General features: G+C 46.8%; 1 pseudogene; it reads right to left on the reverse strand.

Annotated features, from left to right (window-relative positions):
• Positions 1-1,229: 1,229 nt before the first annotated feature.
• LOC123441646 lies at positions 1,230-38,175 on the reverse strand (annotated as a pseudogene).
• Between the last annotated feature and the right edge of the window lie 33,914 nt (positions 38,176-72,089).

The raw sequence follows: 72,089 nt of genomic DNA on the forward strand, positions 1-72,089 counted from the left end.
TAAAAAAGCAAAGGCAAAGCATAGCACAAGGAAATTCGGCCCGGCCAACGCTTGGCCGGCCCGATTCTCGGGGGCTACACCCAGTGGATGTGCTGGCGCGCCCTCACTAATTCAAGAGCAGAAAAAACCAAAACCAAGGCAATTAAGACGCAAAGGATGAAGTTGTGGGCCACCCGGGCCACTTGCTTCAGGCGCTCCGGATCGCTGTGGGCCACCCGGGCCACTTGCTTTACCTTGTCCCGGCTATTGGTAAACATCACCACCAGTTTCAGGGCACCGCTGAGCTCGGCACCTGGGGTCAGTATTAGGTGCTTAGCGTTGACCATGCACCACGTCTTCATGAGTCGGCTCCCCACATTGGAGCCGGCTCCTGGAGTAGCTGGGCCGCGGTTGGTCACGACGATGGTGCTGGCACCAGGTGGCTCCGTGGCCGTTCCGACCGGCTCCGCCTCTGCAGCTGGAGGTGGATTGGCCGCCTCCGGCGCATCCATGGTCACCTCTGGCGCCTCCAGGTTCATCTCCGGCGTGTCGCCTACGTCGGCCTCTGGCGTGTCGGGGATCACCTCGAGGTCTGTAGGTGTGGAGACGGCCGGCTCGTGAGGCTTGGCTGCCTCGGTTCCCTGGGGGCTCCTCGGAGCCACCTCGCTAGCTGCCTCCTTCACGCGAGTTCGCTTGGAGGGGTCATGTCTAGCCTTCGAAAGCTTCTCCTTGGGCTTCTCATCCCGACTGGGCTGAGATTGGCCCGCGGCCATCTTCTTCACGGCCACTTCCCAGCGAATGGCAGATACGTCCTCCAGAGCCTTCTGGGCAGCGTCAGCACCTGCCCAGCGGGCTCGCTCGGCGACGAAGGCGGTTTCTTCCTCCACGTCTTCTGCCTCCCTGCCAGGCACTATTTGAGGAACCTATCCTCATACGACAAAACAAAAAGAGACAACAAAGGACTCTTACCCCGCCACGATAGGCACCTGCTTCCTGCTGGCTCCAGCGCGACGCTTCTTGGCGCCACCTGCTCATCCTATGGCTGGAGGTCCTGGCGCGGCGCATTTGGGGGCCGTCTTGGAGGTTGTCGCACCCTTGCCCTTGTTCCTGGCCACCTCGCCAGGCATGGCCATTTCGCCAGCATGGCGGAGGCCTCATGTTAGGGGAGGGCTGGTGACTTCCTCCACCTCCTCGGCATCCTCCCCGAAGGCTGCATCATATGAAGAAGGCAGCGTCTCATCATCGTCCGTCTAGTCAACAAGGGAAGGCCTCAGGTGCTGACCAGACGGCTCAGAGCCCTCCGACTCCAGCGCCTCCTCCGAGACGGCGTCCCGCATCTCAATCATCCCCTCATCCTCAATTTCCGAGGGATCTGACGACTCCACGCCGGGAGCCGGTGTGTTGAGCCCTTGCAGGTTCTCAAACAACTATGACAATAAAGTTTGTAGCCGGCTAAAGAGAGGAAACAACAGTTTCAAAAGACAAAGAAATACAAGATCCATGAAGATACTCACCATTGGGGGAGGATGGGCTCTGTCAGTTCTTCTTCGCCGTTGGAGGCTTGATGGCGAAAGGGAGCGTGTTGATGGCGTCGTGGGAGGGGCTGGCATTCTTCACATAGAAGAAGCCCATCTGCCATTGCTTGATGGAGTCCTGGAGCGGCGTCTTGGGGAAGTCGCACTTCGTCCGATGATGCACCAGTGCCGCGCCCACGGGGTCATCGGGCGAGGGCCATCGAGCTTCTCCACCTCGGCCGTGTCCATGTTGATGGACTATTGCTTGAATAAGAATAGGCTCTGCCAGAGGTCGAGGCGGGGCTCGATCCCGAGAAAGCCCTCGCACAGGACAACGAATGAGGCGAGCTGGAGAATGGCGTTTGGCGCCAGAAGGTACGGCTGCAAGCCGAAGAATGTGAGGAAGTTGGCGAATAAGTTGCTCACCGGGAGCCCAAAGCCTGTGTAGAAGTGTTCGTCGAACACGACTACTTCTCCCTCCTGCGGCGTCGGGGCGGTCTCGGCTCCGGAATTGGCATGGCCACGAGGGAGGCCGGAGGCAGCATGCTGCGATGGCGGAGTGATACATCCATTTTGCATCATGGTTTCATGTTGATATTTATTGCTTTTTGGGCTGTTATTTCACTTCACGGTACAATATTATGCCTTTTCTCTTTTATTGTGCAAGGTTTACATGAAGAGAGAGAATGCCGGCAGCTGGAACTCTGGCTTGAAATTGGAGCAAGTTTGAGATACCTATTCTGCGCAACTCCAAACGCCGTAAAAATCAACGAGGATTTTTTTCGGGAATTATATAAAATACTGGGCCGAAGAAGTGCCAGAGGGGCGCCAGCATGTGGCCACAAGCCTGCTAGGCGCGGGCACCCCCTGGTCGCGCCTAGGGGGCTTGTGGGCACCCAGCTGGCCCTCTGGCCCCCCTCTTCTGATATATGAAGGGTATCGTATGGAAAAAAACCAGGAGAAGGCTTTTTCGAGGATTCGCCGCCGCCACGAGGCGGAACTTGAGCAGAACCAATCTAGAGCTCCGGCACGACGATCCTACCGGGGAAACTTCCCACCCGGAGGGGGAAATCGTCTCCATCGTCATCACCAACACTCCTCTCATCGGAGGGGACTCATCACCATCAACATATTCATCAGCACCATCTCATCTCCAAACCCTAGTTCATCACTTGTAACCAATCTCCGTCTCCATACTCTGATTGGTACTTGTAAGGTTGCTAGTAGTGTTAATTACTCTTTGTAGTTGAAGCTAGTTAGATTATTTGGTGGAAGAGTTTATGTTCAGATCCTTGATGCTACTCATTACCTCTCTGGTCATGAATATGATTATGTTTTGTGAGTAGTTACTTTTGTTCCTCAGGACATGGGATAAGTCATGCTAATAGTAGTCATGTGAATTTGGTATCCGTTCGATATTTTGATGTGTTGTATGTTGTTTTTCCTCTAGTGGTGTTATGTGAACGTCGACTACATAACACTTCACCATTATTTGGGCCTAGAGGAAGGCATTGGGAAGTAGTAAGTAGATGATGGGTTGCTAGAGTGACAGGAGCTTAAACCCTAGTTTATGCGTTGCTTTGTAAGGGGCTCATTTGGATCCACTAGTTTAATGCTATGGTTAGACTTTGTCTTAATTCTTCTTTCGTAGTTGCGGATGCTTGCGAGAGGGGTTAATCATAAGTGGGATGCTTGTCCAAGTAAGGGCAGTACCCAAGCGCTGGTCCACCCACATATCAAACTATCAATGTAACGAACGCGAATCATATGAACATGATGAAAACTAGCATGACAGAAATTCCCGTGTGTCCTCGGGAGCGTTTTTCCTCCTATAAGACTTTGTCCAGGCTTGTGCCTTGCTACATATGGGATTAGGCCACTTTGATGCACCATTGCTACTTTTGTTACTTGTTGCTTGCTACGAATCATCTCACCACACAACCACTTGTTACCGATAATTTCAGTGCTTGCAGATATTTCCTTGCTCAAAACCACTTGTCAGATCCTTCTACTCCTCGTTGGGTTCGACATCTTACTTAACGAAAGGACTACGATAGATCCCCTATAACTGTGGGTCCTCACGGAGCACGTTGATGTGGTCGGCGCAGAAGTCACTGCCGAGCCAGGCACCGTTGTGCTGGCCCTTCTTGGAAGAGCTGCTCGACATAGCGGCGAGCGGCGAGAGCTCGAAGGGTTGGCGGCGACGGTCTGGGTGGCGGCGAAGGCGAAGATGAAGGCGAGTCTCTCTCTTTCTCTGAGCTCAGGGAAGGAGGGAGCGCAAGTGCGGGGCGAGAAGGGGGCGAATGGCCTCCTCGATACCCCCGCACCCCATTTAAACCCCGCGATGGATCGTGGGGAGGGGATCCGGTGCGCACCGGTCCCAACATCTCTGATTATTATGGAGGAATTACGACTCCCGAAACCCAACCATCACGGAGTAAATCCGTAGAGGATCCTCCGCATGGGGGCCGAGGGGGCGTCGTGGCGGGACCCAGGGCTCAGGCCCAGTCCCGCCATCTGAGCAATCCATCATCACGTCAGGCCGGGCATGCCATGTGGCCCAATTTGCGCAACCTACGACGAAGCCGAGGCATCGCTTGGAAGCCAGCCGGCTTCCGAGCCGGTGTCTCGTGTCGTAGCCGGTGGCAGGAATTCAATAGCAAAAAAACACAAGTCGGCGAGGCCACCCGCTCCAAGACGACGGGCCTCCCGAGCTTTGGGGACTACTGTCGGGTGGATAATCTCGGGGTAGGCTCATCGAGCCTACTCCTTTGCCTTGTACCAAGAAGGAACATCATGAACCATTCTAAGAAGCCCAGGTCCCCCTGGCCGGCTAGGAATCACCTACCGGCTGGGAGTCGAGACGGCCAACTCTCTGGCCGGCCAGGAAGCACCTGTTGGCTAGATAGAAGACGGCTACCTCCCTCTTGCCGTCTAGGCCAAACCGGCCGGCTAGAGGCTAGGCGGTTGTGCCCGTGCCGGCTAGTCAAGCGACTAGCCGGCTAGGGAGCTCAAGTCACACGAGACCATAGGTCAGGACGAGACCCTATGGTTATTGGTGGCTATGCGTCAAAAAAGGTACTAGATCAGGGTGCACGGCAGGTACAGCGTCGGCGGCCATGCCGCTGACCTCCTGCGGCTCCGATCCATCACCCTGCACAGTGTCAGCCCATCAAACTCCCACTCCATTACTGTACTCGGCGTGTGAACAGTGGATACGGCCGTACAGTCTGCCCATGACCAATCTCGCTGGACGACGCTGGACGTACCACACGTGTCCTGGGTCAACCTTACGCGAGAGCCTTACTGGCTAGCCAGCGGGTCCCACAGTCAGACGGGACCTCGCAGGTGGCGGGCCCCTCCGGCGACAAGACAAGACCCCTGTGGACCCCCTGGCCAGCCGGCGAGGCTGCCAGCCGGGTCCCATTCTTGTACCTTTATCCTTAATGTAGGTCGGTGGGTTTATCTATAAAACCCCCCGGCCCCCCTCCAAGCAAAGGGTCGGTGAACTCAGCACACACACACACCACATAGGAGAGGTAGACGCGAGCCGGCTGCTCCTTCTTCCTCCTCCACAATACAGCTCCACGAGCACATTATAGCCCCATTCATACATCATACAGTCCGACAGGATTAGGGGTATTATCTCTACGGAGAGCCCTGAACCTGGGTACATCGTGCTTTTCATGCTTGTACCATCCTCGTTCCCAGCGCCCTCCGGTGCCACTTCGGTTCCCACCATCTTTAGCCTACCCATGGCTTATGTTGTGAGTAAACACTGACAGTCATGTTCAAAATATTGGGCAAACCTCTTCAAAACCTTTCCTTCCTATTTCAAGATTTTGGAATATTTCTATCAGAAATATTGTGATGACCTATAAAATTCTATATGTGATGTCACATATGATATATGTGATGACCTTGCCAAGTTTCATCTCAATCCAAGTTGATTTGACTCCCCTAATTATTCTAAAACCCTATCTGTCCAGATCCAAATTTGAGCAACTCTACATTGCGAAGTGTCTCCAACTGTGCTCAAATTTTGTAGGCATGTTATGATACTCCAATAATGCATCCACACAAAGGGGTGCATCAAGGAGAATAGAAGAACTTGTCCCAAGCCCCTAAAAACCCTCTCTGTTGATTTCTGACTTTTGGAGAGTTTACATTATAAAGTTTCTCCAATTGACCCCAAACTTTTTGGGCATGACTTAATGCTCAAATAATGCCCCCACACCAAATATAGAATTTTTGGGAATTCGTTTGAATAGCTTTGTAAGCAGAAGGCTATTTCTGCCCATTTCATGGGTTTTCCAAGTCTACATTGGAAACCCTCTCCACCAAATCCCAAATTTGGTGTGCAAGCTTATTTTCATCTATTATTTGGTCCTGTTAAGTTTCATATCAATTGAATTCCATCTGGTTGCCCCGACACTCATCAAACACCTTGTATGCACTCACCAAATTAGCTACTTTGGCCCGTTCCACATTTACCCTTGAGCTTAAACTTTGACCACAGCTCCATATAGTTACATTTTACCTCCAGTAGCTTTTCCATGGCCTCTGGTCAAGTATTGGAGGGAGACTCCATGTAACTACTTCTCATTTTTACCCTTGGATCACCATTTTTACCCCTCTTAACCCACTTTTTCTTAAGCCAAAGCCCCCCCACCTCTTTCTAGAAGGTCCCTAGAATCCCAAGGCGTCATTTCAAACCAAGAGAGGGAATGCTCGTGTAGGAAAAATGAGTAGCACATCTACAAGTTGATTTCTGGCTGAAATGTAGCTTTGTACGACAAGTACTAGCTACCCTCCTCTTCCTGAGCTCAAACTTGGCAGTGTTGTAGTTCTTGCATCGCTAACACTGCCAGACATTGTTTTTCCCGAGGACTCTCCATTTCAGACCCACTTTTATTAGCTCTAAGTTTGTTGATGCAAACTTAATCTCAGTCAAAGACCATTCAAACAAACTCCACTAGAGACCAAACTCCTCACTGATACGTCTCCATCGTATCTACTTTTCCGAACTTTTTTGCCCTTGTTTTGGACTCTAATTTGCATGATTTGAGTGGAACAAACCTGGACTGACGCTGTTTTCATCAGAATTGCCATGGTGTTGTTTTTGTGCAGAAATAAAAGTTCTCGGAATGTCCTGGAAATTTACGGAGATTTTTTCTGGAATAAAAGAAAAATACCTGCGCAAAGATCCACCGGAGGAGTTGGACCAGTGGGCCACAAGCCCACAGGCCGTGGCCACACCCCTTGGCCGCGTCGTGAGGGCTTGTGGGGCCCACGTGGCTCCACCGCCCCCCAAACTCAGCTGTATATCTTCCGTCTCGCCCGGAAAAAATCGGAGAGAAGGTTTCATCACGTTTTACGATACGGAGGCGCCGCCACATCCTGTTCTTCATCTGGAAGGCAGATCTGGAGTCCGTTTCGGGCTCCGGAGCGGGGAAATCGTCGCCATCGTCATCGTAAACCTTTCTCCATCGAGAATTCCATGGTGCCCTTCATCATTCGTGAGTAATCTCATCGTAGGCTTGCTGGACGATGATGAGTTGGATGAGATCTATCATGTAATCGAGATAGTTTTTGACGGGGATTGATCCCTAGTATCCACTATGTTCTAGATTGATGTTGCTACTACTTGGCTATGCTTAATGGTTGTCACTAGGGCCCGAGTGCCATGATTTCAGATCTGAACCTATTATGTTGTCGCCAATATATGTGTGTTTTAAATCCTATCTTGCAAGTTGTAGTCACCTACTATGTGTTATGACCCGGCAACCCCGAAGTGACAATAGCCGGAACCACTCCCGGAGATGACCATAGTATGAGGAGTTCATGTATTCACCGCGTGTTAGTGCGTTGGTCAAGTTCTTTTCCCTAAGCACGTATGACTACATAAGGAATACATGCCTACATTAGATTGACGAACGGGAGCTAGTCACATATCTCTCCTTGTTATAGCTGTTACATGATGAATCACATCCGTCATACTCATCCATCACCGATCCACTGCCTACGAGTCTTTTACTACTGGTCCTTGTTATGTTACTTTGTCTAGGCTTGTCCCTTGCTACAAACGGGATTGGGCCACTCTGTCGCTTCTGCTGTCACTCTGTTGCTACTGCTGTTACTGTGCTGCTGCTGCTACTGTTGTTCCTTGCTACTTCGCTGTTACTTGTTGCAAGATCCTTTTTCGTCAATGTTTTCGGGGAAGAATAGTTCTCCGTCAACAGGCAACTTACTGGCGCCATTGATACAACAGTTAGGAATAGTCTGCCGTCAACAGATCGTTTCTGGCACCGTTGCTATCATACCACTTTGCTACTGATACTTTGCTTGCAGACACTAATCTTTCAGGTGTGGTTGAATCTGACAAACTCATTTGCTAATACTTGAGAATATTCTTTCGCTTCCCCTTGGAAGAACCAACAAATTTGGGTTGAATACTCTACCCTCTAAAACTGTTGCGATCCCCTACACCTGTGCGTTATCAAGGCTTTTTCTGGCGCTGTCGTGGGTATAAGTCTGACAGTAGATGTGTAGGGTACGAAAGGATGGGCAGAGCCTTAGCTACGGTGAGGTTGTATGAGTTCAGGCCCCTCTACGGTGGAGGTAATAGCCCTACGTCTCAGTGCTCTGGGAGCTTGTTGTCGAGTGGAATATGGATTACAGTGAATTACTAACCCTTGCACCAGTGGAGGAGGGCGGCTTATATAGAGTGCGCTGCCCTCCACAACGGTTCGGTTCACAGGGGTGGAGTAGTGGCGAATAAATGCCTACGTTACAGGTAACATATGTCTTAATTGCTAATAAAGGCACATGGAAACGTACGACCGTTTCCCTCCAGGGAGGTTACGATGCACAGAGTGGAATCCAGTCGGTTAGTTTGATACACTCCGAATGCCCATCTCCGACTGGATGGTGGAGGATTCGTTACCGACTGGATGATGGGAAGTCCTTAATTCAGTCGGAACTGACTAAGGGTCTTATCCCTTATGAAGGGTAGTCCTTGGGTAGGACTTATAGGGCAGGCCTATGACCCTACCCTAGGACTATAACCCCATCATTAGTCCCCGAATGGATTGGGGTTGGAACGGCGAAGCGATGCTTGAAGTATGGATCCGACTGGTACGGATGCGACTTTGGCGTTGCTTGCCTCGATCCATTTTATCTTCTTTGACCAACGATCCGAGTGGAAGTATTTGTGAAACGAACTGTTGGGAACCGAGTGCTTCCGTGGTATCTTCTGACGTGACCAGTCAACTGACAGCGGCGGATTTTCCGGGATCCTCAAATTTCGGTTGCCGCGCTCTCAGCGGGGATGACGACATCGCGCTCGAGTAGTACCTGACGCCTCGATTCCCGCGCCTTCATCTTCTCCACTGATATCGCCGCGACCGGTCGGGGGATAAGATTTCGGGGCCACTTGCCAGTGACCCAGTCGGAACCTTATTTAAACCTCAGCGGCGAGGGTTTTTTCGTTACATTCGCCGGATATCTTGCACTTGCCCCGCTTCTCTTGCCACCTCCTGCGCATCCCAAGATCCTTCCTTCTTCTTCTACTTCGCAGATCCGCAGCCTCCGCCATGACAAAGGGGCAGACTAGCAAGCGAGAGGCGAAGAAGAAGAAGGGGAAGGCGGCGGCTCCTGCTCAGCGGCGGCAGCGAACGCTACCGGCGGGGTGGATCCAGGGGGATTTCCTCCCCTGCACGGTGATGGAGGAGAACCTACTGGAGTTGGTGTAGCACGGGATGATTGCGCACAAGTCGTGGAGGTTGTCGGCCGAAGGCGAGACCGAGCAGGCGCCCCGGGAGGGGGAGCGCATCTTGCTGCTGAGCCACGTGTACCGAGGTTTCTCTCTGCCTCCTCATCCCTTCTTCAAAGGTATCTTGAACCACTTCGGGGCGCAGCTCCACCATTTTCCTCCCAATGCCATAGCTCATCTCTCTGCCTTCATTGTGTTGTGCGAGTGTTTCATCGGTTGTCCTCCCCATTGGGGGCTTTTCAAACACATCTTCTCTGCTAGATCCCAGACCATCAAACGACTTAGCCTGTCGGATGACAAAACCCACCTTCTCCAGCTCTGCGGAGGCTTAGACTTCCAAAAGAAAAGTAAAAGTAGCTATCCTGCTCTTCAGCTGAGTGAATCTGTTAGGAACTGGCAGTCGACATGGTTCTACTGCCAGGACGTTGCCTGCCCGAATGCCACAACAGGATTGCCCCCTTTTAGCTTAGACCGACCGGCTCCGCCTAAGCAGCTCGCGCTCACAAAGGCGGAGAAGATCCATATCCAGCCTCTGGTCGACGCACTCGTAGATGTCGTCCAAAGGGGAGTCACCGTCATAGATTTGCTAGAGGTTTTCTTGGGCCGGCGCATCCAGCCTCTGCAGGCTCGACACCACGCCATGTGGCACTACACGGGGCCTGAGGACTCCACTCGGACCAACGTCGAGTGCGTGACCGGGGAGATGGTGGCGTCGTGGGTCCTCAATATCATAGGCACCTGCGAAAACCCAAGAGGGGCCCGGCGAGTGAAGGCCTTCTGCGCGGACAACCCTCCTCAGAATGAGGTGAGTACAACCTGTCGAGTGCACGCGACTGTCTTAGATTTATCGCTTTCTTGAATCACTGTCTAACATCTGATGTAGTCGACTGCATCTTGTGCAGGCGTGGACTAACTGGTTTTCTCCTGTCTCGAACGGGAATCCGGCCGAGGAGGAGGAAGGCAGCCAGGAGGGCAGCGTGGAGAGTGTCGAGTATGTCTCCGACAGTGAGGAGACGGATGAGGAGGAGTCCGCAGAAGAAGAATAAGCAGACGAGGAGCAGAACTCGCCACCTCCACCACCAGAGCTTCGGACTAAGCGTTGTCACGAACCTGTGGCTCCTTCGGACCCTCTAGCATCCTCGAGTGCGCCGCCAGCTGCGCCTGTGGTACCGAGTGCCTCGCCAGCCGTTCCCGTGGCTCCGAGTGCTCGGAACGCAAAGAGGACCAGGGACTCTGCTGCTGAGCCTGCGGGTCAGCCCTCTAAGGTGGCCAAACTGAGTGGATCTAAGCCTCGGAAGGCTTTACCGCGGATGAGGGTCGCAGTTCCCGTCACCTCCACGTAAGTGCATTGTTCTTCTATCTTCTTTCAGTATTTGATTGTATTCCTGCTTATTGGTCGAATAATTTTACTCGGCAGAGTTGCCACCTCTGCTACCTCTCCGACACGCCAAGGGGACGATCCCATGGACATGGACAACGTTGCCACATCCCAGCCAGGTGCGTCGTAGTGACTCCAAGAGTCTACGTTATTGTGTCACGAATTCTGTCTTTGGTCTTGCCTTTTTCCTGTGGTCTCACGCCGTTCTGTCGAGTTTCCCTCAGGGGTGATTTATGTGGAGGAGGACAACCAGGGAAGGTCTGAGCAAGCCGCGGTGCCTGTCCTTGAGGCTGTTCCGCCGGTTACTACTCTCGTGATGGAAGCGCCGTCGACAGAAACAGCGCTGATCGCTGCTGAACCGACTGGAGCAGGCCTTGGGATGCCAGGCCCGTCGACTGTGGAGTACAACGTCCAGCGCCTCCTAGAAGATCAGGTGGGAGCTGCCAAGGGGGCCATGGTGCAGGCGGAGCTGATGGCGGGAGAAGCCAAGAAAGCGTACGACTCCATCGCGTCCGTGTACAAGCGAAGCTTGGAACTGCGGGACGATATCCGAGTAAGTGGGCTAGTAAGTATTTACTTTCCTCTTGTAACCCACTGGGTGTTTGAGCAATGCATTCGGATATTGTATGATTATTTTGTAGTGGGTTCACTCTTAGTGAACCCAGTGGGTGTAGTCCCCGAGACTTCTGTCGAGTGCTTGCACCGGCAGTTGTCTTTATACATATTTTCTTTAACTTGATCAGATGAAAAACTAATCTGCTCGAATGTTAGCAGTGGGGGCACTCCGAGTGCACCTACTGGATGAGTCCCGAGAGTAATTTTACTCAGGTCGGGTAGTAGTAACCTCGTAGGCTTGTTTTTTGCCATGTACCTCAATAGGGCGGACCTGCTTCAGGTTCATGCTAGTGGGGTCACTCTTAGCGAACCCACTGGGTGTAGTCCCCGAGACCGCTGTCGACTGCTTGCGTCGGCAGGGGTCTGTAGAACTTAGGATTTTTATTGTTGTCCTTGTTGAATCTGTCTGATCATCTCTTGGCACTGACTTGCAGAAAACATGCGAGATGGGAGCAGCGTACGAGACTCTGAGGGCTGAAAAGGTTCAGTTTGCTGGGGATCTGGATGCGGCGATGGTTGCAATGGATGGCATGAAGGATGTTTTGGTGGAACGAGAAAAGTCCTTGGAGCAGGCCCGTGAGGCAAACAAGGCATTGACTGCTGAGGTGGAGAAAATGGGGAAACAAAGGACCGAGCTGATGGGACAAATGCAAGTGTTGAACAGGCGGTGTATAGCACAGGAAAATTACGTCAGTGACTCGGCCCGGTAGATGATAGCGCTTCTGGGTGGTAAGTTCTGTTTTTCCGAGTGCTTGTGGACTGTGCATTTCATTCGGTGCTTATTGTTTGCTCGTCCTGTCTATGCAGACTTTTGCATGGATGCTGAGGTTGAAGCAGCTGACGTTGAGCGGTCGATTCTTGAGAACATTCCACTCGGCGAGGACGCCAATCGAGATCTGCTCCGAGCGCACATTCGCCTAGGCAAAGTTGTACCCTTCATCGGTCGACTGAGAGAAGTCGTCGGCCGAATCGACAAGGAGCTTTGGCCTGAAGACGAGTCTCGGCATGAGATGGAAGGCTTGATGACTCGGCTGGAGGAGGTCCCGAACCGAGTGCAGGCATGGAAGAAGTCTGTGGCTCGCTGTGGTGCGGACGTCGCTCTTTCTCTGGTCCGAGTGCATTGCAAGGAGGCTCGCGAAGAGAAGATGAAGGCGTTGCAGGTCGCCAACATGAAAAAGCTTCGATTCGAAGACTTCATGGAGACCTTCCTTGAGAGCGCCACCCGCATCGACGACGGGATCGACCTCGACACGTTCGTAGAGCCTACCAGTCCCAGCGCCAGTCCTGACGACGTCTGAGAAAACTTTTACCTTGGTATGCCGAGTGTTGGTTGTAAGAAACTTTGGCAACTGCTGTTGGCCGTCACATTCTTGGTTCGGTGTGGATAAGCTTGATATACACCGAGCCAACTATCCTTAGGTGAACTTTGAATTTGAATCGAATCTTTTGCTCTTCTTTTGCCAAAGAGTTGTTGATACGATTTTGGCTCGTGTTTTTTGTTTGGCGGTTCTTGGTGAACCCAATGGCAAACATGCGGAGTATGTAATTGTCAGTTGTCTTGACATCTGCATGAGCCTCACTGAGGGTCTGCTGAGTCTCCGAGTGGATCTGCTGGATACACTCGAAGGCAATAGAGTACTTAGGCGATTCGTGATCGCGGCTAAGTCGTCGAGTGCAACTGTTAGGTCGTACTCGGAGCGAGTTATTACTCATGTAATTGGGAGTGGTCTTGACATCTACATGAGCCTCAATGAGGTTCTGCTACTCATGTAATTGCCAGTGGTCTTGACATCTACATGAGCCTCACTGAGGGTCTGGTGAGGCCCCGAGTGTATCTGTAGGATACAATCGAAGGCATGTGAGTACTTAGGCGATTCGTGATCGCGGCTAAGTCTTCGAGTGCGACTGTAAGGTCGTACTCGGAGCGAGTTGTTACTCATGTAATTGTCAGTGGTCTTGACATCTACATGAGCCTCAATGAGGTTCTGCTACTCATGTAATTGTTAGTGGTCTTCACATCTACATGAGTCTCAATGAGGGTCTGCTGAGTCCCCGAGTGTATCTGTAGGATACAGTCGAAGGAAGCTTTCTATTTAAGCGATTCTTGATCGCAGTTAAGTCCTCGAGTGCGATGGTTAGTGCACGCTCGGAGAAAATTTGTACTTAGGCGATTCTTGATCGCAGCTAAGTTCCCGAGTGCGACGTGAAGTGCGCACTCGGAGATAGTTTGTACTTAGGCGATTTTGGATCGCAGCTAAGTCCCCGAGTGCGACGTGAAGTGCGCACTCGGAGATAGTTTGTACTTAGGTGATTCTGGATCGCAACTAAGTCCCCGAGTGCGACGTTTAGTGCACACTCGGAGAAAGTTAGTACTTAGGCGATTCTTGATTGCAGCTAAGTCCCCGAGTGCGACGTTTAGTGCACACTCGGAGAAAGTTAGTACTTAGGCAATTCTTGATCGCAGCTAAGTCCCCGAGTGCGACGTTTAGTGCACACTCGGAGAAAGTTAGTACTTAGGCGATTCTTGATCGCAGCTAAGTCCCCGAGTGCGACGTTTAGTGCACACTCGGAGAAAGTTAGTACTGAGGCGATTCTTGATCGCAGCTAAGTCCCCGAGTGCGACGTTTAATGCACACTCGGAGAAAGTTAGTACTTAGGCGATTCTTGATCGCAGCTAAGTCCTCGAGTGTGACGTTTAGTGCACACTCGGAGAAAGTTAATACTTAGGAGATTTTTAATCGCAGCTAAGTCCCCGAGTGCGACGATTAGTGCACACTCGGAGAAAGTTAGTACTTAGGCGATTCTTGATCGCAGCTTAGCTTTTTTTTTGAGACTGGAGTCTGCGACCGTGGAAGAATTTTGAATCTGCAAAAACTCAATCTGCTTTGTATTATTTCACCAATACTTGTTCTTTACATTGCTTCAGTCGACGGTCACGTGTAAAAGCGCTTGAGGAGATCTCCGTTCCATGCTCGCGGCTCGTCCGTTTCCCTGTCGATGTTGTAGAGTCTGTGTGCTCCGTTGTTCAGCACCTTGGAGATGATGAAGGTTCCTTCCCAGGCGGGAGCCAACTTGTGAGGTCTTTGCTGATCCACTCGGAGCACCAGGTCGCCTGCTTGGAATGTACGACTCCTGACGTGTCGCGTGAAAGCGTCGCAGATCTTGTTGATAAATGGTTGAGCGAGTCAGTGCCATCTCGCGCTCGTCCTCTAGAAGGTCCACTCCTTCTTGCCTTGCTTGTTCTGCTTCAGCTTCGGAAAAGAGTTCAACTCGTGGAGCGTTGTGAAGCAAGTCACTCGGAAGGACCGCTTCTGCTCCGTAAACGAGGAAGAACGGGGATCGCCCTGTAGATCTATTCGGGGTTGTGCGGAGACCCCAAAGCACTGAAGGTAGCTCGGTGACCAATGCGCCAGCGGCATGTCCCACCTTTCGCAGGAGTGGAGGCTTCAAACCTTGCAGGATAAGTCCATTCGCCCGCTCTGCTTGTCCGTTTGTTTGAGGATGCGCCATAGATGCAAAATCCACTCGGATACCTTGGCTTGCACAGAAATCTTTGAATTTGTCCGAGTCAAAGTTTGTCCTGTTGTCCGTGATTATGCTGTGAGGTACCCCGAATCTGGAGATGATGTCCCTGACAAACTTGATGGCCGTTAGGGCGTCGAGCTTCTTGATGGGCTTGGCTAAAATCCATTTTGTGAACTTGTCGACTGCCACCAACAGATGTGTGTATCCCCCTTGGCCTGTCCTGTATGGACCGACTGTATCTAATCCCCATACTTCAAACGGCCAAACAAGAGGGATTGTCTTCAATGCAGATGTTGGCTTGTGGGACTTGTTGGAGTAGAACTGATAGCCTTCACATCGGTCGACCATATCTTTAGCCATTTCATTAGCCTGCAGCCAGAAGAAGCAAGCTCTGAATGCTTCGGCGACGATTGCTCTTGAAGAGGCATGATGGCCGCAGGTTCCCGAGTGAATTTCTTCTAGGATTAACTGTCCCTCCTCAGGGGAGATGCATCGTTGAAGAACGCCTGAAACGCTTTCCTTGTACAACTGGCCATCAATGACAGTGAACGACTTTGACCTACGGACGATCTACCTGCCTTGGACTTTGTCTTCTGGTAATTCCTACCTCAGGATGTACGCAATGATCGGCACAGTCCAATCGGGGATGACAGCAAGAATCTCCATGATCAAATCAATCACAGCAGGTACGTCGACTTCAGTCGGATCTGTCGAGCTTTTTGGTTGTACTGGTTCCTCTGTGAAAGGATCTTCTTTAACTGAGGGAAGGTGGAGGTGCTCGAGGCAGACGTCACTCGGGACTGGTCTCCGAGTGGATCCGAGTTTTGACATCTCATCAGCTGCTTGGTTCTTCAGTCGCGGAACATGGTGGAGTTCTAGACCTTCAAACTTCTTCTCGAGCTTCCTCACTGCATTGCAGTATGTGGTCATGGTGGGGTTCCTGACGTCCCACTCTTTCATCACTTGATTAACCACCAAATCCGAATCGCCATAGACCATCAGGCGACGGACGCCGAGTGCGATGGCCATGCGCAGTCCATAAAGGAGAGCTTGATACTCTGCCTCATTGTTGGAGGAATCAAAGTGTATCTGCAGCACATACTTGAGTTTGTCGCCCTTTGGCGATACGATCACAACGCCAGCGCAGGAGCCATTCAACATCTTGGACCCATCGAAGAACATTGTCCAATGAGCCGAGTAGATGTGGGTCGGTTGCTGTTGTTCTACCCATTCTGCTATGAAGTCAGCCAGAGCTTGAGACTTCATAGCTTTCTTGGCCTCGAACTTGATGTCGCAGTACAACATCTCCATTGCCCACTTCGCCACTCGGCCCGATGCGTCCCGATTGTGGAGAATTTCCGACAACGGAGCATGAGAAACGACAGACACCGAGTGGTCTTGGAAATAATGAGCCACCTTCTTCGCAGTCATGTAAATCCCGTAGATAAGTTTTTGATAGTGGGGATACCTCTGCTTGGAAGGAGTCAGGACTTCGGAGACGTAATACACTGGCCGCTATGCTTTGCCTTCTTTTTCTCGTTCGACTGTGAGAACAGTGCTGACAACTTGATTTGTAGCGCCGATGTACAGAAGAAGGGGTTCTTTACTGAGCGGAGCAGTAAGAACCGACTGGGTGGAAAGTAGGACTTTGAGGTCGTCGAATGCAACTTGGGCTTCGTCTGTCCACTCGAAAGTATCTGATTTCTTCATGAGTCGGTACAGAGGAAGTGCTTTCTTGCCGAGTCGACTGATAAACCTTCTCAAAGCCGCTAGGCAACCCGTGAGTTGTTGAACATCGTGTATTCTGACCGGCCGCTCCATTCGGACGACGGTCCTGATCTTTTCGGGGTTGACATCGATCCCTTGTTCGGAAACGAAGAAACCGAGTAACTTTCCACTGGGAACGCCAAATGAACACTTGGCGGGGTTGAGCTTGATATCGTACCTATGAAGGTTGGCGAATCTTTCTGCCAAGTCAGTCAGCAGGTCGGAACCTTTGCGTGACTTGACTACGATATCATCCATATACGCTTCCACGTTCCGACGGATCTGGTCGAGGAGGCATTTTTGGATCATGCGCATAAAGGTTGCTCCTGCATTCTTCAAACCAAATGGCATAGTGATGTAGCAGAAGCACCCGAATGGGGTGATGAAGGCAGTTTTTAATTCATCGGGGCCATACAGACGGATCTGATGATATCTCGAGTAGGCATCAAGAAATGACAAACGCTCGCAACCCGCAGTCGAATCGACAATTTGATAGATGCGGGGGAGCGGAAAATGGTCTTTCGGGCAGACCTTATTGAGATGTTTGAAGTCGATGCACATTCGGAGCGACTTGTCCTTCTTGGGCACCATGACAACATTGGCGAGCCACTCGGATTGGTGTACCTCGCGAATGAAGTTGGCTGCCAAAAGCTTGGCCACTTCTTCTCCGATTGCCTTTCTCTTGTGCGCGGCGGACCAACGCAGGCGTTCTCGGACAGGCCGAGCGGTGGGATCCACATGCAGTCGGTGCTCAGCCAACTCCCTGAGTACACCTGGCATGTCAGAGGGCTTCCATGCGAAGATGTCCCAGTTCTCACGGAGGAATTGGGTGAGCTCGGCTTCCTATTTAGGATGGAGGGTGGTGGAGATGTTCGTCGGGGCAGCGGTGTCGTCCGTCGGGTGGATGCTGACCTTCTTCGTCTCTCCCGCTGACTCGAATGCAGACTCTGAAGCCGGCTTCTTCACACGCATCAAGTCAGCAGGGTCGACTGTTTTCTTTTACTCGTCAAGCTCGAGGACAGCCATCTGCTGATCGGCGATCCTTGATCCCTGCTGCAGACACTCTTCGGTCCGCTGTCGATTGCCTGTGATAGTGATCACACCTTTCGGGCCTGGCATCTTTAGCTTCAGGTACACGTAACATGGACGGGCCATGAAACGCGCATACGCCGGGCGGCCCAGAATTGCGTGATACACGCTCTGGAAGTCCACCACCTCGAACGTCAGCTTTTCCTTGCGGAAGTTCTTGTCGGAGCCGAAAACGACGTCCAATGCAATCTGGCCGAGTGACTTGGCCTTTTGTCCAGGGACGACTCCATGGAACTGCATGCTGCTCTCGCTGAGTTTGGATATCGGAATGCCCATCCCCTTGAGAGTGTCGGCGTACATGATGTTCAAGCCACTGCCGCCGTCCATGAGGACTTTGCGCAGTCGGACTCCTTCCACCATCGGGTCGACGACCAGAGCCTGTCTCCCTAGGGTGGGTACGTGTGCTGGATGATCCGACTGGTCAAAGGTGATCGCAGTCTGAGACCATTTGAGGAACTTGGGGTTGGTAGGCGTGGCCATGTTCACCTCCCTGTTCACCAGCTTCAGTCGACTCTTGCTCTCAACGTCAGCAAAAATCATCAGTGTTGCATGGACTTGGGGGAACGGATCCTCCTTATCCTCCTCATCCTGTTCATTGCCCTTTTCACTTGGTTGCCCTTCGCCGAACCCCTGAATCAGGAGGCGACATTGCCGAGTGGTATGCTTTGGATATATGGCGTTGCCCTCTTCATCCATCTTCGTGTGAATCGGACATGGCTAATCCAGGATGGGGTTGTTGAACTGCTTCTTCTTGGGGGAGAACTGAGCCTTCCCCTTGCCCTTGAAATTGGCATTGGTAACAGCTGCGGCTTCTGCCTGCGGAGTGGACGGATCTTTCTGCTTCTGCTTCCGAGTGTTATTCCCATCTCCATCGGCGACTGTTTTGTGCTTGCCGCTACGGATGCGGTCTTCTTCTTCGCCATTTGCAGAGCGTGCTGCTATCTCCATCATCTTGCTCATGGAGATGTCGCCTGTTCGACCGAACTTCAGGTACAAATCCCTGTACCGCACGCCTGCCTTGAAGGCGCAGACTGCTTGGTGCTCTGTGACGTTCTCCACCGTGTGGTAGAGGGTCGTCCAACGCTGAATGAAATCGTGTAGGGGCTCATTCTGCTTCTGGACACAGTGCTGGAGCTCCACGAGGCCAGCACGGCGCTTGCACGTCCCTTCGAAGGTCCTGATGAACACTCGTGCCAGATCTGCCGAGCTGTAGATGCTTGAGGGGGCCAATTGGTTCAGCTACGCTCGCGCCGAGCCGTCGAGCATTAGAGGGAGGTGCTTCATGGCGACGTGGTCGTCCCCTCCTCCGATCTGGACTGCCACTCGGTAGTCATCCAGCCATGTTTCTGGCTTGGACTCTCCTGTAAACTTGCTGATCCACATCGCCAATCGGAAGTTGGGAGGGATGTTAGCCGAACGGATGGCTCGAGTGAAACACTCGGGACCAGAAACGATGGTCCTGCTTCCACTCGGACGATCAATATCGTGACCATCGCGGTGGGCTCGGCCCCTGTCGACCCTCCGCTGGGTTATATGCCCTCTCGCGTCGGACTTGGATCATAAGTGTCACCGACTGAACGCCGATCATCATGATGTCGGGGCCCGTAGGGTCTACCCCGCGGAGGGGTGCGTGAACGGCGACGATCTTCGGGATTGATGGAACGGCTGCCTCCCCTGGGTCGCTGATGAGAACCAGGGCTATGAACTGACCGATGCGTGTTCACATGAACAGAACTATTGTGGATCATGTTGTGCGACTGGGAGACCGTCGAGTTTTGCTGCTGTGCCGTGTGCAGCAGGGCGCGGATTTGCTCGATACCCCTGCCAGCCTCTGAATCAGTCGGCTGAAGGGAATCGGCTATCTTGGCAGCGGCAACCAAGTTGAGGATGGGTGTGCGGAACAACTGCACGTTTCTCCGCCGAGTGTGCCGACTGGCAGAATGGCGAGCTGGACGGCGAGCGCCGGATGTTTCGCCGATCTCGTGCTCGTTCCGGTCAGCTTGGCGGGGAATTTCGTGGGAGTTGGCCATGTGTACTTCTGCTGCAGCCCCGCGACCCAAGTACTCGGAAGGAAACTTAGTCGGAACCGAGTCCGAGCGCTGGGACGGCGGGGAAACCACAACCGACTCTAGGACCGCCACTTGCGAAGACGCGTTCTGGCGCGCCTGGGCATGTTGCACCCAACGCTGGAGCCGCGGACGGCGGGACCGCTTGTTACGGCGCGTGACGGCGGTGTAGGTCGACACCGGAGCCGACTGCTTGAGAAGAAGAATGCCGCGGGCGCCGGCACGGAAGTGCGTAGCTCCGCGACGGGGAAGTGCCTCGACTTCGAGAGGGGCGTCCCGAAGCCATGCCGAATCATCAACGATGAAGGAGAGAGCGCCGAAGAGGATCTCGTGACCCATGCTCGAATCTCCACCGGATGACATGACGAAAAGATGTAGTCGCAAACTCGCCGGAAGTCGCTTAGACGCCTGCCCCACGGTGGGCGCCAACTGTCGTGGGTATAAGTCTGACAGTAGATGTGTAGGGTACGAAAGGATGGGCAGAGCCTTAGCTACGGCGAGGTTGTATGAGTTCAGGCTCCTCTACGGTGGAGGTAATAGCCCTACGTCTTAGTGCTCTGGGAGCTTGTTGTCGAGTGGAATATGGATTACAGTGAATTGCTAACCCTTGCAGCAGTGGAGGAGGGCGGCTTATATAGAGTGCGCTGCCCTCCACAACGGTTCGGTGCACAGGGGTGGAGTAGGGGCGAATAAATGCCTACGTTACAGGTAACATATGTCTTAAATGCTAATAATGGCACATGGAAACGTACGACCGTTTCCCTCCAGGGAGGTTACGATGCACAGAGTGAAATCCAGTCGGTTAGTTTGATACACTCCGAATGCTCATCTCCGACTGGATGGTGGAGGATTCGTTACCGACTGGAGGATGGGAAGTCCTTAATTCATTCGGAACTGACTAAGGGTCTTATCCCTTATGAAGGGTAGTCCTTGGGTAGGACTTATAGGGCAGGCATATGACCCTACCCTAGGACTATAACCCCATCAGGCGCCATAGCCGGGGAAGCACAACTATATTCTCTGAGTCACTTGGGATTGACGTCTGCTGATCACTATGAGGAATCCAAAGATCCATGAACTAAAATCCTACCTTCCACTACGAGGACAGGTAAGGAACTGCCATCTAGCTCTGCACTTGATTCACCTTCAGTTCTGAGTAAGTTTTTGACTTCGCCTCCTGCTAGAAATCTTGATATGTCGCCTGTGCTTGATGATGCTACTTCTGTTGCCCATGATGGTTATGATGATGCTATGCTTGATACTATTCCTGATGATGCTATGCCTGATGATGCTATGCTTGATACTATGCCTGATGATGCTATGCTTGATACTATTTTGCCACTAGGTTCCCTTGACGCACAAATTGCTAGAGTTGCTGCTAGACGTCATGATACTTCTGAAACTGCTGATAATATTGAAGTAGAACCTGCTACTATGCCTGAATTGACTGTTATGCCTGATACACGCTATGTTATGGAGGGAGAGATAGCTGAGGATTTTCTTGCGTGTAAGGATGGCTATGATGTTGAGAAACTTCTGTGCAAGTGGAAAGAAAAATCTATGAATGCTAGGATGAAATACGACCCGAAGTTTGCTACTTCTCCTATCTTTGTGACCGATAAGGATTATGAATTCTCTGTGGACCCTGAGCTAATCACTCTGGTCGAATATGATCCTTTTCACGGTTATGAGTCTGAAACGGTTGTAGCCCATCTTACCAAACTGCACGATATAGCCACCCTATTCACTAGTGAGGAAAAGATCCGCCACTACTACATGATCAAGTTGTTTCCTTCCTCGCTAATGGATGATGCTAAGACTTGGTTCACTTCTCTTGCTCCTAGTTGTGTGCGTAGCCGCCAGGATATGGTCTACTACTTCTCTGAAAAATATTTCCCTGCCCATAAGAAGCAAGCTGCCTTGCAGGAAATATACAACTTTACTCAAGCTGAAGAAGAGAGTCTCCCACAAATTGGGGGAGGCTCATCCAGCTGCTGAATGCTTTGCCTGATAACCCTCTTGAGAAGAACGAAATACTTGATATCTTCTATAATGGACTTACCGATGCTTCCAAAGACCACTTAGATAGTTGTGCCGGTAGTGTTTTTAGGGAACGAACTGTAGAACAAGCCGAGATTCTATTGAATAACATCTTGTGCAATGAGAATGCTTGGACTGTTCCCGAACCACTGTTGGAAATATGCCCTAGAGGCAATAATAAATTAGTTATTATTATATTTCTTTGTTCATGATAATCGTTTATTATCCATGCTAAAATTGTATTGATTGGACACACAATAATTGTGTGGATACATAGACAGAACACTGTCCCTAGTAAGCCTCTAGTTGACTAGCTCGTTGATCGAAGATGGTCAAGGTTTCCTGACCATAGGCAAGTTTTGTCACTTGATAATGGGATCACATCATTAGGATAATCATGTGATGGACTAGACCCAAACTAATGAACGTAGCATGTTGATCGTGTCATTTTGTTGCTACTGTTTTTCTGCGTGTCAAGTATTTGTTCCTATGACCATGAGATCATATAACTCACTGACACCGGAGGAATGCTTTGTGTGTATCAAACGTCGCAACGTAACTGGGTGACTATAAATATGCTCTACAGGTATCTCCGAAGGTGTTCGTTGAGTTAGTATGGATCGAGACTGGGATTTGTCACTCCGTTTGACGGAGAGGTATCTCGGGGCCCACTCGGTAATACAACATCACACACAAGCCTTGCAAGCAATGTGACTTAGTGTAAGTCACGGGACCTTGTATTACAAAATGAGTAAAGAGACTTGTCGGTAAACGAGATTGAAATAGGTATGCGGATACTAACGATCAAATCTCGGGCAAGTAACATACCGAAGGACAAAGGGAATGACATACGGGATTATATGAATCCTTGGCACTAAGGTTCAAATGATAAGATCCTCGTACAATATGTAGGATCCAATATGGGCATCCAGGTCCCGCTATTGGATATTGACCGAGGAGTCCCTCGGGTCATGTCTGCATAGTTCTCGAACCCGCAGGGTCTGCACACATAAGGTTCGACGTTGTTTTATGCGTATTTGAGTTATATGGTAGGTTACCAAATGTTGTTCGGAGTCCCGAATGAGATCACGGACATCACGAGGGTTTCTGGAATGGCCCAGAGACGAAGATTGATATATAGGATGACCTCATTTGTTTACCGGAAAGTTTTCGGCATTATCGGGAATGTACCGGGAGTGACGAATGGGTTCCAGATGTTCACCGGGGGGGGGGGGGCAATCCCACCCGGGGGAAGCCCATAGGCCTTAGAGGTGCCACACCAGCCCTTAGTGAGCTGGTGGGACAGCCCAAGAAGCCCTATGCACAGGAGAAAGAAAAAATCAAAGAGAAAAGAAAAAAAAGGGGAAGTGGGAAAGTGGAGAAGGACTCCACCTCCAATCCTAGTTGGACTAGGATTGGAAGGGGAGGACTTCCCCCATTGGTTCGGCCGAACCCCTTGGGGCTCCTTGGGCCCCAAGGCAAGGCCCCTCCCCTCCCACCTATATATACGGAGGTTTTAGGGCTGATTTGAGACAACTTTGCCACGGCAGCCCGACCACATACCTCCACGGTTTTTCCTCTAGATCGCGTTTCTGCGGAGCTCGGGCGGAGCCTTGCTGAGATTAGATCACCACCAACCTCCGGAGCGCCATCACTCTGCTGGAGAACTCATCTACCTCTCTATCTCTCTTGCTGGATCAAGAAGGCCGAGATCATCGTCGAGCTGTACGTGTGCTGAACGCGGAGGTGCAGTCCGTTCGGCACTAGATCGGAGCGGATCGTGGGATGGATTGCGGGACGGTTCGTGGAACGGTTCGCGGGGCAGATCGAGGGACGTGAGGACGTTCCACTACATCAACCGCATTTCTTAACGCTTCTGCTGTGCAATCTACAAGGGTACGTTGATCGGAAATCTCCTCTCGTAGATGAACATCACCATGATAGGTATTGCATGTGCGTAGGAAATTTTTTGTTTCCCATGCGACGTTCCCCAACCGTGGCATCATGAGCTAGGTTCATGTGTAGATGTTATCTCGAGTAGAACAGAAAATTGTTGTGGGCGGTGATGTGGGATTTGCTGCCCTCCTTAGTATTTTCTTGATTCCGCGGTATTGTTGGATCGAAGCGGCTCGGACCGACATTACTCGTACGCTTACGAGAGACTAGTTTCATCGCTACTAGCAACTCCGTTGCTCAAAGATGATTGGCGAGTGTCAGTTTCTCCAACTTTCGTTGAATCGTATTCGACCGAGGTGGTCCTTGGATGAGGTTGAATAGCAATTCATATATCTCCCTTGTGGTGTTTGCGTAAGTAAGATGCGATCCTACTAGATACCCATGGTCACCACGTAAAACATGCAACAACAATTAGAGGACGTCTAACTTGTTTTTGCAGGGTATGCTTGTGATGTGATATGGCCGATGACGTGATGTGATATATTGGATGTATGAGATGATCATGTTGTAATAGTTCATATCGACTTGCACGTCGATGGTACGACAACCGACAGGATCCATAGGGTTGTCTTTAAACTAACGTTTGTGCTTGCAGATGCGTTTACTATATTGCTAGGACGTAGCTTTAGTAGTAATAGCATGAGTAGCATGACAACCCCGATGGCAACACGTTGATGGAGATCATGAAGATGGAGATCATGGTGTGACACTGGTGACAAGAAGATCGTGTCGGTGCTTTGGTGATGGAGATCAAGAAGCACATGATGATGGCCATATCATGTACTTATGAATTGCATGTGATGTTAATCCTTTGTGCACCTTATTATGCTTAGAACGACGGTAGCATTATGAGGTGATCTCTCACTAAAATTTCAAGCTCAAATTGTGTTCTCCCCGACTGTGCACCATTGCGATAGTTCTTCGTTTCGAGACAGCACGTGATGATCGGGTGTGATAGACTCAACGTTCACATACAACGGGTGCAAAACAGTTGCACGCGCGGAACACTCGGGTTAAACTTGACGAGCCTAGCATGTGCAGACATGGTCTCGGAAGACATGAGACCGAAAGGTCGAGCATGAATCGTATAGTTGATATGATTAGCGTAGAGATGGTTACCACTGAAACTATTCTCGACTCACGTGATGATCTGACTTGAGATAGTGGATTTGGATCATGTACCACTCAAATGACTAGAGAGATGTACTTTTTGAGTGGGAGTTCTTAAGTAATATGATTAATTGAACTAATTGTCATGAACATAGTCTAATGGTCTTTGCGAATCACGATGTAGCTTGCGCTATAGCTCTACTGTTTTTTATATATTCCTAGAGAAAATTTAGTTGAAAGTTGATAGTAGCAACTTTGCGGACTTAGTCTGTAAAACTGAGGATTGCCCTCGTTGTTGCACAGAAGGCTTATGTCCTTAATGCACCACTCAGTGTGCTGCACCTCGAGCATCGTTTGTGGATGTTGTGAACATCCGACATACACGTTTCTGATGACTGAACGATAGTTCAGTGCAAAATACTCAATGGCTTAGAAGCAAGGCGCCTAAGATGTTTTGAGACGTCACGGAACATAAGAGATGTTCTAAAGAGATGAAATTGTGATTTCATGCTTGCGTCCTTGTTGAGAGGTATGAGACCTCCGACAAGATTCTTTGTCCACAAAGTAAAGGAGAAAAGCTCAATAGTTGAGCATGTGCTCAGATTGTGTGAGTACGACAATCGCTTGAATCAAGTGGGAGTTGATCTTCCAGATGAGATAGTAATGGTTCTCTAAAGTCACTGTCACCAAGCTGAGAGAGCTTCATGATGAACTATAACATATCAAGGATAGATACGATGATCCTTGAGCGATTCGCAATGTTTGACACTGCGAAAGTAGAAATCAAGAGGAAGCATCAATAGTTGATGGTTAGTAAAACCACTAAGTTCAAGAGAGGCAAGGGCTAAAAGGGATACTTCGTGAAACGGAAAAACAGTTGCTGCACTAATGAAGAGACCCAAGATTAAACCCAAACCCGAGACTAAGTGCTTCTGTTATGAGGGGAACGGTCACTGAGGCGGAGCTACCCTAGATGCTTGGTAGATAAGAAGGCTGGCAAAGTCGAAAGAAGTATATTTGATATACATGATATTGATGTGAACTTTACTAGTACTCCTAGTAGTGCGAGGGTATTGGATACCGGTTCGGTTGCTAAGTGATTAGTAACACGAAATGAAAGCTACGGTATAAACGGAGACTAGCAAAAGGCGAGGTGACGATAAGTGTTGGAAGTGTTTCCAAGGTTGATGTGATCAAACATCGCACGCTCCCTCTATCATCGGGATTGGTGGTAAAACCTAAATAATTGTTATTTGGTGTTTGCGTTGAGCATGAACATGATTGGATCGTGTTTATTCAAATACGATTATTCATTTAAAAGAGAATAATAGTTGTTCTATTTGTTTGAATAATTACCCACAATGGTGTATTGAATCTCGATCATAGTGTTACACATGTTCATAATATTTGTGCCAAAAGATACAACGTAATAATGATAGTACCACTTAGTTGTGGCACTGCCACTTGAGTCATGTTGGTATAAAATGCATGTAGAAGCTCCATGCTGATGGATCTTTGTACTCACTCATTTTTGAAACGTTTGAGACATGCAAACCATACATGTTGGTATAAATGCATGAAGAAACTCCATGAGAGATGGATCGTTTGGACTCGCTTGATTTTGAATCACTTGTGACATGCAAATCATACCACATGAGCAAGGCCTTGTTTTCATTGAGATGAAACAAGATAGTAACTTGTTGGAAGTAATACATTTTGATGTATGCAGTCCAATGGGTGCTGAGGCACGCAGTGGATATCGTTATGTTCTTACTTCAATGACGATTTGAGTAGATACAGGAGTATTTACTTAATGAATCACAAGTCTGAAATATTGAAAAGTTCAATTCTGTTTCAGAGTGAAGTTCGTCGTAACAAGATGATAAACTGTCTAGGATATGATCATAGAGATGAATATCTGAGTTACGAGTTTTGGTACGTGAAAGTGCGTTATATCGACTAGAAGGGGGCGAATAGGAAATATTTAAAATTTCATCGCTGAGGAAATTCCTTTTGAGGAAATTCCTCACTGATGACTAACTTAGAGCGGAAACAGTAAAGGATCAGAAGTGCAAAGTTTCACAACATCAGTTTTTAGGAGTGAGGAATGTGAAAACAGATTGCACTGTGAGCAAGCATGCAGAATACAGATGAGGATTAACTGACGTGAAGAATTTGGGGTTGAGGAAATTAAGAGAAACTATTCAGCAAATTCTTCAAACAGTAGCAGTGAAAGTCATCAACACATAATACGGGGAAAGTAAGGAGTTGAGGAATTAGAACCCGTTTGTCAGTGAAGACAGTCGTTGATGACCCAATTCAAACTGCTGTGACAGTCGTACATCTGGTTTGGAGCGGCTTGGTATGGAAACCAAAGGACACACAGTCCCGGTACACACAGTCCCTACCGTGTTCTCCTTGAGCTAAGGACACTGAGTCCTCGCCCAACACTCGTGGTATGTCTTCAGGGCAGACTTCCAAACCCTCACAAACTTGGTCACCCGACGATCCACAATTGACTCCTGGAAAGCTCTAGACCATGACGCCTAACCGTCTGGAGGATGCACAGTCCTCAAAGGTAACAGGCTTCAGTCCCACACAGGAACAACTTCTTCAGTGATGCTCAATCACTAGGTTTGGTTTGTGGTTTCGGTGTATGGTGTATTTCCTCACTGATGAATTACTCTCGAAGACTCCGAGGAATTGGGTTGCTCTTATGACAAGGGTCAGTTTCTAACGGAGCAGCCAACCAGCTAATGGTTGTGGGGGTGGCTATTTATAGCCTGGAAGCATCCCGGCATGATTTGACACTAATGCCCTTAAATAATATGACCCTTGGAGTGGATAAGACCAATGACTTGGCGTGGCTATCGAAACGGTCGGAACCCTCAACTGTGAGAGTCCTCATGTCACTCGTATTCCTCACTTGATGCATTTCGTAGGTTTAGGCTTGGGTTGAGCATCATGAGGAAATTCATTCCAAAGTGTAACTTCGACCCCCTTTAATAGTACGGTGTTCCTATTACTCAAATGCGAAGAAAATAAAACAAGAAGTGTCAATCTTCATGCTTCAAATTCTTCAAAGTGATTTTCTTTAGGACAGACCGAATTCCTCGATTTCAGTATCTTCATGAGGAATATCAATTTCATCGCAGATTCCTCGCGATTCATTTCTTCAGCTTCAGACCAATTTCTTCAACTGAAGACATATATTTTTAGGGGTCGATATTCTTCAAATATCTCAAACTCCTCAATGACTTATAGATCATGTATACACTCATAAACACATTAGATACTTAACCTATAAGTCTACAAACCACCAAAATCACTAAGGGCACTAGATGCACTTACAATCTCCCCCTTTTTGGTGGTTGATGACAATTAGGTTAAGTCTTCAACAGGGATCAAAAAATATGAAGTGTAAATACTCATTTGAGGAATTTGAAATCAAGATTCAGAGAGACTCCGCCTGAAGATGTGCATATCTTGAGGATTTTGCTTTTCACAACAAATGCACATTGATGATTTATATCATGGAGATCTCCCCCTGAGTCTTGTAAATCATGCATACATGTAACATATCATATGAAGAAAATGAAAATGCATGATGACAAATGGTATCTGACTAATTCCAGCATGCGTGCATTAAAACTTGAGGAATAAGAATGCGAAGAAAAACGTTCAAAAGCGTCAGAGTACCATCGGGCTTAAGTTACAACTCATTACTTAAAAACTTCAGAAGAGCCAAGAGTTTGTAACTTAAATATAGTTCATAAGCCCCAAAAATATCCCGCTTGAAGACTAACTCTCAAGTTTCTCCCCCTTTGTCATCAAGTGACAAAAAGGGAAAAACTGAGGACTAACGCCCGTGAAGACTTCACTTCTTGGCAGTTGAGGAAGAGCCGTGATGCTTCTTGGGAGTAGTCTTCTTCCTTGGACCGGTAGCAGTGTCGAGATGTTCTTCATCAGTTTCAGCAGTGCAGAATGAAGAAAAGGAGCTGTCTTCAAGGTCTGGAATTGGAATAGGCCTGAACTTCTTCTTGGGTAGCCACGACCAATCAAAGTCTCGCTCAAAGTCCATTTCTTCAAGCTCAGTCTGAGTCTTGAAATGTGCAAGTGTAGCCCAGGTGCAATCAGAAACCTCATGCAGATAATGATGGTTGAGCTTCACAGAGTTCTGTGTTTCAGTGAGGGTTTTCACAATGGCGCCAAACTGGCGTTTGAACCACTTGTGATTGTGATCCACCTTCTGGTGAAGACTGAGGAGGAGCTCTCTTGTATTCATCACGTGAGGAGGAATGGGGCTTGCTGGACGAGTCTCAGTATCATCCCATGAAGAATAAGCTTCTATCTCTCTGAACTGGCCATCAACGGGCCTACTGCCTTCTGCAATCACTGATTTGCCTTTTCCTTCAATGGGCTCAAAAGTCTTCTTGTTGACCCGGATAGGAGGCATATAACCAACATGGTTTTGGAAATCAGCATGAAAGTTGATGCATGTCCTTGTCCTGATGAATCTCATGATCCATGGGGCATATATCTTGTGATCAAAAGGACACATAGCATTGTCGGCCAAAGTCCTTAAGAAGAAATCATGGATGTTGATAGGAATACCATGAATGATGTTGAAGAGGATATTCTTCATGAGGCCTACGACATCTTCTTCGTCATCATGGCCTTTGATCGGGCGAGCACACTGCAGAGGATTCTGTAAATAGATCTGGTTGTGTACTTGAGCTCGTGGACAAGGAAGGTTGTTCTCGGAGGTTTTCCTTCAGCCAAAAGCTTTATGAGGACTTCCATCATCCCATTGGGCAGCTCACGCTCACCATAAAGCTTCACAGCCTCATCTGAGGGAATTGGTACAGGCAGTTCACGGAGGAGTTCAGTAGCAGGAGCCTTGTAGTGATAGTTTTGTGTCATCCAATCAAACACCCAAGTGTTAATGTCTTCAGGGTTGTTGGATATGTGAAGAGTGGCATAGAACTGAAGAATTGGCTCGTTGTTCCAGTCAGAGATGTCTGAGCACATTGGTAGTAAACCAGGATCATGGAGCACCTTGAGGACTGGCTCCAGGCACGGTATATCTTCAAGTTCAACGTGAGGAATATGCCCGTGCTGGAATATCTTGTTTCGTCCACATAGCACAGAGGCATAGTAATTCATCTGTGTCCTAGTCCAAAACTTCAGATGCCTCATTTGAGGCTTGTCATAGGGGTTCTCTCCAATGAAGTACATGTGTTCTTCAAAGAAATTTTCCTTTTGAAACTTTGGACGCTTGGAGAATGGCTGACACTAAACTGGCTGAAGATTTTGCTGAGGAACAGGAGGGGAGACAACAATGGCAGTCTCTGGGTTGAGCACGACGAATGCATTGTCTTGTTCAGGTGCATTTTCCTCAGCATTTTCCTTAGGGTGAGGAATTTCAGGCGCTGGTACTTCAGGCTGAGGAGATGGTGTTGGCTGGGCGTTAGGTTGAGGGGCTTGCTCTGGCTGTGCATCCTGCTGAGGAATAGCTTCTTCTTGCTTAGTTGGAGGAGTTGGGTCAGCCTGTTCCTCATCTTGAGGATTTTGCTCAGAGCGTTGAATTTCATCAACTTGAGGATTTTCATGTTGTTCTTACTTAGCTGGCTTGGTTGCAGAGGCAGTTTCATCAGCTGGTGCAGCTAATCCTTGAGTAGAGTCTTTCTGAGGAATGAAGGGTTGAGGACTGTCGTCTATATGAATTTGTTCGTCAGTGTGTTCCTCAGAGGCGGCATCCTTCATTTCCTCATCTGCCTTTTTCGCTGGATCATCAATGATGACCATTTCATAATACGGAGCGACATTTAAGGGCACAGGGTCCAGAGGAGCAGTTTCTTCAAGTGCTTTGAGGCGCTTGGCCTCTGTTTCTTCTTCTGCTGAGGAGGACTTTCTCTTTTTGGCTTCCTTCTCAGCAGCCCTGGTTTTCTTCACATCTGATGCAGATGGAGTCATCTTCTTCACCTTTGATGCTTTTGGTGAAGGGGTTCTCTCGACAGATTCTTCAGTTGGTATTGTGGAACCAGCTGGAAGAGAGTCATCAGCATGCTTTGATGAAGCAGCTGGGTCAGGGTCAGTCTCATCAGCTGCAGCAGATTCATAAGCTGGAGCTTCCATGATGATTTCTTCAATAGCCGGTGCATCTGCACAGCTTTCTTGGTGGATTTCCTCAGCCTGGGGAGTTTCCTCATCATGAGGAGATTCGTCTGCGGGCTCCTCAATCAAGGGCTGAGAAGTTGGTGCTGGAGGTGCGGCCTTCTTGTTGTAGTCATCAACAACTTTAGTGGCCAGCTTGACGAAATTGCTTTTGAGGCTCTTTCGATCTGACAGCTTGGAGTACTTGTCAGTCGAATTCTTCAGCTCTGCCTCTGTTGATACGAGTGCATCAGGAGTCAAGTTGAGGAGATTCTGCTTGAGGAATTTCTCCTTTTTGAGCTTTGCAACTTTGGCCTGCTTGGCCTGCTGTTCTTTCCACTTGGCTTCATTTATGAAAGTGGCCACCATGTGGCTAATGCCAGGGGGAAGTTTCAAATCATCAAGAGGAGTGTTTGGGTCGTCATACCAGATGTTGATGTAGTCAAGGAGGACCTTGGGGTCCATGGCCAGAGGAATGACACTGCCTGATGCTTGAGCTACTCTTTCCTTCTTGTTTCTGATGATGGCTTGCAGGGTTTGATCATCATATTCATCACTGTCCTCTGATGCAGACGGGACGGTGATGATTTTGCTGGGGCTCGGTACAGTTGCTCGTTGAGCAGATACCTGAGTCTTCACAGTAGGTGGTGAAGACTTTGTCTCCGAGCTGGTTGCAGCTGGGAGTGAGGAGCTGGAGCTGACGGTCATAGGCTTCATGACTTGCTTCTGTACTGTTTTCTCTTGAGGTTTTGGTGTTGGTGCTGACGATTTTGTGACTGAAGAGATTGGCACTGAGGGTTTTGCCGCTGATGGTTTTGGTGCTGAGGGTTTTGTGACTGAAGCCTGAGCAGACTTCTCTTGAGGCTTTGGAGCCCTTGGCTTTGATGGTGCAGACTGCATTTTAGGAATTTCTGAACCAGAAGTCTCAGCGGCAGAGGAAGTAGCAACAGCTGAGGATTCATTGAATTTCCTCACTGCAGCTTCTGCCTGCTTCTTGAGCTTAGCCAGATGCTTTTCCTTCTCATGTGGATAGTCATCAATGGTCTTGAGGCTTGAGGGATGTGCTACTTGATGATCCTCAAGTGGGGCCCGTCTGCAAGGGGGCTTCAGAGCGAATTTCTTCGCATACTTGGCAGTCACAAACCTGTATTCCTTCCATTCCTTCGCCCATCGGCGTTCTATCTTTTGCAGCCATATCTTTCTCTTGGCCATCGTCTCATTTTCATCAGGTGTGCAATAGTCCAAGTAAATATCCTCAGGGATATCCACAGCTGTATTTTGCTCAAGTTTCTTTCCTCCCTTCTATTTTTTGTCATCCTGCATTGTCTTCAGCTGAGGATTTTGCTGATGAGATTGAACTCTTGAGGATTCTGATGAGACTTGAAGATTTTCTTCTAGAAATGCTGCAAATGAGTTAATGTGATGAGAACCGAGAGATTCATCAGCTGACATGTGTGTACCTGTGAACAGAGTATAGTTGCGAGGAATTTGGAGAGGTCATATGCGTTCTCAGATTTGAAGAAAATGAAAAAGTTCGACAGTTGAGGAATTTAACCAGTGGTTGAGGAATTTTCCTAAGCATACTGATCTTGGGTTCTAGAGTTGTACAGATCCGAAAATTCGCACAATTGAGGAATCTCGTGAAAATCTTAGATGCTTAGCATAGTTCATCAATGATGTGGTGATAGGCAGTGTTTGAGGAATCAAGTGCTTATCGATTCTTGAGGAAAAACAGATTTCACATAGAAGATGTAAAATTGTAGATCTAACTTGCGGTAAAAATGGGATTTTATTTAGCCTTGAAGGAGCACACGAAGAACACAGAGATGTTTTGTAGAGAGGCTCTTCGGTCGCGTGTCCAATGCACCCTAACCCGGCGACAGAGGACGTCTACGGCGGCGGCGGACGGAGATGGTCCGACTCCGGCGTGGTTCCGGCGACAGAGAAGTCGAGGCAGTGAAGCTCTTCCTCACTAGCGACGAGACTACCAGCAATGGCGCTAGGGTTCAGTGGTGTTTGCTGTAGCAGGAGCGCGAAGAGGCGAAGAAGAGTTTGCCGAGGGGCATAAGGACATATTTATAGCCAGACAGTTACTGTTGGCACGAAGATTTCGGACCAAACAGCCCCTGCCTCTACGTCTCTGTAGGACACGTGTAGCTCCCGAACAAGGCGGTGGAGATAGTGGAGATCGTGGTTATCCGATCATGGGAAGTGGGGTTCAGTTACTGTGCATTAAAGAAACAATTTTTGAAGATTTGAGGATTTTTGTTACAAAATCATCAGTTGACAAGGACGCAGTGAGGATTTTGAACAAAGTTTCAAGTAGAACGCATATGAAGAATTGAATAGACTGGATGAGTATAGCATAGAGGGAAAGTAGGGTCCGATCACATTCACTTAGCAGAAATATCAACTTCAAGAAATAGCTATAAGTGAATGCTGTTGAGGACTTGAAATCACAATCTATCTAGTCAAATGAAAGTCATCAAGTGTTTTTGAAGATTTTGTGATAAATCGTCACAATGGAGAACAGCTGTTTTGAAGAAAAACACATTTTGAGGAAATGGAACATTTGAAGAAAAACAACTTGAGGAATTTCACATTGGGCGGTGGCGTGACCCACCATATAAGAATATTGATTACAGACGCCGCGTACAATTGTCGTAGGGCCGTGAGAATCAATTTCTTCGTTGATTTCTTCACATTCAAAGTGACATTCTTCATCAGTTGAATAAAATCGATTCATCATGTGTTGCACATCTAAGTCATCAATTTTGCGTAAGTGTTAGGATGTGTGCGTGTTTTTACAAAACATTTGAAGATTCTAAGATATTTAGCTCACACCGCAACTTGCAAAACCTTTTCTCATCCAAGGGCTTAGTGAAGATATCTGCCAGTTGATCATCAGTCTTCACATGGTCGATGAGGATATTGCCCTTGAGGACATGGTCCCGAAGAAAATGATGACGAATCTGGATGTGCTTGGTCTTCGAGTGTTGTACTGGGTTGTATGCAATCTTGATAGCACTCTCATTGTAACAGTAGAGAGGCACATTCTTCATGTTGATGCCGTAGTCCTTGAGGGTTTGCTTCATCCATAATAACTGAGCACAGCATGAACCGGCAGCAATGTACTCAGCTTCGGCAGTGGAGAGTGATACGCAGTTCTGCTTCTTTGAGGACCAGCAAACTAGTGATCTTCCGAGTAAATGGCATGTGCCAGAAGTTGACTTGCGATCCACACGGTCACCAGCAGAGTCAGAATTAGAATACCCTACCAGATGAATATTTGAGCCCTTGGGATACCATAATCCTAGTGTTGGTGTGTGAGCTAAGTATCGAAGAATATGCTTCACAGCCTTATGGTGTGATTCCTTCGGTTTTGCTTGAAAACGTGCACACATGCAAACACTAAGCATTATATCTAGCCTAGATGTACATAGATACAATAAAGAACCAATCATAGAACGATATACCTGCTGATCGAAATCTTTACCATTTTCATCAGTGACGAGGTGGCCGTTGGTAGGCATTGGAGTCTTGGCACCTTTGCATTCATGCATGTGGAATTTCCTCAGAACATCCTTGAGGTATTTCTCCTGTGATATGAAGATTCTGTTGCTTTGTTGACGAATTTGAAGACCTAAGAAGAATTTCAGCTCCCCCATCATGGACATCTGATATTCTTCACTCATCATGTAGGCAAATTCATCACTGTATCGTTTGTCAGTACAGCCAAATATGATATCATCGACATATATTTGACACGCAAATAGCTCATTATCATAGGATTTAGTGAAAAGAGTTGGATCGAGTGAACCAGGTTTGAAGCCTTTCTTCATGAGGAATTCCTTCAATGTATCATACCATGCCCGAGGGGCTTGCTTGAGACCATAAAGAGCCTTTTTGAGTCTGAAGACTTTGTCTGGATTCTTTGGATCCTCAAAACCTGGGGGTTGAGCAACATATACTTCTTCCTCAAGCTTACCATTGAGGAATGCACTTTTCACATCCATTTGATATAAGATGATGTTATGATGATTAACATAAGCAAGTAGTATTCGAATAGCTTCAAGTCTAGCAACAGGGTGCAAAAGTTTCATCGAAATCTATTCCTTCAACCTGGGTGTAGCCTTGGGCTACAAGTCGTGCCTTGTTCCTCACCACTTGACCGTCCTCATCTTGCTTGTTTCCGAAAATCCACTTGGTGCCGATGATGTTGTGCTTGCAAGGATCTGGTCGTTTGACGAGCTCCCATACGTCATTCATCTTGAATTGAAGAAGTTCGTCTTGCATAGCTTGGATCCACTGCGGTTCTAGAAAAGCCTCAGCAACTTTGGAGGTTTCTGTGATGGATACAAAGGAAAAATGCCCACAAAAGTTAACTAAGTGTGAAGCTTTTGAGCGAGTGAGAGGACCTAGCACGTTGATGTCATTGAGCATTTTGTCAAGTTCTACTTCATTTGCAATCCTCGGATGAGCTGGTTGAGGATTTTGTTTGGGCTGAGGAAGTGGTTCTGGTGCAATTTCCTCAGGAGCATCATCTTGATTTTCATCAGTGATGGGGATCGTTTTTTCACCAATTTCCTCAGTGGGGACAATGTCTTCAGTAGGTTTGAGCTTTATTGCGTCCTTAGGAGACAGTTTGTCTGGATCAGAAGGCAATTGCTCTCTTTGCGAGCCATTAGTTTCATCGAATCGCACATCTACAGTCTCAACAACTTTGTTGTGATAGTTGTTGAAGACTCTATAAGTGTGCGAGTCCTTTCCATAACCGAGCATAAAACCTTCATGTGCCTTAGGTGCAAATTTTGAGCTATGGTGAGGATCTCTAATCCAGCATCTTGAACCGAAGACTTTGAAATAACTTACATTGGGTTTCTTGTCTATGAGGAGTTCATATGAGGTTTTCTTGAGGAATTTGTGAAGATATACCCTGTTGATGATATGGCATGCAGTGTTGATTGCTTCAGGCCAAAAGCGACAAGGAGTCTGATATTCTTCAAGCATAGTCCTTGCCATTTCAACCAGAGTCCTGTTCTTCCTTTCGACGAAACCATTCCGCCGAGGAGTATAGGGAGCAGATAATTCGTGAGTAATACCAAGTTCATCAAGATAATCATCAAGACCAGTGTTTTTGAACTCGGTTCCATTATCACACCTGATATGCTTGATCTTGATGCCAAAGTTCATCGAGGCCCTTGACGAAAATCGTTTGAAGATTTCCTGCACTTCAGTTTTATACACAATGATATGCACCCAAGTATATGTGGAATAATCATCAACTATGACGAAGCCATATAAAGATGCTGCATTGGTTAGTGTGGCATAGTGAGTAGGTCCAAATAGATCCATATGAAGCAATTCGAATGGACGAGTAGTGGTCATGATAGTCTTCGAGGGATGCTTGGATCTGGTCATTTTCCCAGATTGAGAAGCACCGCAGAGATGATCCTTGAGGAATTTGACTAATTCGATGCCGATGACATGCTTCTTCTTCGCGAGTGTGTGCAAATTCCTCATGCCTGCATGACCTAGTCTTCGGTGCCACAACCATCCTTCTGAGGTTTTTGCTAGTAAGCAAGTGGTTGGTTGAGGACCTGTAGAGAAATCAACAATGTACAAATCCCCTCTTCTTACACCTTCGAAGACTTTGGATCTGTCAGATTCAATGATGACTACACATCTATATCTACCAAAGATAACAATCATATCAAGATCACAAAGCATTGAGACAGACATGAGGTTAAAACCAAGGGATTCAACAAGCATCACTTTGTCCATATGCCTATCCTTGGAAATAGCCACTTTGCCAAGTCCCAATACCTTGCTTTTACCTTTGTCAGCATATGTGATTTGCTTCAGAGGTGATGGAGTTCATGGCATACTCATCAGTAAGATTTTATCACTAGTCATGTGATGTGTGCACCTACTATCAAGAACCCACTCAGTATTCTTGGGTTTGTCATCCTGCAGATGAATTAGTACAGCTTACCATCTCATATGCTTCAGATTTGAAGAATATGATATTAATTTCATCAGATCAGAATTTCATCATAACAGAAATGTAAGGACGTGTGAAATATCTCTATTTCATCAATCATTAGCTTGCGTCCTATCAAGCATTTCCTCAGGTCTCCAGCAAATTCTTCAGATGATGATATTCATCTGGAGACCTGACCTGCAGAAGTGATTAGTTCGATTTCTTCACCACCCACATCTGAAGGGGTGGCAAAGCATTCATCATCCTGCGAGCACCATATGAGAAAGGTGGCATTGAAGCCAATGCACTTCTCTTAAAAGTAGGAGGGCTAAAGTACTCATATGAATATGCAGAGAACTGGTTTGAGGATTTATGAACATAATGATTTGAGGAGTAACGCTCATATTCATATTCCTTGTAGTTTTCCTGCATGTTAGACGCATTAGCATGGGTACGAGCATAGTTTTGACCAGTCGAGGATTTTGATCCTCTTGAAGACTTTGGTCCTCCTGAGGAATTTGATCTGGGGTTCAGATTCTTCAGTGGTGGTGTCATGAGGACATTCACCTGAAGATTTACAAGACAACTTTTGGGAACCCAAATTTTCCTCAAAGAAGGGCCATTCCTGCAGTTAGTTCCAACATATTGAGCAAATACTTCACCAGATTGATTTTTGAACAGTTTATAGTTGGAGTCAAATGACTCATCTGAGGAATAGGATAATTCACATGAAAAGCAGTTAGATTAGATGGATCAAAAGGAGGCCCGGTAGCAGCAACCCATGAGGTTTTGGGATACTGCTCAGGTTTCCAATAAGATCCATTAGCATTTAATTTCCTCTCAAAGGCAATTCCTTCTTTCCTCGGGTTCCTGTTCAAGATCTGTTTTTTGAGCACATCACAAAGGGTTTGATGTCCTTTGAGGCTTTTGTATATGCCTGTCACGTACAATTCCTTCAACCCTACATTTTCATCAGTAACATTTGTGTTTTCCTCAAGTAAGGAAATAGACACAACAGGTGGAGTTGAAGAATTTGTAGCAATGGTAGCATTTGATGATTCTGGTGAGGAATTAGCCGTTTCGCGTTCAATGCATTTAAGACATGGAGGAATGAATTCAACTTGACCAGCGCTTATGTGTTGAGCTAGTAATGAATCATTTTCCATATGAAGATCATCATGAGACATCCTCAGCTTCTCAAGATCAAGCTTCCTTTGAAGAACTTCATAGGAAAGCTTCTCATGATCAGTGAGGAGTGTATCATAACGATCCTGAAGATTATCAAATCTAGACTGAAGACTTTTCACATCTTCAGTGAGGATTTGGGTAAGGTTTATTTCATCATTCAACAGATCATCACTTTTATCTAGCAGTTTCTGAAGCTTTTGCAGGGCAGTTTGTTGTTTAGTGGAAATGATAGCAAGTTTACTGTAACTGGGTTTCTTATAATCATCAGGTTCACAATCACTTGAATCAGAGGAGGAGGCATTAGTTGATACCTTTGAACCTTTTGTCATGAAGCAATAGGTTGGAGCGAAGTCATCAGCAGAGTCATCAGTTTGGATGGTGCAATCATTTTCTTCAAGATTGAAGATTGACTTGCTGACGAAAGTGGTTGCTAGTGCAAAACTAGCCTGTCCGGATTCTGAGTCAGCATTAGAACCCTCTTCTTCATCACATTCCTCTCATTCTGCCTCGGAGTCCATTTCCTTGCCAATAAGTGCCCGAGCCTTTCTGAAACTAGTCTTCTTGTGCGATGAGTGCTTTGAAGATGAGGATTTTGAAGATTTCTTCGTCTTCTTCGAGTCATCAGAACTGTCATCCTTGTATTTCTTCTTCTTTGATTCCTTTCCCCAATGGGGACAATCAGCAATGTAATGGCCTGATTTCTTGCACTTGTGGCAGGTTCGTTTCTTGTAGTCCTCGGATGAAGATTCTGATTTCCTCATGTCTCTTCTTGAAGATTTACCGAACTTGCCACGTCGTGTAAATCTCTGGAATTTCCTCATGAGCATTGCAAGCTCCTGTCCAAATTCTTCAGGGTCACCAATGCTGTCATCTGTATCTTCTTCTTCAGATGAGGAAATTGCTCTAATCTTCAGTGCACGTGGTCTGGAATAGCTTGGTCCATATAGGTCTTCCTTTTCTTCTAGTTGGAATTCATGAGTATTTAGCCTTTCGAGTATATCAGCTGGATCAAGCATCTTGTAGTCTGGTCTTTCTTGAATCATCAGAACTAAAGTATCAAATGAAGAATCCAAAGATCTCAGCAGTTTCTTTAGAACTTCGTGATCAGTGATGTCTCGAGCTCCCAGTGCTTGCAGTTCATTTGATATGTGAGTGAGGCGATCAAAGGTGTCTTGGCAGCTTTCATTGTCATGTCTCTTGAAGCGATTTAAGAGATTGCGAACAATATCAACATTAGAGTCACGCTGGGTTGATACTCCTTCATTTACCTTGCCCAGTCTCTCCCAGATCAGTGTTGCAGAGCCCAAAGCACTTACTCTTCCAAACTGGCCTGGGCTCAGATGGCCACACATGATATTCTTCGCTTGAGAATCGAGTTGCTTGAATTTCTTCACATCAGCAGCAGAGACACTGGCAGAGATGATGGGGACGCCATGTTCCACAATATACCAGAGATCATTATCAATAGCTTGTAGGTGCATTTGCATTTTGTTCTTCCAGAAGGGAAAGTTCTTGCCTTCGAAGGTAGGACATGCTGCAGTCACCTTAAACATGCCTGCAGTCGACATAACTAAAACTCTAGGTGGTTAAACCAAAATCACACAGAACAAGGGAGTACCTTGCTCTGATACCAATTCAAAGTGCGTTATATCGACTAGAGGGGGGGTGAATAGGAGATTTTTAAAATTTCATCGCTGAGGAAATTCCTTTTGAGGAAATTCCTCACTGATGACTAACTTACAGCGGAAACTGTAAAGGATCAGAAGTGCAAAGTTTCACAACAGCAGTTTTTAGGAGTGAGGAATGTGAAAACAGATTGCACTGTGAGCAGGCACGCAGAATACAGATGAGGGTTAACTGACGTGAAGAATTTGGGGTTGAGGAAATTCAGAGAAAGTCTTCAGCAAATTCTTCAAACAGTAGCAACGAAAGTCATCAACACATAATACGAGGAAAGTAAGGACTTGAGGAATTAGAACCCGTTTCTCAGTGAAGACAGTCGTTGATGACCCAGTTCCAACTGCTGTGACAGTCGTACATCTGGTTTGGAGCGGCTAGGTATTGAAACCAAAGGACACACAGTCCCGGGACACACAGTCCCTATCGTGTTCTCCTTGAGCTAAGGACACTGAGTCCTCGCAAAACACTCGTGGTAAGTTTTCAGGACAGACTTCCAAACCCTCACAAACTTGGTCACCCGGCGATCCACAATTGACTGCTGGAAAGCTCTAGACCATGACGCCTAACCATCTGGAGGATGCACAGTCCTCAAAGGTAACAGGCTTCAGTCCCACACAGGAACAACTTCTTCAGTAATGCTCAATCACTAGGTTTGGTTTGTGGTTTCGGTGTATGGTGTATTTCCTCACTGATGAATTACTCTCGAAGACTCTGAGGAATTGGGTTGCTCTTATGACAAGGGTTAGTTTCTAATGGAGCAGCCAACCAGCTAATGGTTGTGGGGTGGCTATTTATAGCCTGGGAGCATCCCGACATGACTTGACACTAATGCCCTTAAATAATATGACCGTTGGAGTGGATAAGACCAATGACTTGGTGTGGCTATCGAAACGGTTGGAACCCTCAACTGTGAGAGTCCTCATGTCACTCGTATTCCTCACTTGATGCATTTCGTAGGTTTAGGCTTGGGTTGAGCATCATGAGGAAATTCATTCCAAAGTGTAACTTCGACCCCCTTTAATAGTACGGTGTTCCTATTACTCAAATGCGAAGAAAATAAAACAAGAAGTGTCAATCTTCATGCTTCAAATTCTTCAAAGTGATTTTCTTCAGGACACACCGAATTCCTTGATTTCAGTATCTTCATGAGGAATATCAATTTCATCGCAGATTCCTCGCGATTCATTTCTTCAGCTTCAGACCAATTTCTTCAACTGAAGACATATATTTTTAGGGGTCGATATTCTTCAAATATCTCAAACTCCTCAATGACTTATAGATCCTGTGTACACTCATAAACACATTACATACTTAACCTATAAGTCTTCAAACCACCAAAATCACTAAGGGGCACTAGATGCACTTACAGTACGCAGTTAAGACAATGTGGAAACTGTTTCGCAGTTCATGCCACCTGGAACACCATAGTGTGATGATGTGTCTGAACGTCATAGCCACGCCCTATTTGATATTGTGCATACTATGATGTCTCTTATCGAATTACCACTATCGTTTATGGGTTATGCATTAGAGACAATCGCATTCACTTTAAATAGGGCACCACGTATTCCCGTTGAGATGACACAGTATAGACCGAGGTTTAGAGAAATCTAAGCTTTCGTTTCTTAAAATTTTGGGGCTGCGATGCTTATGTGAAAAGGTTTTAGTCTGATAAGCTCGAACCCAAAGCGGATAAATGCATCTTCATAGGATATCCAAGACAGTTGGATACATCTCCTATCTCAGATCCAGAAGCAAAGTGTTTGTTTCTAGAAACGGATCCATTCTGGAGGAAAGGTTTCTGTCGAAAGAATTGAGTGGGAGAGTGGTGGAACTTGATGAGGTTATTGAACCGTCACTTGAACCAGTGTGTAGCAGGGCGCAGGAAGTTGTTCTTGTGGTGCCTACACCAATTGAAGTGGAAGCTGATGATAGTGATCATTGGAGCTTTGGAACAAGCTACTACAGATCTCGTAGGTTGACAAGATCGCGTACTACTATAGAGTGGTACAGTAACACTGTCTTAGAGGTCATGTTTTTGAAACAACAATGAACCTACGAGTTATGGAGAAGCAATGGCGGGCCCGGATTCCAACAAATGGCTCAAGGCCATGAAATCCAAGAGAGGATCCATGTATAAAACAAAGTGTAGACTTTGGAGGAACTGCTTGATGGTAGTAAGACTATTAAGTAAAGATGGATCTTTAAAAGGAAGACAGACGATGATGGTGATAAGTCACTATTAAGAAAAGCTCGACTTGTCGCAAAGATGTTTCCGACAAGATCAAATACTTGACTATGATGAGATTTTCTCACTCGTAGCGATGCTAAAAGTCTGTTAGAATTATGTTAGTAGTTGCTGCATTATTTATGAAATATTGCACATGGGATGTCAAAACATTTTTTCCTCGCCGTTTTCCTTGAGGAAAAATTGTATGTGATACAACCAGAAGGTTTTGTCGATCCTAAGGATACTAACAAGTATGCAAGCTCCAGCGATCCTTCAATGGACTGGTGCAAGCATCTCGGAGTTGGAAAATACACTTTGATGAGATGATCAAAGATTTTCGGTTTGTACAAGGTTTATGAGAAACTTGTATTTCCAAAGAAGTGAGTGGGAGCACTATAGAATTTCTGATAAGTATATGTGGTTGACATATTCTGGATCAGAAGTAATGTAGAATTTCTGTAAAGCATAAAAGGTTGTTTGAAAGGAGTTTTTCAAAGGAATACCTGGAATGTGCTACTTGAACGTTGAGCATCAAGATCTATGGAGATAGATCGAAATGCTTAATAGAAGTTTCAACAAAATGCATTCCTTGACAAGTTTTTGAAGGAGTTCAAAATAGATCAACAGAGAAGGAGTTCTTGGTTGTGTTGTAAGGTGTGAATTTGAGTAAGACTCAAAACCCGACCCCGGCAGAATAAAGAGAATAGACGAAGGTCGTCTTCTATGCCTTGGCCATAGAATCTGAAGTATGCCATGCTGAGTACTGCACCTGATGTGTGCCTTGCTTCAAGTCTGTTGAGAGGTACAGAGAGTGATCCATGATTGAATCACTAGCAACGGTCAAAGTTATCCTTAGTAACTAATGGACTAAGGAATTTTCTCGATTATGGAGGTGGTTAAAGAGTTCGTCGTAAAGGGTTACGTCGATGCAAGCTTTGACACTAATCCGAATAACTATGAGTAGTGAAACGGATTCATACAGTAGAGTAGATATTTGGAGTATTTCCGAATAGCACGTAGTAGCAGCATCTATAAGATGACAGAAAGATTTGTAAAGAACACACGGATCTGAAAGTTTCAAAACCGTTGACTAAAACCTCTCTCACAAGCAAGACGTGATCGGACCCTAGAACTATATGGGTGTTAGATTCGTTACAACCACATGGTGATGTGAACTAGATTATTGACTCTAGTGCAAGTGGGAGACCGTTGGAAATATGCCCTAGAGGTAAGAATAAATTAGTTATTATTATATTTCTTTGTTCATGATAATCATTTATTATCCATGCTATAATTTTATTGATTGGAAACACAATACTTCTGTGGATACATAGACAAAACACTGTCCCTAGTAAGCCTCTAGTTGACTAGCTCGTTGATCGAAGATGGTCAAGGTTTCCTAACCATAGGCAAGTGTTGTCACTTGATAACGGGATCACATCATTAGGAGAATCGTCTGATGGACTAGACCGAAACTAATCAACGTAGCATGTTGATCGTGTCATTTTGTTGCTACTGTTTTTCTGCCTGTCAAGTATTTGTTCCTATGACCTACAGGAATGATTTAGTATGGGATAAAGTTCCGTCAAACTCACTGACACCAGAGGAATGATTTGTGTGTATCAAACATCACAACGTAACTGGGTGACTATAAAGATGCTCTACAGGTATCTCCGAAGGTGTTCGTTGAGTTAGTATGGATCGAGACTGGGATTTGTTACTCCGTTTGACGGAGAGGTATCTCGGGGCCCACTTGGTAATACAACATCACACACAAGCCTTGCAAGAAATGTGACTTAGTGTAAGTCATGGGATCTTGTATTACGGGACGAGTAAAGAGACTTGCCGGTAAACGAGATTGAAATAGGTATGCGGATACTGACGATCGAATCTCGGGCAAGTAACATACCGAAGGACAAAGGGAATGACATACGGGATTACAAGAATCTTTGGCACTGAGGTTCAAACGATAAGATCTTTGGAGAATATGTAGGATCCAATATGGGCATCTAGGTACCGCTATTGTATATTGACCGAGGAGTCCCTCGAGTCATGTCTGCATAGTTCTCGAACCCGCAGGGTCTGCACACTTAAGGTTCGACGTAGTTTTATGCGTATTTGAGTTATATGGTTGGTTAGCGAATGTTGTTCGGAGTCCCGAATGAGATCACGGACGTCACGAGGGTTTCCGGAAAGGTCCCGAGACGAAGATTGATATATAGGATGACCTCATTTGATTACCGGAAAGTTTTCGGCATTACCGAGAATGTACCGGGAGTGACGAATGGGTTCCGGATGTTCACTTGGGGGGGAGCCCACCCGGGGGAAGCCCATAGGCCTTAGGGGTGCCACACCAGCCCTTAGTGGGCTGGTGGGACAGACCAAGAAGCCCTATGTGCAAGAGAAAGAAAAAATCAAAGAGAAAAGAAAAAAGGGCAAGTGGGAAAGTGGAGAAGCACTCCACCTTCCAATCCTAGTTGGACTAGGATTGGAAGGGGAGGACTTCCCCCCTTGGTTCGGCCGAACCCCTTGGGGCTCCTTGAGCCCCAAGGCAAGGCCCCTCCCCTCCCACCTATATATACGGAGGTTTTATGGCTGATTTTAGACAACTTTGCCACGGTAGCCCGACCACATACCTCCACGATTTTTCCTGTAGATCGCGTTTCTACGGAGCTTGGGCGGAGCCCTGCTGAGATTAGATCACCACCAGCCTCCGGAGCACCGTCACGCTGCCGGAGAACTCATCTACCTCTCCGTCTCTCTTGCTGGATCAAGAAGGCCGAGATCATCGTCGATCTATACGTGTGCTGAACTCGGAGGTGCCGTACGTTCGGCACTAGATCTGAGCGGATCGTTGGACGGATCGCGGGACGGTTCGTGGGACAGTTCGCGGGGCAGATCGAGGGACGTGAGGACGTTCCACTACATCAACCGCGTTTCTTAACGCTTCTGCTGTGCGATCTACAAGGGTACGTAGATCGGAAATCTCCTCTCGTAGATGAACATGACCATGATAGGTATTGCGTGTGCGTAGGAAAATTTTTGTTTCCCATGCGACGTTCCCCAACAACCACCTCCTAAGACAACTCCAAAGAAACTGTCTATGATATGATCATAGAGATGAATATTCCTTTTGATAAACCTGCTAGCTTATGCATGGATGAATTTGATAACTTCATTGCCAAACAACAAAGTTTCAATGATTATGTTAGCACACAATTGGAACAGAATGCTCGTATGCTTAGTCATTTAAGTGCTTGTGTGGACAGAAACGTCCACGATCGTAAGCTTCTACTTAAACACGCCTCTATGGTTACTACTCAGGTAGAACAAGTACTTAAAGCTCAAAATGACTTGCTCAATGAGTTGAATGACAATTTTGTCACAGTCGTCACTAGAGGCGGTAGAATGACCTAGGAACCTTTGTATCCTATGGGTCATTCGAAAAGAATTGAACAAGATTCTCAAGGAGTTAGCACTGATGCACCTAGTCATCCTAGAAAGAAGAAGAAAGATTATAGGAACCTGCACGCTAGCAACGTTGCTGCTACACCTGAGAGTCCAAACGATGTCTCTGTCTCTGATGCTGAAACACAATATGGTGATGAACATGAGCCTAATGATAATATCAATAGTGATGTTCATGTTGATGCTCAACCTAGAAATGAAAAGGATGTGGAGATTGAACCCAATCTTGATAGCCTACAACCTAAGAATAGGAGATACGATAAGAATGACTTTGCTGCTAGGAAGCAGAGTAAAGAAAGGGAGCCATGGGTTCAGAAACCTATGCCCTTTCCTCCCAAACCATCCAAGAAAAAGGATGATGAGGATTTTGAGCGATTCCTTGAGATGATCAGACCTGTCTTTCTGCAGATGCATTTGACTGATATGCTCAAGATGTCTCTGTATGATAAGTACATGAAAGATATTGTGACTAATAAGGGGAGGATACCTGATCTTGAGATCTCCTCCATGCTTGCTAATTATACCTTCAAGGGTGGAACTCCTAAGAAACTAGGTGACCCCGGTGTGCCCACTATACATTGCTCCATTAAAGGTAACTACGTTAGAACTGTTTTATACGACCTTGGAGCCGGTGTTAATGTTATGCCTCTCTCTCTCTTTATCGAACACTTGAACTGCATAAGTTGACAACCACTGAAATCTGTCTGCAAATGGCCGACAAATCAACTGCTTTCCCTATTTGCATTTGCAGGATGTGCCTGTTGTGGTTGCTAACACCACCATCTTAACAGACTTTGTTATCTTGGATATTCCCGAGGACGATGCCATGGCTGTCATCCTTGGAAGACCCTTTTTAAACACTGCAGGGGCTTTTATAGATTGTAACAAAGGCAATGTCACTTTCCATGTCAACGGTAATGAGCACATGGTGCACTTTTCCAAGAAACAATATCGAGTACATTGCATTAATGCTATCGAAAAGACTTCATCGATTCTTATTGGGAGATTTGAATGCCCTATTCGTCATGTCAAGATGAAGTATGATTTGCTTGTTGGGGAGGTACACATCCCCATTATGGTAACCTAGTGACTATTCGAAAATTCTCCGTTCTCTTTTGTGATTCGAAAAGGTTTGTCGAGGGGATTTGATCAACCCCATTGACGGATTTCTTTCGATGACCATGAGATGGATGAATCGAGGAGTCATAAACCTCTGTTCCAAGCTTTCGCTTTAGGTTGCTTAGAAGAAAAATGATAGATTTACTTTAGTTTTCCCTGTTTTCTATTTTAGCGTCCGGTAGAAAAGTACCCCGAAAATAAAAGTTCTTCGAACGTCCTGAAAATCAAGTATGATTTTTTCTGGATTTTTTGAAAAATACTGGGACAAAGAGTCTGTCTAGGGGCCACACCAGTGGGCCACAAGCCCTAGGGGCGCGGGCACCCCCTGGCCGCGCCACCCAGGCTTGTGGGGCCCACAGGCACCCCCTCCACTCATTCTTGCTCTCATCCGCTTCTCCTACCTCCAGAAAAAATCGTTTCGCAGCTGAGACCGGTGTTCTTGCTCCTCTTGCTGGGATTTTCAATCTCTTTGCTCAAATCACCATTCTCCGAACTGTTTTGGGGAAATTAATCCTTGGTAAGTGACTCCTCCATTGGTCCAATTAGTTTTTGCTCTAGTGCCTTATACATCGCGCATTTTTGCTACCTTGGTGACCCTCTTCTTGAGCTTTGCATGCTGATTTTAGCTAGTCCCAAGTAGTTGTGATGCGTAATATGGCCTCTAGGCACTTGTGGGATTAGTTGCGATGAGTTTTGTTGAGCCTTATTCACTTTTCCTTAGAATCACTAAAAATTTCAGAAATTTTCAGAGATAGAAAAAGGAAAAAATGAGGAGGTTCTTAAGAGGCTCGTCAAGTTGTGACCCCAAGGATGATGGGAGTGAGAAGAAACCCAAGTATTTGGTCCCTCGAGTCGCAGAAGTTCGAGCGTGCGAGTGGCCAAGCGACGTATTCTTACGCGTCGCAGGAAATTATGAGGACTTTTATCACTTGGTGGAGAACGCATGCCTTACCGCCTTCGTTGAAGATAAGTGTCCGCAATACCTCCTCCTCACACTACAGGAATCACCTTCTTTGCCGTCTGCCATCACAGCCGGCAAAGACAATATCCCGGAAGGCAAAGACAATATCACAAACGGCAAAGATTCTCACGGCCGGCAAAATTTCTGCGTCAGCCTACGACGGCATAGGACCTTCTTTGCCGACTGCCCCCCAAAGCGGACGGCAAAGCTCTTTGTCATCAGCTTTCCTTAGGAGCAGTCGGCAAAGCGTTTGAGACGGCAGCCGACAGGCGTTGCCTCCGTTAGGGGTTAACGGAGGCTTTCCCGTCTGCCTCCTCCTCCATCTTTGCCGTCTGCCTCCCCGCCCATCTTTGTCGTTTGCCTTCTCCTCCCCCCTCCCCCTCCGTCTTTGCCGTCTGCCTCCCCGTCCATCTTTGCCGTCTGCCGGGTCCTCCCCTCCCCCTCTCTCCACTCTTTGTCGTCTGCCTCCTCCTCTGTGCCCTCTTCTTTGCCGTCTGCCCCCCAGGAAGCAGACGGCAAGGAGACTATATGGCCAGCTGCTACTGCCCAGGTTGCACAGCTGGGCGCCACGTGACACCTTTGCCGTCGGCTGGCTGACGACAAAGGCCTTTGCATCAGCTGGCAGACGGCAAAGAGCCTATATTGTCACATTTTTATTTATTTTTTCTATTTCACATCACATATACATATAATTCATAGCACATATATCATAAATAGATCACAACACATATATGATATACATATAAAGCTCATCAATGCCATTTGTTCATCAACGTACATTCCATATATCAAAACAACCATCACATACAAAGTTTCATCCATATATACATACATATAGTTGCACATATATTGTTCATCAACACATACAAAGAACCAACACATTGTTCATCAACTCAAATAAAAACGGAAACTAAAGCACTCCAACGCCAGCTTCCATGCATGTAGTACATCCAATCTGCAAAATGAGAATAAGAAAGTCAGAAGAAGAACAACAACAACATATATATGACAAATAAGCTAAATTGAACAAGAAAGAGAAGAAGCAAGAAGAGAACAAGGAGAAGAAAAACAAGAAGGAGGAGGAGGAGGAGGGGAAGGGGAAGGAGAAGGAGAAGGAGCCTATATTGTCACATTTTTATTTATTTTTTCTATTTCACAGCACATATACATATAATCCATAGCACATATATCATAAATAGATCACAACACACATATGATATACATATAAAGCTCATCAATGCCATTTGTTCATCAACGTATATCCCATATATCAAAAGAACCAACACATACAATGTTTCATCCATATATACATACATATAGTTGCACATATATTGTTCATCAACACATTGTTCATCAACACATACAAAGAACCAACACATTGTTCATCAACTCAAATAAAAACGGAAACTAAAGCTGGCAGACGGCAAAGAGCCTATATTGTCACATTTTTATTTATTTTTTCTATTTCACAGCACATATACATATAATTCATAGCACATATATCATAAATAGATCACAACACATATATGATATACATATAAAGCTCATCAATGCCTTTTGTTCATCAATGTACATCCCATATATCAAAAGAACCAACACATACAAAGTTTCATCCATATATACATACATATAGTTGCACATATATTGTTCATCAACACATACAAAGAACCAACACATTGTTCATCAACTCAAATAAAAACGGAAACTAAAGCACTCCAACACCAGCTTCCATGCATGTAGTACATCCAATCTGCAAAATGGGAATAAGAAAGTCAGAAATAGAAGAAACAACAACATATATATGACAAATAAGCTAAATTGAAGAAGAAAGAAGAGAACAAGGAGAAGAAAAACAAGAAGGAGGAGGAGGAGGAGGGGAAGGGTAAGGAGAAGGAGAAGGAGGAGGAGAAGAAGAAAAAAGAAGAGAAGAAGAAGGAGAAGAAGGAGGAGAAGAAGGATAGAAGAAGAAGGAGAAGAAGGAGGGCTCCTTCTCCTTCTTCTTCTCCTCCTTCTCCTTCTTCTTCTCTTCTTCTCGTCCTCCTTCTTCTTCTTCTCCTTCTCCTGCTCTTCTTCTTCTCTTCTTCTTCTTCTTCTTCTTCCTTCTCCTTCTTTTTGAGCTAAATATTCCAATTATGTCATTTTAGAGGAAAACAAGCTAAGTATATAATATTCATGAGCTAACCAAGGTTCTTATGCCATTTTGAGCTTATTATGGTATATTGGAGCAAAATGGGCTAATTATGTCATTGTTGGGTTAATTAAAGCAAGGATAATATGAAAGAGGATAACAACGAGGGGGAGGAGGAGAAGAAGAAGAAATCAAGAAGAAGGAGGAGGCGGAAATTAAAGCAATTGCAAGGATAATATGAAAGAGGATAAAAAAGAGGAGGAGGAGGAGAAGAAGAAGAAATCAAGGAGGAGGAGGAGGAGAAGGAGGAGGAGGAGAAGGACTAGAAGGTCCTTGGCCTTCTCCTACTCCTCCTCCTCCTCCTCCTCCTCCTTCTCCTTCTTCTCTTCTTCTTCTTCTTCTCTTCGTCTTCTTCTATCTTTTCATTTTGCCTATTTCTTCTCCTCTTCTCCTCTTGTTGGAGCTAAATTACCTAATTATGTATTTTTGAGCTAAATATTCCAATTATGTCATTTTAGTGGTAAACAAGCTAAGTATATAATATTCATGAGCTAACCAAGGTTCTTGTGCCATTTTGAGCTTATTATGGTATTTTGGAGCTAAATGGGCTAATTATGTCATTGTTGGGTTAATTAAAGCAAGGATAATATGAAAGAGGAGAACAAATAGGAGGGGGAGGAGGAGGAGAAGAAGAAGAAATCAAGAAGAAGGAGGAGGAGGAGAAGGATAGAAGGTCCTTGGCCTTCTCCTCCTCCTCCTCCTCCTCCTCCTCCTTCTCCTTCTTCTCTTCTTCTTCTTCTTCTTCTTCTTCTTTTTTTCATTTTGCCTATTTCTTGTCCTCTTCTCCTCTTGTTGGAGCTAAATTACCTAATTATGTCTTTTTTGAGCTAAATGGGCTAATTATCCCATTTTAGAGGAAAACAAGCTAAGTATATAATATTACTGAGCTAACCAAGGTTCTTATGCCATTTTGAGCTTATTATGGTATTTTGGAACTAAATGGACTAATTATGTCATTGTTGGGGAAATTAAAGCAATTGCAAGGATAATATGAAAGAGGAGAAGAAAGAGGAGGAGGAGGAGAAGAAGAACAAATCAAGGAGGAGGAGGAGGAGGAGGAGGAGAAGGACTAGAAGGTCCTTGGCCTTCTCCTCCTCCTCCTCCTCCTCCTCCTCCTTCTCCTTCTTCTCTTCTTCTTCTTCTTCTATCTTTTCATTTTGCCTATTTCTTCTCCTCTTCTCCTGTTGTTGGAGTTAAATTACAAAATTATGTCTTTTTTGAGCTAAATGTTCCAATTATGTCATTTTAGAGGAAAACAAGCTAAGTATATAATATTCATGAGCTAACCAAGGTTCTTGTGCCATTTTGAGCTTATTATGGTATTTTGGAGCTAAATGGTCTAATTATGTCATTGTTGGGTTAATTAAAGCAAGGATAATATGAAATAGGAGAAGAAAGAGGAGGAGGAGGATAAGAAGAAGAAATCAGGAAGAAGGAGGAGGAGGAGGAGAAGGAGGAGGAGGAGAAGGATAGAAGGTCCTTGGCCTTCTCCTCCTCCTCCTCCTCCTCCTCCTTCTTCTTCTTCTTCTTTATTTTCATTTTTCCTATTTCTTCTCCTCTTGTTGGAGCTAAATTACCTAATTATATCTTCTTGGAGCTAAATGGGCTAATTATCTCATTTTAGAGGAAAACAAGCTAAGTTTGGAGGAGAAACTTACCGCAGTGGTCATCAAGGAGGAGAAACACCATGGTTGCTCGCGTCGGCTTCGTTTGGAGACGGTTGCCCTGGAGAAGGGTCGTGCGATGCCGCTCGGGAGTTATTCTGCAGAAAAGATATTTTGCAATGTCTCAGTTAGCATGATGACACTCAATTATTAATACTAGTTTATAATGAAACTCACCGTGCCAATCGAAGAGAAGACGGGCATCGGCGGAGGGACTTGACCGCTCTTCTCGCACAGACCCTGAAGAGTGGGTCGTATTAGTTAGTATTGAAACATACATTACACACATGATTTGGCTAATGTGAAAAAAAACATAACACAAAAAGCTCGTACAGGGCCCGTTGACCCGCCTCATTTCGGGCCCTCTCCTCCTCAAGCAATCGTGCCATGGTCTGGTCCCTCTCATCAAGAGCAGCCTGAAGAGCAGCCTGGCTTGCCAATCTCTCTTTCTCAAGAGAAGCCTGGTTTGCCGCTCTCTCTTTCTGAAGAGCAGCCTGAAAAACCATTCCTTGTTACCACAGTAATGATCTATGGTGACACACATAATGAATTGCATGAATCATGAAGCAAATCACATACCCAGTTTCGTCCAAACCGAAGTAAGTTGGCGCTGCCTTGATGGTGTGGCACACCAACCATTTGGCTACGCCGATCCTTCGCATTCTCATGGACGGCTCGCCAGCTGCCTGTGCACCACTCATCAACCAACGCCTCCCAACAATCCATCTTATCCGCACACCACCTCGGGGGCACCTGTAAGTTATTAGAAAGAATTTTCAGCGCTACGCCTATGAATGAAATCAAGAAAACTACGTAGAAGGACTTAAGAATAGGTAATTACCTTCATATATTGCTCCTTCTTCAGAAACTTTCCGCGGAAATCCTTCTTCTCCTTCTTAATACCACGCGTGGCGTAGTAATCTCGAATAGCCTACGGCCGAGCCTCGTGGCGCAAGTTCTGTAGTAACCGCCTACACTCGACCTCGAGAACCCTGTCCGCCTCCTCCTCATATCCATCCTCACACCTATAGAAGGTCTGCAATCAAACGTGAAAACAATGATTAGTACAATAATTAGGTATATTGTTAATTTTAGATTCTGTAAAAGGATAATTTACCCAAAAGCTCCTAATCACCATCTCGGCCCTCGTGTGGCACAAGACACCATCTATAATCTCCTCCGGCGGAGCCTGCACAGCCTGGTAGTGCTTCCAGGTAAATCCTAGTGTAGGAACCTGACCCTCACCAGGCAACGTGACAAACCCCGGGAAATTTGTCCGGCAAAGCACACCAAGGACGGAGTTCGGCCTGCAGACTCCAAGAGGGTGTACCCATCCCCTGCAGTATGATAAGGTCAGCGCATTAGATATTTGAACAAACTTGAAGGCAAAAGCTAAAAAAAGGGTAAATGTACTTACCTATCTCCTTCAGGTTTAATCACCGGCCTCTGCTCGCGGGTAGCCGGGGCGACCGGGAGACGTGTACTACCACGCTTGTACACGGTGGCCCCGTCCACCTACACATCTCCCTCACTATCCGTAAGCTCATCCCCGCCATCCCCGCCCCCTGAGCCACCCGGACCCTCGGTCCAATCCGGCAACTCGGTACGATCCGGCCAAGGCTCCCATCCGGGCCTCTCCACGTCGGGTGAAGCCTCCGGAACCGTAGTCTCCTCCGGCTGCTCCTGGGCCGAATGCACCTCGACCCGAGGCTGCTCCTGGACCGGAGTCTCATGGGACGAATGCCCGTGAACACCAGGCTCCTGGACCGGAGTCCCCGTAGCCTCCTCCGCAAACGGCTCGAACATACTAGTCCTATGCTCGGGTGAATGAGCTGGTGGTGGTGGCGAGGAAGGCTCAACAGTCCTCCTGGATCTTCCGCGGCCACCACCTCTCCCTGTACCCTTCCCCTTCCTCCCTACCCGACCAGCACCTCTCCCAGTGGGCAATGCCGCCGACGAAGAAGAACCCCCGTCTGGTGTCGAAAGACTGTCTGCCAAGGCTCTACGGAGAGATAGGGGTGGAAGGGAAGTACCACCCCTCGTGCAGGGCGCCTGGGAAGAACCCGTCGAGTGCTCTAGACCCGCGCCCACCATCTTTCAACACCTGCCATGATAAAGATTAAAAGAAATTAGTACAACATAAAAAAAATTGAATGACTGACATGAATAATAATATGTACATGAATAATAAAGATTAAAATATATATAATTTAAGTTGTGAATCTTACAAACTAATAATCATCATCAATAAATGCATCATCATCATCACTATCACGCATGTCTTCATGAATGACGTGCTCATCGGGTTCAACGGCGTGAAGTTGTGAAAGGCCTTCCTTTAATCGTTGAAGCATTGACAGATCATTCGTATCAGTAACCTCTACGAGTTCCAGGTCTTCTAGTTCCGGCTCAGGTCTGGAGTCGGATTCATTGTCGCTGTCTACTTCCATGTTCTTGGATGAACCATGGCGGTTCTTGAAACGTTTCTTGGAAAGACGTGCTTCTTGGAAGAATTCTCCATGATATGTGTCTGGGTTAATGTGAGGTTCATAATCCTGTTCATTTGGGAGAGGTTGTCTGACATGTGGCGGCACTTCATAAACAACATACCAACCTTCCAGATTCTTATCCGTTTGGCATCCCACGGTAGATAGAAAACTTGGGTCGCCTGTTGAGCCGTAATATAGACATCGGGAACATCTAAATGGGTGTTTGGATTGATTTCGACTAGTTCTATATGTTCATGAGTCCTTCTAGTCTTTTTCGGCTGGAACCAATAACATTTGAAGACTACGACGTTCGGTGGGTTTTCACCATAGAATTGAAGTTCATAAATTGCTTCAACTCTTCCATAATACTCGTTAACACCTTCGCCGATAGCAGAGACACCACAATTTGTAGATTTCCGGTCGGGCATAGATAGCTCTTTGCCAAAGGTACGAAAGAGATACCCGTTGATGTTGTATTTATTAAATGAACGGACCTTATAGTCAAAACCATTAGCGACTTGTCTCAATTCGGCGTCCATAGACTCTGAATTAGCCTACAAGTTTAATACGAAACGGTTGTTGCATTAGCCGCAAGTTAGACCAAGAATGAAATGGTCCATTATTGATAATTACCGTTTGTTTGGACCAAGAGATGAAACCGGGATAGCCGCCTCCTGTCTTTGACAGAAGCTCATACTCTTTGACGGAATCATTTTCGATCACCGCTCCATCCGAGAATTTGACGACGTAACGGCTGTTGAAATATCCGGGAATAAGAGCAGTTCAAATGAATTAGAATTTACGGGAAAATGTGCTGAGAACTCACTCAATGTACGGCCGCACTTCTGTTAGGTTGTTGAAGATATACAACGAAATGTTCCGCCATTCTTCGATATCCAACGTATTGGTTTCGAAGCACCGGCTGGTGCGAGCTTCCCTTTGAATAGGCTGAGGTTGGACCCACCTTTTTTAGGGTCTCCATCATTGTGCCGAGGCTTCGGATTATGCAAATGATGATTTTTGGCTTCGTAGTGTGCTGTCACAAAGTTTTCCACCTCCTCAGTAATGAATGCCTCAGCCATCGATGCTTCAATTCTACGCTTTTTTTTACATTTAGCTCGAAGGGTCTTCTGCATCCTCTCAGTTGCATAGCACCAACGATCTTGCACGGGCCCACCCAATCTTGCCTCGGTCGGTAGATGTAAAATCAAATGCTGCATTGGATTAAAGAAGCCCGGTGGAAAGATCTTCTCTAACTTGCACAACAACTCCGGTGCAAACTCCTCCATGTCTTCTACCACGCCAGGCGACAATTCTTTCGCACAAAGAACATGGAAGAAATAGCTCAGCTCCGCTAGTACTAGCCATTCATCCTCAGGAATAAAGCCACGTAACATCACCGACATTACCCGCTCTAGCCATATGTGCCAATCATGACTCTTGAGGCCAAAGATTTTTAATTTTTCAAGACTCGCTCCCCTCTTTAGATTCGCTGCATACCCATCGGGGAACATCAAGTGCATTTTCACCCACAAGATAATTTCCCTCATAGCTGGCCTTCCAAGATTGAACCAGGCCTTTGGCTTCGACCACTTTTGCTTTCCTTTTCCTTCTCGCATGTTTTGTAACGGTCTATGACATAGTGTCTCTTGATCGACTCTAGCCTTAATATTATCCTTTGTCTTCCCATCTATGTAGAACAATGTACCAAAAATAGCCTCTCCGATATTCTTTTCAGTGTGCATCATGTCGATATTGTGTGGAAGAAGGAGGTCTTTGAAGTAAGGCAGATCCCAGAAGCATGGCTTGTGAGTCCAGGCATGTTTTGAATTATACCCCTTGAAATACCCTGGGCGCTCTGGATTAGGCTCGAGGGCGTTTAACTGCTCCAGGATCTGTTCGCCTGTGAACACAGGTGGTGCCAAGTTTTTGACAACTTTACCTTTGGTAAAGTTCTTCTTGTCTTTTCTGAACTGATGGTCAGGATCCAGGAACTGTCTATGCAAGTCAAATCAAGAATACTTCCGACCCTCCTGCAACCAATGAAACTGAAGAGCTGCCTTGCATTGGGGGCACGGGAACCTTCCATGCACACACCATCCAGAGAATAGCGCATACGCTGGCAAGTCATGCATAGAGTACATGTACCACACATGCATTTTGAAGTTTTCTTTTCTAGCGGCATCGTATGTCTTAACCCCATTTTCCCAAGCTTCCTCCAATTCATCCTTAAGCGGTTGCAGGTACACATTCATATTCTTCCCCGGATAATTGGGCCCTGGAATTATCAACGTCAGAAATATGTTCTTTCTTTGCATAATCTGCCCGGGGGGGAGATTGAGTGGAATGACAAATACAGGCCAACAACTGTATTGGGTTGCCGTCATGCTGAAGGGATTAAAACCATCCGTGGCGGCACAGACTCGAGGATTCCTTGGATCTGCCGATTTATCCTGATGCAATCCATCAAAATGTTTCCACGCTTCCCCATCCGATGTGTGTACCATCATCTTATTCCCATCCGCATCTAGTTCGGTTCTTTTGCCCAATTTGTGCCATGTCATCTGTCTGGCTGTCTCTTCGACCATGAAAAGACGTTGAAGTCTTGGTACGATTGGCATATACCGAAGAACACTAACTGTGATTTTGGTCTGCCTCTTCTCACCCATACCGTTGTCTACCAGAAGATACCTTCAAGACTCGCAATTGGGACAATAGTCCAAGTGTGCATACTCCTTCCTAAATAAGACACATCCTTTCTCACATGCATCTATCTTCTCATAGGGCATCTTAAGTACACGAAGTATTTTGTCCGACTGGTACAGGTTTGCAGGCATGACATGGCCTTTGGGTAGGAAACGTCCAAATAGTGTCATCATCGCGTCGTAGCATTCTCTTCCCAAGTTGAACTGAGCCTTCAGAGCCATTACTTGTGCAATTGCATCCAGCTGACAGAGCTTAGTGTGCTCATGGAGAGGACGTTTTGAAGACTCCAACATTTCATAAAAGGCCTTTGCAGATTCCTCCATCTCATCTTCCGAATCCCGAGCATCATCAAAGTCTTGCACCATGTCTTCGATCCCAGTACCATGCTCGTCCGTGCGACGACGGACCACCTCAACTCTTGTGCGTTGTATAGACTCACCATGAAATGTCCACACCGTATAATTAGGCTTAAAACCCCTCCTCTGCAGGTGTTTAATCATTACAGCCTCTGTCGTCTTTTTATAGTTGTCACATCCAGGACAGGGGCAATAGTTTCTTTCCTGGCCATTTGCGAATGCGGCTTTCAAAAATTCCTTTGTTTTTAAAAACCATTCTTTCGTCATCTCTTTCTGACTAGGGTGACCGGTATACATCCACGCACGATCACTCATCTTGCGTAGCTACTAAAGACAGAAGAAATATATTTATATATAATGTAGCATTTATATTCATCGGTTAATCAGGTTCGCCATTTTTATTACGTCCAGGCAACCTACAGCTAATAGGTAAAGATAGGTCCTAATCCCACCCGAGTATGTGTAGATTGGGTTTGTTTTCCCATGCTCTGCTCCGGATCCAACGCAAAATTTCGGCAGCACCTCCCCGCTATTCTCCCGATACACGTCTCCGCAATAAACAGAGAGGATGTGCATCCGGAGAACAATAGGGAGGCACTGACGAAATTCTGCATCGGATCCAGAGCACAGCCTACAGGAAAACGAACCCAATCTACACATACTCGGGCTGTCCATGGATAATGTTGGACAATTCGAAACGATGGCGGTTATAAATATGCAAAGACATGCATATTTATAGATGTCGCCCTTTCGAACGGGAGACGCATACTGGTCACGCATACTGATAAATTAATTGAATTAACTAAATCTAGAAAGTTTCATCCGGAAACCGAGCCACAGTAAATGAAGGGGCGGGGAGGAGATGAAATTTGTACTAACCCACGAATGCAGGGGCGGAACTCGTACAACGCACAGGCAGGTCTTCGCACAGCAGACCTCACAGCGACGAGACAACTATCACATGTAAATCCTTTGATCAACACAAATATTCTAATTATGTCATTTTAGAGGAAAACAAGCTAAGTATATAATATTCATGAGCTAACCAAGGTTCTTGTGCCATTTTGAGCTTATTATGGTATTTTGGAGCTAAATGGGCTAATTATGTCATTGTTGGGTTAATTAAAGCAAGGATAATATGAAAGAGGAGAAGAAAGAGGAGGAGGAGGAGGAGAAGAAGAAGAAATCAGGAATAAGGAGGAGGAGGAGGAGAAGGAGGAGGAGGAGAAGGATAGAAGGTCCTTGGCCTTCTCCTTCTCCTCCTCCTGCTCCTCCTCCTCCTCCTTCTCCTTCTTCTCTTCTTCTTCTTCATCTTCTTCTTTCTTTTCATTTTGCCTATTTCTTCTCCTCTTCTCCTCTTGTTGGAGCTAAATTGCCTAATTATATCTTTTTTGAGCTAAATGGGCTAATTATCCCATTTTAGAGGAAAACAAGCAAAGTATATAATATTAATGGGCTAACCAAGGTTCTTATGCCATTTTGAGCTTATTATGGTATTTTGGAGCTAAATGGACTAATTATGTCATTGTTGCAGAAATTAAGGCAATTGCAAGGATAATATGAAAGAGGATAAAAAAGAGGAGGAGGAGGAGAAGAAGAAGAAATCAAGGAGGAGGAGGAGGAGAAGGACTAGAAGGTCCTTGGCCTTCTCCTACTCCTCCTCCTCCTCCTCCTCCTTCTCCTTCTTCTCTTCTTCTTCTTCTCTTCTTCTTCTTCTATCTTTTCATTTTTCCTATTTCTTCTCCTCTTCTCCTCTTGTTGGAGCTAAATTACCTAATTATGTCTTTTTTGAGCTAAATTTTCCAATTATGTCATTTTAGAGGAAAACAAGCTAAGTATATAATATTCATGAGCTAACCAAGGTTCTTGTGCCATTTTGAGATTATTATGGTATTTTGGAGCTAAATGGGCTAATTATGTCATTGTTGGGTTAATTAAAGCAAGGGTAATATGAAATAGGAGAATAAAGAGGAGGAGGAGGAGAAGAAGAATAAATCAAGAAGAAGGAGGAGGAGGAGGAGAAGGAGGAGGAGGAGGAGAAGGATAGAACGTCCTTGGCCTTCTCCTCCTCCTCCTCCTCCTCCTCCTCCTTCTCCTTCTTCTCTTCTTCTTCTTCTTCTTCTTCTTCTTCTTTCTTTTCATTTTTCCTATTTCTTCTCTCCTTCTTCTCCTCCTCCTCCTCCTCGTCTCCTCTTCTCCTCTTCGTCCTCCTTCTCCTTCTCTTCTTCTTCTTCTTCTTCTTCTTCTTCTTCTTCTTCTTCTTCTTTCTTTTCATTTTGCCTATTTCTTCTCTTCTTCTTCTCCTCCTCCTCGTCCTCTTCTCCTCTTCTCCTCCTCCTCCTATTCTTCTTCTTCCTATTCTTTCTAGTAAGCTAACTAACTAACTAACCTAACTAACCAAGCTAACTAAACCTATCGCTAAACCTAGATAGCACTAAACAGCAAAAAAATAAAAAAACAGAATCTACCACTAAGAAACTAAAAAATAATCTAGCTACCACTAAATAACAAAACCAAATCTACCACTAAAATACCTACTAAATCTACTAATTAACTAACTAAATCTACCAACTAACTAAACTACCACTGAAACTACTAATTAACTAACCTACCAACTAAACTATATATGCCACAACAACTACAATAACAACAACAACTACAATAACAAGAACAACTACTACAACAACAATAAAAAATCATGCCGGTAGTTATAATCTAATTCCAAAAAACTAAATACCAAAAAATAAAAAAATCAAGCGGGCGGGGGTGGATGGGCTTACCCGCAGTGGGGCTGCGGGGGCGACACCGAGGCCTGTGGGGAAGTGGTTGGGCCGGCGGTGCCGGCGGTGGGGTAGCGGGGGCGCACCAGGGGCACCACGGGGCGCCGGCGGTGGGGCTTCAGGGCGGCACCAGGGGGCGCCGGGGGGGTTGTGGGGCTTCGGGCGGCACCAGGGGCACCGGGGCGGCGCCGGGGGTGTCCGGGCGACAGTGGTGGCGGCGTTGGGCGTCGGGGGAGGAGAGAGAGAGGGAGGGGCCGTTTGAGAGAGAGAGGGCCGCGGTGGGGGCGGGACAGCCGTTACTAGATTCAAGACCTTTGCCGTCTGCTGGCATACAGCAAAGGGGTCTATACTCTTTGTCGTCTGCCTCTGGCATCTTTGCCGTCAGCCAGCAGACGGCAAAGAAGGGAGTAGTTTGACCTAAGGTTCCCCCGGCCAGATGAGCTTCTTTGCCGTCTGCTGGCCCCTTCTTTGCCGTCTGCGGCAGACGGCAAAGAGTTGACTGCTGGCAAAGACCTTCTTTCCCATCAGCCAGTTCTTTGCCGTCAGTTTTGCTGAAGCTGATGGCAAAGAGTGTCTTTGCCGTCAGCTAGCAGACGGCAAAGACTAGGCAGACGGCAAAATCTCTCATTCCAGTAGTGTCACTAATATCTTCGTACAAAGCTTTAATTTCTATCCGAGGAAGAATCCTCCTATGGTTGAGTTCAAACTTTATGATATCCCCCAACGCATGTCACTCCAGGATTTTTGCAATGTTTTGAAATTACCTTATGTTGGGGATATTCATGAACCTCGTCCACGGGACTTGGAAGCTTTCATCGGTACAACTGTTGTAGTAGAGGAGAGAGGAGTGTCTTGCGCTAGAGCTGCCAGCATTCATTTTCCCGTGCTTCAGTACTTCTCATTATTTCTGGGAAACAATTTGATTGGCCGTGGGAACGCTGGCTGACTTAGTTCCCCAAATCTTGCGGTCTTGTGCGAAGCCCTTTATAACGATAAAACTTATAGCTTGGGCGCTATAGTAGCTCAACGGTTGATCATGAACCGTTCTAAGGGCATTGTCTATGGAGGTATCTATGCTACCCGTCTTGCTAGACACTTTGAGATACCTATTAGACTAGAGGAGGAAGAAGAGATTCTTCTTCCCGAGAGATATCTAGATTACGATAGCATGGTTCGCCATGACTTTCTTGATGGAGATATAAATAGAAGGATGATTTATAACCTGGTATTTAGTTAGGGTACTTGTGAGACTATTACTTTGCCTGCTCCTTATTTGTTCAATCTTCATGCAGGCAGGTACATTATTATGCCCTCGGACATCTATGCATATTGGGGCTTAGCCCAACCACAGGTGCCCGTGCCCGAGATGCCAGTCGAGTACTAGACGCCAGTTTACCAGTGGGAGCCAGAGGAGCTCACACAGCAGTGGCATCCTCAGTCCACTCCGGAGTACCTCGGAGCTGGTTATTTTCGTCCTTGGGAGTAGATCAAGTTAGGCCAAAATCCTAAGCTTGGGGGAGTACGTGTTCTCATCGACTTTACATTCTTGCTTATGCTTTCACCTTGTTAGCCGGTGTTCACACTTTGCCACTGTATCATCCATGCTAGTTTATTTTCTTTTTGTCATTTTCTTTTCGTGTGTCTGTCTAGTTTGAGAAAAACCCAAAAAAAATTCTTTTCTTCTTTTGCTTGTTGGGAGCTTTCCCGTGTAGATAGTTTTCTTTTTCTTTGGGTCAAGGAAGAAGATATTGGTTACAATGTTTAGTGGCTCTTGCATGCATACCTGTTTAGCTTTCAAAGAGCCATATTACTTTGTCTTCTCCTTTGTGTTTGCCTGCAGATTCCAACTTTAGTCCAATGCACGAGCTCGCTTATTATTGTTCACATCGTTCGGTCGTGCAAGTGAAAGGCAATAATGACGAAATATGATGAAGTGACTGAGCCTGGAAAAGCTGGTATGAACTCGATCTATTTTGTTTTTGTAAATATGACTAGCTCATCATGCCTGATTCAGATTTGTTGTGAGAGAAACATGTTTGCAATGACAACTTAGATATCATAGTTGCTTATGCCATGCTTACTTAGCTAGGAGCTTATAATGGTTTGCCTTGGTTGCCAACATGAATGTTGAGATGACTATGATGTAGTATGATAGGATGGTATCCTCCTTTGAATGATTCAAGTGGCTTGACTTGGCGCATGTTCACGCATGTAGTTGAAACAAAATCAACATAGCCTCTATGATGCTCAGGTTCATGGTGATTTATGTCCTACCCATGCTTGCACTAAATGTTAGTTAATCTCAATGCATTTTGATGAATGTTGTCGTTCTCTAGTTGGTCGCTTCCCAGTCTTTTGCTAGCCTTCACTTGTACTAAGCGGGAATACTGCTTGTGCATCCACTTCCATAAACCCAAAGTTCTTCCATATGAGTCCACCATACCTACCTATGTGCGGTATCTACGTGCCGTTCCAAGTAAATTTGCATGTGCCACTCTCTAAACCTTCAAGAAATAATCTGTTTTGCATGCCCGTACCGCTCTTGTGGGGACAGGGGGCTATTGGTATCTTCCATGCTAGGCATGTTATCCACGATATGTGTTTATTCACTATCATTCACGAGAAAGGGGCCGGTAATTGGAATTCCTAGTTCCATAATCAAATCGAAAAGATAATTGCAAACAAAATTCCCCCAGGATTGGTGTTGGTATGGACGGTACCCGAGGATTCGGCTAGCCATGGAGTGTGATTGATTGGTGGTGGGGGAGTCAAAACTTTACTTTTCTGTTTGGGAACCGCCTATAGCATGTGTAGCGTGGAAGATATTGAGAACTCTTGGTCATTCCGTTGACAATGAAAGCATGCCACCCAAAATTATTATCTCTGTTTTCAAAGCTTGAGCTCTGGCACCTCTGCAAATCAATGCTTCCCTCTACGAAGGGCTTGTCTATTTATGTTACTGTTGAGTCATCCTCCTCTTATAAAAGCACAAATTAGAGAGCACCTTTGTCATTTTATGCTTTGCTTTTTAACTGTGTTGAGTATGACTATGACTGGATCTTCATTGCCTTGAATTACAATGTTTAGTTAGCCCTTGGTGTTTGAAGGTGCTCTACATTTATGTTTTGCAGTCTCAGAAAGAGCTAGCGAGATACCATCTGTTCGTACTGCTTCATGTTGTTTTGATTGAAGTGTTGACGTTTGAGGCTTATTATTATTTGCTCGCTAGTTGATTATGCCATTGATATGAGTTTACCGTGAGACCTAGATGTCATTTTCTTATGTGGTTTCCTTGTGATCTTGCTGAAACTCTGGATATGAGTTAGACATAGTTGCAACAACAAGATCAAACAGAGTTCGTCAAAGTTTTCCTTTTGTCTCTTTCAGTTTGTCAACTGAATTGCTTGAGGACAAGCAAGGCTTTAAGCTTGGGGGAATTGATAAGTCTCCGTCGTATCTACTTTTCTGAACTCTTTTGCCCTTGTTTTGGACTCTAATTTGCATGATTTGAATGGAATTAACCCGGACTGACGCTGTTTTCAGCACAATTGCCATGGTGTTGTTTTTGTGCAGAAATAAAAGATCTCGGAATGTCCTAAAAATTTACGGAGATTTTTTCTGGAATAAAAGAAAAATATCTGCGCAAATATCTGCCAAAGGTGGACCAGTTGGCCACCAGCCCATAGGCCGCGAACCCCCCCCCCCCCCCCGGCCGCACCATGAGGGCTTGTGGGGCCCACGTGGCTCCACCGCCCCCAAACTCAGCTCTATATCTTCCGTCTCACCCGGAAAAAAATCAGAGAGAAGGTTTCATCGCGTTTGATGATACGGAGGCGCCGCCACATCCTGTTCTTCATCTGGGGGGCAGATCTGGAGTCCGTTTCGGGCTCCAGAGAGGGGAAATCGTCGCCATCGTCATCATCAACCTTTCTCCATCGACAATTCCATGATGCTCTTCATCGTTCGTGAGTAATCTCATCGTAGGCTTGCTGGACAGTGATGAGTTGGATGAGATCTATCATGTAATCGAGTTAGTTTTTGACGGGGATTGATCCCTAGTATCCACTATGTTCTAGATTGATGTTGCTACTACTTGGCTATGCTTAATGCTTGTCACTAGGGCCCGAGTGCCATGATTTCAGATTTGAACCTATTATGTTGTCGCCAATATATGTGTGTTTTAGATCCTATCTTGCAAGTTCTAGTCACCTACTATGTGTTATGACCCGGCAACCCCGGAGTGACAATGGCCGGAACCACTCCCGGAGATGACCATAATATGAGGAGTTAATGTATTCACCGCGTGTTAATGCATTGGTCCGGTTTGTTATTAAAAGGAGAACCTTAATATCCCGTAGTTTCCATTAGGACCCCGCTGCCACGGGAGGGATGGACAATAGATGTTATGCAAGTTCTTTTCCCTAAGCACGTATGACTACATATGGAATACATGCCTACATTAGATTGACGAACGGGAGCTAGTCACATATCTCTTCGTGTTATAGCTGTTACATGATGAATCACATTCGTCATACTCATCCATCACCGATCCACAGCCTACGAGTCTTTTACTACTGGTCCTTGCTATGTTACTTTATCTAGGCTTATCCCTTGCTACAAAAGGGATTGGGCCACTCTGTCATTGCTGCTGTCACTCTATTGCTACTGCTGTTACTCCGCTGCTGCTGCTACTAATTTTCCTTGCTACTTCGCTGTTACTTGTTGCAAGATCCTTTTTCATCAATGTTGTCGGGGAAGAATAGTTCTCCGTCCACGGGCAACTTACTGGCGCCATTGATACAACAGTTAGGAATAGTTTGTTGTCAACAGATTGTTTCTGGCACCGTTGCTATCATACTACTTTGCTACTGATACTTTGCTTGCAGACACTAATCTTTCAGGTGTGGTTGAATCTGACAAACTCACCTGCTAATACTTGAGAATATTCTTTCGGTTCCACTTGTGCGAACCAACAAATTTGGGTTGAATACTCTACCCTCGAAAACTGTTGCGATCCCCTACACCTGTGGGTTATCACTCACTCACACTCCAGCTACACATGCCCCACATCCGAGACACCTTTGACTGGTCAAGCTGCTGGTGTAGGCACAGGTGGCCATGGAGACGACCACTCTGGCATGTAACACTGGTGCTCTGCACCCTAACCTTGCCACACAGCTCGAATCAGGCAGCCACACCTTGTCCTAGCATGTCACATCATCTCCTTTTAACCGGTCCAAGCACTCCCGATCACCAGCTAGCTTCCAAGCTCCTTCTGGGGCGCGTGGCATCCATGCACACGGAACTCCCGAGAGCTCGTGGGCTCTCTCTCTCCCTCCCCCTCTCTTATCTCCTCTCCCTCCCCCTCTCTTATCTCCTCTCCCCCTAGCCTCTCTTGCTCCCCTCTCCCTTTTGCACCTCTAGAGCTTCCCCTTGAGCCCCACTCTCCTCCCAAGCTCCCTCCTCTCATTCCATGGCCGTCATGGCCTCTTCGGCCAAGCTCGCGTCAAGGCTCGCGCAGCTCTCTCCTCCCCTTCTAGCTACCCCGGGGGCACTCCCAGACCCCGCAGCTTCTTCCCCCTCCTTCCTCACCCTTCCAGGTGGCTGGGGCGTTGCTCCCCACGGCCACCGTCGCCGCCCTCAGATGCGGCCGAGGCCTCCTCTCCCTCGTCACTACCCGGTGGGGCTGGGGCTTCAGGAGGATGCAGCGCGTCGTCCCGAGGGCGCTGGCAACCAGGGCGCTCCCGAAGCTGGCCGGAGCCCCGGGGCAGGCAACGGCTTGGTCGGCCTCCTCCTCCTCCTCCCTGCATGCGAGCAGGAGGTTGAGGAAGGACCTGACCAGTGGGCCCCCTGTAAACCTCCTCCGAACCGGGCCCAGGTGGTTAAGAGGACGCGGGTTCCTCCGCGTGCGCCTTCCCGTGCGGAAGGCGTAAATCGCCCAGGGCGCCTCCTGCGTGGCCCCTTGCCGCAGACCAAGTAGCTAGGCCGGTCCATCTATCTATCGGCCGCCGTGAGCGCTCTATAGGCTCCCTGGTAGCCCCTTTCCTTTGCCTTTCCTTTTCAGAAACTTCAAAAATCAATAGCAAAATCATTTGAGCTCCAAAATTGATGATTCAAATTTTTGCAGGTCCCTAAAATCAAGAGTTTTCCATTTATGTGCATTGCACATTTTTCTAGAAGAGGTTCTGGGGAGTGATTCCAATTTCCAGAGGCTTCCTATAGCTTGCCCTCTTTTTGAAGCTTTGGTCAAAAAAGTATCATTCTTTATTTTGTTGCATTAAATAAATAGATTCCTATTGCTATTTATCCAATATTAGAAAATCCATACAATATTCACCTCAACTCCAAATCCAGTGAAACAAGTTCCTAGGTGTTTCTAAAATTATGCTCTATTAAATGAGTGCCTCCACTCATTTGTATCATAACATTTTATGTGGGCTTCTTTAAAGATCACCTATTCCTCCTTTCATCCATTCAAAATTCCCTGATGGTCCAAACCTCCTATAGTAAGCTTCAGGTATTTTTCTTATGACCAGAGAGGTCCTAGAAAAATAAAACTTCCATTTTTATAGCACTTTTGTTTCTGCTTGCTGTGTGGCTTATTATGGTTGTTTCTGACGATAGTGGACGGAATAGACAGAGTACTTGTAGTTGGATCGGAAGACCTCGAAGACCCCGAGGGCCTATGAGAGCAAAGGCAAGCAACCCTTTGACCATATTTGAGCAAAGTACTATATTGCATGCTAGTAGAGAAATTATTCACTTTGCATATGATCATGAGTAATCGGTAAATCATCGATATGATGTTTCCGATGGCTCCTCCAAAGCACTTGCATTTTAAGCATGATCCTACCACCTATGAGGGTCACGCTAATATCATGTTGACAAGCAGAACTAAGCATAGTAGAAGCATGAGCATGATGATGGTAAATATCAAAAGGTTTATGAAAACCCCGCGGGTGCCACTAATGCTCGAGGGTGATGATGAGTTAGGTGGCCGCTTGTGATGAAGTAGTGCACCTCGTAATTTTGGTGTGAGTGGTTTCAAAAATGGGAATAGATTTATGATGTATTGACTGTCCCAACCATACGGGTATGACCATGAGACCCCTTTATGGGAAGGGTCTTTGTTGATTACTTTGGTCGGTGCTAGCAAAGAGCCACATTACTAGTGGCACGAGTGATATGTTGTCACTCAAGTGACGGGGTTGTACCAAGTAGGTCGACTATGCCATTTTTACGCGTTCCGGGCAACAACGTTGGTCCCCGCATGGATGATACTGTCCAGAGTTGGTGCTCGTAAGACATACATCATGTGGGCTGGTACCAATCGAGTGGATCTCTTTGTCTAATATTGTCAGGGGAAAGGCAATGATCGGGTACCTACATCGGGTATGTTATATACCGTGAGTCGTGGATGTCATGAAATTTCCCGGATCTCGTGGGTCCAGTGTGCAAAACTATTCTAATAGCCGTGTCCACGGTCAAGGACAGTTGGGTAATCCTTCTTAAACTACGTCCAGTCGTTCCCTCATAAACTAAGTGTGTGTGTGTTCAGGGTGTTATCTGAAGAGTTGATATTACCAAGTTTGGTGACTTGGCATATCGGGTGAACCCGAAGTGTTCAGCCCCCAGAAGATATGTTGATATCTGTAACTTGTTCTTCTGATTACCATCTAGCTTATGATGCATAACCATACCCGTCTATGACCATGTTTTTTTACCTTCAGAATTTTCTTTCCGCAAATGTTGCATACCACTTTATTATCGTACCTACCGCATTATCCATGTCATGCGTGATACGTCTCCAACGTATCTATAATTTTTGATGGTTTCATGCTATTATCTTGTCAAACTTTGGATGTTTTGTATGCCTTTTATATATTTTTTGGGAATAACTTATTAACTCAGTGCCAAGTGCCAGTTCTTGTTTTTTCCATGTTTTTCACCCCTTTCAGGGGAGGATTTTGAACGGAGTCCAACCGGAATGAAACTGCCAAAAAGATTTTTTTCCGGAACAAAAAAAGATCGGGAAGCCGGAGAATCAGGGCAGGGGGCCACCACGGACCCCACAAGCCCTCATGGCACGGCCAGGGGGGGCCCCTGGCTTGTGGGCTCCCTGAGGCTCCTTTGCCCTAGGTTTTGCGCCTATATATTCCCTAAAATCCCATAAAAATCAGGAGATCATCGGAAGTACTTTTCCGCCACCGCAAGCTTCTGTCTCCGCAAGATCCCATCTGGGGAACTTTCTGGTGCCCTGCCGGAGGGGCATTCGGATACAAAGGGCTTCTTCATCAACACCATGACCTCTCCGATGATGCGTGAGTAGTTCACCATAGACCTACGGGTCCATACCTAGTAACTAGATGGCTTCTTCTCTCTCTTGGATCTTCAATACGAAGTTCTCCATGATCTTCATGGGGATCTATCCGTTGTAATCTTCTTTTGCGGTGTGTTTGTCGAGATCCGATGAATTGTGGATTTATGATCAGATTATCTATGAATCTTATTTGAGTTTCTTCTAAATTCTCTTATGCATGATTTCATATCCTTGTAATTCTCTTCGAGTTGTGGGTTTTGTTTGGCCAACTAGATCTATGATTCTTGCAATAGGAGACGTGCTTGCTTTTGGGTTCATACCCTGTGGTGACTTCACCCAGTGACAGAAGGGGTAGCGAGGCACGCATCGTGTTGTTGCCATCAAGGGTAAAAAGATGGGGTTTTCATCATTGGTTTGAGTTTATCCCTCTACATCATGTCATCTTGCTTAAGGCGTAACTCTGTTCATCATGAACTCAATACACTAGATGCATGCTGGATAGCGGTCGATGTGTGGAGTAATAGTAGTAGATGCAGAAAGTATCGGCCTACTTGTCTCGGACGTGATGCCTATATGTATGATCATTGCCTTAGATATCGTCATGACTTTGCGCGGTTCTATCAATTGCTCGACAGTAATTTGTTCACCCACCATGATATTTGCTATTTTGAGAGAAGCCTCTAGTGAACACTATGGCCCCGGGTCTACTCCACACAATATTTTCAGCCTTACACTTTGTACTTCGTTGCACTTTCTGCCTTCAGACCTCACTTTGCCATCAATCTTGAAGGGATTGACAACCCCTTTATAGCGTTGGGTGCAAGCTCTTTTGTGTTTGCGCAGGTACTCTGGACTTGACGAGATTCTCCTACTGGATTGATACCTTGGTTCTCAAACTGAGGGAAATACTTACTGCTCCTGTGCTGCATCACCCTTTCCTCTTCACGGGAAAAACCGACGCAAGCAAGAGATGTAGCAAGAAGAATTCCTGGAGTTGCCGGGGAAGGACTTTTGTTGCCGTAGCAATGGGCTCTTTTTGAGTACATTCAAAGTACTCATTGGCTTGCCACTTGTTATTTCATTAACCATGTATTAGAGAACAGGATATGGTGAAGAGTAACTTGGTGACGTTCCTGCGAGCTAGGACGCTTCCTAGTCACAATGCCTGTAGGTTAAGGCTGATGGCATGGGTTCACACTTTCGACCAATATTTCCACTATTGGTCCAGTTTGGTGTGTTGCCCCTCAAGGCCCTATATATGTAAGACTTGACTGCAATGGTCATTTATTGTACCAAACGGTATGTATGGATGTAAGACTCTTAATATTCAGTATCTGTGTTTTCGGTGAGCATTGATCTCTGGGATCACTGAGTACGTTCATCCGGAGATCTTGACTCGTAAGTCGGGGTCCCCACAGCCGCCCCCTTGATGACCCTGGTCATGCTGAATTCGATGTTGAAGACCTGATGCTCGACATTTCATTCGGCAAGTCTTCCTGCTGCGTTTGGTTGTGCAGGATCTTCTGCAAGGGTTAAGCGGAGACGACCTTGATCGAGTGTCCTTGGAATTAGTGACGCAGCTTGTGCGAGGCGGCGAGGAGCGCTAGAAGGAGTTTTTGCTGCACGGGGTAGCGCGAGCGCGCGTCCCGCAGTACCGTGCTAACGAAGTACACTTGGTGCTCGATGAGGATGCGTCCGCCCGGGGTGTGATGCTCCTTGGTGGCCTTTGGAGGTCGGGTCGTTTCGTTGTCAGGAGGGAGAGTCGGGGCCTTAGGAGGGCTACTCACCTTATGACACGATCCTGCAGTTTGGGCCTCATATCCCTCTACTTCCGTGGGAGTTGGAGCTTGTAAGTCGTGCAAGCCCCAAGGCGCTGCGGCTGGGGGACCGCTGGGGCTTCCCAAAGTAGCGCCCTTGCAAGTTTGCTCTTCCCTCTCCGCCACCAATGCGGAGCTGGCGGAGTGGGGGTGGCAGCAAGGTACAATAGCAGGGGCTCCCGAGGGTGAGGCGCCACCATGACTGGTGGGCTCATGAGGTAGCGCTTGAGCTAGCTCGTCGAAGGCAGCGTCGGCCTCCAGTGTGCACTCAAAGGCCCCCTTTCTTTTCATGATCTTAAAGAAGGGCAGGGCCCGCTCGCCAAGCTTTGAGATGAAACGACCCAGGGAGGTGACACAATCCGCCAGCTTCTGCATTTACTTGAGGGTTGTGGGTGCGCTCATCTTGTTGGGATTGACCTTTATTGGGTTTGCCTCGATCCCCCGGTGCGACACCTAGAAACCGAGCAGCTTGCCTGATGGGACCCTGAAGATGCACTTCTTGGGGTTGAGCTTCAGGTTCACCTCCTGCAGGCTGGCGAAGGTCTCCTCTAGTTCCTCCACCAGGGTTTTTGCCTGCCTTGACTTGACCACGATGTCGTCGACGTAGGCCTCCGTGTTCCTCCCGAGTTCCAGCCCCGGAGCAATATGCATCAACCGCTGGAAGGTCACTTGAGCAAGCCCGAAAGGCATGCACTCATAGCGGTATACCCCGCACGGAGAGAGGAAAGTTGTCTTCTCGACATCCTCCACCGCCATCTTGATCTGGTGGTAGCCCGAGAATGCATCCAGGAAGCACAGGAGGTCGCACTCGACGGTGGAGTCCACAATTTGATCGATGTGTGGTAGCGGGAATGGGTCCTATGGGCAAGCCTTGTTGAGGTTCGTGGAGTCGACGCACATGCGCTCCTTCCCACACTTCTTCGGGAGAACCACCGGGTTGGCTAACCATTTTGGGTAGCGTACCTCCCTTATGACCCCTTCTTCCTTCATTTTGTGCACCTCCTGAGCGATGAACGCCTGCTTCTCCAGGGCTTGCCTCCTTGCCTTCTGCTTCACCGGATACATGTTCGGGAACAACATGAGGTGGTGCTCGATGATGTCCCTTGGAACCCCCACAAGGTCGAAGGCGCTCCAGGCGAACGCGTCCTTGTTCGCCCTGAGGAAATCCACCAATGCCTTCTCTTGGTCTTGGGGGAGGTTTGCACCGATAGTGAAGGTGGGAGCCGAGCTTCCTTCGTCAACCGGCACTTGCTTCGTCTCCGTTGACCCTGGGAAAACCACTTCTTCTTCTTCAAGGGAGCGATGTCGTGGACGTCTCCTAGGTCCTCCGTGGCGTGCGCCTAGGCCCTGGAGTTGGCACACGCCACGGCCGCGGCCTTATGGGATAGCTCGAGCACCCGTGAGGCATCCTTGATGTCCCCCACGACAGTAAGCACACCGCCGCTCCCGAGCATCTCAACGACGTTTTAGCCCGGGTGCGTCACCGCCATGAACTATGCGAGGGCGGGGTAGACGAGTATTGCGTTGTATTGAGGTGGATGTGAGCAATGTCGAAGTCCATCTCCTTGATGCGGAAGTTGGAGCGGGTGCCGAACGTGATAGGGAGAGGGATCCGTCCCACAGGCACGACGGATCCCGCCACCACCCTAGAGAAGGGCTTCGAGGGCGCAAGCTGCTCTCGGGGTAATCGCAGCGCGTCGAAGGCCTCTATTGAGATGACGTTGAGGCGCGCGCCACCGTCGATGGGGGTTTTGAAGACAGCCACGCCGGATATGGTCATCACGCACAACATGGGAAGCGCCCCAGCGGCCGTCGTGGCCTTGGGGTGATCGTCGGGGCTGAAGGTAATGTTGATCTCTGGCCACACGCGGTGTTCCGGGTGCTCGGGCCTTGGGCAGGCCGTCCCCCAGCGCTGTAGGAAACGTTTGACGTGACGGCCGGAAGGTGGGGTTGCGATCCACCGAGAATACAAGCGACCGCAGGGACGACCCTACTTGCTCGGACGCCGTCCACTACCACGGGCCAACGGCCGTCAGTGGTGGCACTTGCCATGGAGCCACCGAGTCGATATCTGGTTCCTACTGTTGGCGTGGAGGCGCTGACACGCGCCCCCTACCTAGCGCACAAAATTTCGTATTTCGGGCTCCGCAAAACCTCTAAGATTCGAACAC

The sequence above is a fragment of the Hordeum vulgare genome, chromosome 3H, assembly GCF_904849725.1.
Source record: "Hordeum vulgare subsp. vulgare chromosome 3H, MorexV3_pseudomolecules_assembly, whole genome shotgun sequence".
Classification (NCBI taxonomy): Eukaryota; Viridiplantae; Streptophyta; class Magnoliopsida; order Poales; family Poaceae; genus Hordeum; species Hordeum vulgare.